The sequence below is a fragment of the Erpetoichthys calabaricus genome, chromosome 1, assembly GCF_900747795.2.
Source record: "Erpetoichthys calabaricus chromosome 1, fErpCal1.3, whole genome shotgun sequence".
NCBI lineage: Eukaryota > Metazoa > Chordata > Cladistia > Polypteriformes > Polypteridae > Erpetoichthys > Erpetoichthys calabaricus.
The window spans coordinates 225,939,244-226,011,332 of NC_041394.2; positions in this window are offsets into that span (position 1 = coordinate 225,939,244).

Genomic DNA, 72,089 nt, shown 5'->3' on the forward strand with positions numbered 1-72,089 from the left:
AAGTGCTGAGATTTAGCAGGATATGCACTACAGAGGAGAACTTCTGGCAGGCTAAAAAAATACTCATTAGAGCACTGAAAGTTAGAGGTTACTCCAGATCTTTCTTGAGAATGGTGTTGAAAAGATTAAACATCGTAGGCTCAAGGGAATAATGTAGGGAATCATGCCAGTAGTCACAACATTTTCATCTTTCAACATGGAGGCAAACAGAATAAAAAAAAAAACTCCAAGACACAGAGATAATATTCTTAAAATACAAACTAATTACAGCCTGTAAAAGAAGTAAGAATTTAAAGGATTACTTGGCTAAAAGTAAAATAAAGCAACAGCAGCATTTCTTTGACAACAGACAGAAAACCGTTCTTGGGCACTGATACAACAGATAAATTGTCAGGAATTAACATATTCCAATTACAAAAGAAGTTAACAAATGCCACTAACGATATTTACAATATTATTCACAGAGAGTTCTATCTCCTTTAGAAACAAGAAGCACAGCAAAAATTAGACTTATACAACACATTTCTAACATTAAACACAACAGGTGTGTCCCTACCGTCCAATCCACGTCATTTCACGGGAAGATGCCGGACCCTGTTCCCACACCCACTGCTGCATTTCTAGGCTCCAAAAGTACACCATCCACCCACTGCTGCCGATCGCTGGCTCCACCCGGGGAAAGGACACTCCAGAGTGTAACGATCACTCCTGCTCCCTGGTTGCTCAACAGGAGTGATCCCCACACCCCCTCCTGAGCACTGGCCACACACTACTTCCTGGGGCACTATTCCTGTCTGCCTGTTTCTCTCTAAGCACCGGCTCACTTACGCTCCTGCCTTTCTCCCCATCCTTTAACTTCTGCTCTCTTTTATTCTTTTTTTCCCATCTATCTCTCTCTTGCGCGAGCTCATTTTTAAGGCTCCGTGCATGCAACATTTCAATCGCACACTGCAGGAAGCCAATGAAGCAATTGAGAAAGCACGCACCTTCACATGCAGTGAATTAGCCCCAATTACTTCATCAACTCCCTGCAACTGTGTGAGTGCGTCCACGGAAAATGAGCTGGCCAGTGGATTATTTTATTAAAAAAGACATTTTTTTTGAGCTACAGACTCACTGTACCACAGCAGGGAACATACCCCATTGATGTCGCATTTTGTTGAGTAAAAAGGGGCATTTTGGAGGTTCAGATAGACTGGAAACATAGAAAAAGGAAAATAAGTGAAAAATATTGGCTTAAAACGGCGGTTCTCAACCTGTGGGATGCGCCCAAAGTAACAAAAAAGGGGGCGCGAAGATGTGAAAAAAAGAAAACAAGAATCGAAAATATGAAAAATACATCTATTGAAACCAAAACAAATTAACTTAAACTACATTCTGATGCTAGAAAAATAAATATAGAGTTAGATAAATTTCAATAAAAGTTAAGTAGGTATAATAAAATGTGCATCTATGATATATCATTAATTAAAAAAGAACAAAATGGTATTAGTGGGCTCCTTGAGCCTGTCTTGCAGAACAAAGCTTTTCATAACACAGTGTTAAATTAGAAATTGAAACTCTGAGTTCTCTTTAATCGCTACTGTAGAAAATCTGGTTTCACACAGATAAGATGTAGGAAACTGTGAAAGTATACGAAAAGCTCTTTCTTTCATTGCTGAAAATTGTTCATCTAGTCCAGCCCAAAATTAAAACAGTGGTTTATTACCAAACTCCCTTTTAATTTCGCCACTTGCTGTGAGGTCTATGAATAGTTCTTGTTCTTCAACTGAGAGAAGCTTCGGGAGTATTTTGAAATGGGTCTCTGACCCACTCGTATGTTTTTATTAACTTTTCGTTGGTTATAAAATACCTTAGTTTTATTTAAAAATATAACTTTGATGCAATCCTCATTGGCAGTATAGTTTTTAACAAATTCGTTCACATTGCTAAACATTTCCAAGTTTTTCTGCTTTACATGTGTGTTCCATAGTTCGAGTTTTCTGCAAAAAGCGTTCACCTTGTCACTCATCTCCAAGATATGTGTATTAGCTCCCTGAAGCTGAACATTTAACAAGTTCAGTTTATCAAATATGTCGATTAAGTAGCTCAGTTTCATCATGAATAAGTGATCGCGAAACATTTCTGCTTCCTCATGCTTGTCCTTTTCCAAGAACATTGCTATTTCATCTCTTAATTCGTAAACACGTTGGAGACATTTGCCACGTGATAACCACCTTCCTTCACAGTAAAAAAGTAAAGCTGTATGTTCTGCACCCATATCTTTGCAAAGAGCAGAAAAAAGTCTTGATTTTAAGGGCCTCATTTTTATATAATTCACGACTGATGTAACTGTGGTCAACACATTGTTCAGACCAGGACTTAGTTCTTTGGCAGCTAGGGCTTCCCTGTGAATCATGCAATGTGCCCAGATACACTATGGTGATTTTTGTCTTACTAATGTTTGTAAACTTTGGAATTTTCCAGACATTGCTTGAGCACCATCTGTACATATTCCAACACAGTGTTCCCATTGTATGTTAGCCTCAGTAATGAAATTATTCAATATATCTAATAAAGCAAGTGCTGTCGTTCTGTCTTGTACTAGTTTACAAAATAAAAGCTCCTCCACTGCTGACAATCCATCGCAAAATCAACATATGCAATTAAATGACAATCCTTGTTGCTATCTGTTGCTTCATCAAGCTGAATTGAAAACAATCTTCCACGCAGTTTTGACAATAGCTGCTCCTGTATATCTTCAGATACAGTATATCACCAATTCGATGGTCATTTGATAAAGGAATGGACTGCAGTTGTTTGGTAAAATTATCTCCAAGCATAATTTCCACAATTTGAATTGCAGCTGGCAGAATGAATTTTTCTCCAATAGTGTGCAGCTTTTTGGATCTAGCTATTTGATACAAAACTTTGTAAGAAGTGTGATGGACGACCGGCTATGGACTCCGGTCGCCACCCCCAGGCCGCTAGGAGGAGCCTTCTGGACAGCATATTCGTGCCCCGAGTTCCAGCAGGGCCTCATGGACTTTGTAGTGTTGTGACACAGCCCTGCTGGATACCTTGGGGGCCGCCAGGAGTCGCTGTAGGGGGGCTAGTGGGATCTTGCGTGCCCTATAACCCGGGAGTGCGTCTCAGTCACGTGACTGGAGGAAGCGACGTGCTCCCGGGATGAAGAAGAGGACTGTTTGCCCTGACCCGGAAGGAAATGGACTTGTGGGTTGTGCTTGGAACCACTTCCGGGTCAGGAGCTATAAAAGGACTAAGGAAAGCCCAGTATACTGAGCTGAGCTGGGAGGAAGGGTGGCAAAGTGTCTGGGAGTGTGGAGGATTATTGTTTATTGATTATTGTTATTATTATTATTGAGTATTGTAGAGAGGAGGGTGCTTTGTGCACTTATTTATATTAATAAATATTATATTTGGACTTTTACCTGGTGTCTGACGTCTAGTCTGAGGGTTCAAGGGGTCACGGAGACCTCAAGCTTTTACAGAAGCTAGTAAAGCTTTTTCATTGACAGAAAAAGCTTTTTTAAAAACAGATTTTTGCTTTTCATGCGATTTTAGTTTAGCAGCAAAAAACTCTCGAGGTTTATTAACATACTCACTATGAATTGTTTCCAAATGGCGCTTAAGCTTATTAGGTTTTATGCTGTCTGTCTCCAAAATTTTTGAACAAATAACACAAAGGGGCCTCTCCTCGCCGGCTACTTCGGTTCTCATGAATCCAAAATTTAAATACTCCAGAATATTTTCTTGATTTAATCTTCTCCGCGCTTGTTGATGCTTCACAATTGTCCGATGCTTGTTTGCACCCAATTAAAAATTTATCCATGGTGGTGAGCTTAAAAATGTTTGGTTTTTGCAACGTATATTCGAGTTGCTATGAACACTATCGAGTACTTAAGTCAAACAACCAGACTGAAATATGGCCTCGGCAAGACGAAGTTCACATTTATACTAGCAGGTGCATTTCTAGTAAATTCGGCAAAGATTGAAGCTTTCCGTGAAAGTGGGAGAAATAAGAAGAGGTGGGCAGTGTTGCCATATGTGGCGTAATTTCGCTATTCGTAGGGAAATTTTAAACTTGTAGCGGTGTATCGGCTAAAAAAAATATAGGAATAAATTTTATTAAGGTTTCAAAAAAACGTTAGGGGGGCACGATTAAAACTGTTATGAAAACTTGGGTCGCAAATACTTAAAGGTTGAGAAACGCTGGCTTTAAAGACTCAATACAACAACACCTTAAAGTTAAAAAGTAATAATATCTAGAAAAAATAACTGGGGTAAACCCTAAGGTTTTTTAAAATTCCTGAAGTTAAAACCCTAAACATAAAATTCATAACGCTAACTCTAAGGTTATTTAAAAAACACTTCTTTTAGTGCCCTTAAATTTAAAAACATTAAGAAGAAAACTTAAAGTTAGAACTAACTTTAATAATATCATTACACCATTCCCAATGATTTTTCCTTAGCTTAAAAATAATTTTGATGGGAATCTTAAACTTCAAATTAAAGACTTGAACCCTGGCCTTAAAAAATAAAGCAGGCACCCTAAACTTCAAATTGTCATTATACCTTGTGCTCATTATTTTTCCTAAAATTCTAAATAATCCTGGGTTTGGAACCCTAAACTTAAAATACTTAAATTACAAAGCCTAATTTTTAAAGAAATTAAAAGGATATCCTAACATTACAGAGTTCTTTCTTAGGAAAAATTTCTTTTCAAAGCAATAAATACAGATTAAAGTATTTCTACTAAATCTGGGAATTAAAATAGACTCTGTAAATAAAACAAAACATTTTAAAAATGAACTTAGGAACTTTAAAAAATATAACATACAAAATCTGCAGAGAATCAAAGCATGATAACATAAAAATATTGTAAGCTGGAGGGCTGATCGCACCCTCAGAGGACACAGATGCCCCTGGGAAAACCCCTGAAACAGCTGACAGTCTACCTTCACATTGTTTCTTACCCTTCTTATTTGCGCCATAACGTGCGATAAAACCTCTCGCGCAGTACCCTGCTTACTTAAAAGCCTTGTACAGCGCCTGTCAGTTTTGGAATTGATTGTTTGCTTCTCTCTCTCTCTCTCTCTCTGACATTCTCTGCTCCTGGCGGAACTGTCATCTCTGACTTGTCATGGAGCACGTTTAAACTTTTGAAAAGAGACAAATGTTTGTTTGCAGTGCTTTGAATAAAGTTCCCGGTTTTTTTTCTACAACCTCCTTTGTCTCTGTGCAAATCTGTGACCCAAGCGTGACAATATAATAGCATTTAACGCCAATCGAGGAAGAAAGTTGGGATTGATTATGGAAGTATTTATTACATTTATTTGTTTGGTCATTTTACTTTATCTTCTTTTAGCTAGCACTGGGATTCCCGGAAGAAAATTTAATGATTAAAAATAAATAACAGACTCTATAATTGGTCCAGTAGCAAGAGATCCAATCCAGGTTTTATAAACTCAATTTTTTTACACCCTCTCAGATGCAAAACTTTGTCAGTGGAGGGAAGAAAAGGAAAGACAAAAAATTGGAAGATACTGAAAAGAAAGATTTAGCAGTGAACGGTTTTCAAAGAAAGGGATTTCAACAAGGGAGAAATTTAAACAGTAAGGGGCAAATTGTAAAACAGGAAAGAGTGCCTATACTTGTGATTTGCAAAGTGGGAACATAGGAGACATGAGATTTAATGCATTCAAAAATTGCAAAAGCCTAAATCAATACATATGCGGTACATATGAATAGGTCCAGTTGGAAGAAAACACAATTGGAATGGCCATAGACCATGGAAAATGATGATTTGTGACTTCGGTGTGAGGTTATCAATATATACATCTCTTTCAAAGCTGTGCCAGAAGTCTTTGCTCTTCTTTCAGGGTATTATCCAAATTTTTGTAGATTGACCTGTTGTCTGATCTGTCAGAAGAAATAATTATTTACTTCAATAAACCATACTTTGCCAATATGGTCTACTTGATCAAGTAAATGCTGTCACAAGCCCTGGTGTCAATATGCAAGTCAGTATTTCAGTATATTCAGCATATTTTGAGCTATACTTCACTTTCCCTTGGAATGCAAAAGCAAATGTAAGACCAAATTGTCTGTGAAAATAACTTGTGCAACAATTGCATGGGAAGCCATAAAGCAACTAGAGTAACACAGTAGCCCAGTACTGACATTAGACATGCTCCAGATCACCAAACGGACTTGGTGTCCACCATCACATACGACTTACTTCTTTGGACAATTACTTTATTCATTTACAGTAATCCCTATTATTCTGGCCACTTTTACAGAGCATGAGTAATTATGGGCATTTACTGTAGACCTAATACTTTTGCTAAATGAGTAACAAGCAGAATGCACTTAACCAAAAATAAACGGTATTCATTAACTTAAAACCGAAGGGCAGTAGTTTGGATTAACTATCTAATAATCAGAAACATAAGAACATTCAGAAGAACGTTGTTTATTAGGATAAAAACCAAAATGTATTTTAAAGGTCAGACAAGAGGCAAAGGAGGCCCTATGTCCTTAAATAAGATGACACATTAGATCACATTTTGATGTTTGTGTCACGGTAAGCAGGCTTTAGCAGAACTTTATCAAAACCTGTGTAACAGGAGGGTAACACCATTAAACTTGTTAGAAAAATATTAACAAATATCAAAATAAAATTGTTTACAAACAAAAACCAGAACAGGGGGGTATTTTCCATACGTCGCTTAAATCATCCGAGATCAGATGCCTGATCTTGGATGAGTTAATGCCGGTGAAACTCATCTGGGATAAGTTGGTTTTTCAAACGCAGCCGTGTAGTAGATTAATCTAGCTGGATCTAATCATCCGAGATGAATGCGCGAGCCCGTGCTGAGTGAAAAGCCCATATATATTGAGACTAGAAAACATGATCAGCAAGTCTTTGATAGGCTGTAACAAAATGACGAAAGAACGGGTGCATTTTTTTTCACACAAGCTGTGTGTGCGTGTGTGGGTGTGGGTGTGGGTGTTAGTTAGTTAGTTAGTTACTCAAAGGATTTCAAGATTTAATATGCACAAGGGGTAACACTGCAAAAGCAGCCCAAACCAGAAAAGACGGCTGGCAAAAAGTGGCAGAAAAATTAAACGCTTGTGCATTGTACTTACTGAAAGCAGCGTTTCATTTCCTATGTGTCAGATTAATTATTATTTAATATGTCATAATTCCAGATCAAACGTGAGCACAAGGAGAACATGGGAATAGGTTAAAGTGAAGTACAAGAATATACTTCAAACTTACATAAAGAATCATATATAATGTAAAGAATATTAATGTTAAAGCTAATAAGAAGGCAGACAAGCAAAAAACAGGTGGAGGTCCACGCGGTCCAGACCTAACCCCTGCAGAAGAGTTGGCTGTCCAGCAAAATGCCCATCGCCCTGTTTCTGAGGGCATTCCAGGGGGAAGCTCCTCCTCAGAACCAGTGGCAGGATGCAGTGGTCACTTCATTTCAGGTAAAGGATGGTCATTGCATATATTTGTCCTCCATGTGTGCCATAGGTATGTTCCATATAGCCCTCTTTTTTTGTTGGGTCAGTTGCAGGGAATGTCATATCCGTAGAACCTCTGTCTGACCAGCGAGATATTGACAAAGGTCAAATATTTGATGAAGACACTGTGTCTGATTATTCATAAGGATGAGAGGTACATTTTTCCAAATCAAACTCCACTCTGATCAGTCCCATGTGCCCCAATCACATTTGGAAATCCTGGGTAATGAGAATGTTAGGCTAATTGTGAGATTCTTTATGGAACTGTGGGTGCTTTTGCCTGTGTTTTACCTACCTGCAATGGCATGAAACGCCTCTTTTATTGTCTGCACACGCAGGTGTCCATGAAACACTATGAAAACCCGAAGGAAATATTTCAGAGCCAAACAGACTTTACAAATTGCCTGGCAAACTGCACTTTTAGATAGATTTTCCGCATCGCCTACAGTATATAAAAAAAGTGCCGCTTGCAAAAAACGTCAAAGCAATGCATACTGTCTGTGTGGTTGTGAGAGCCTGACTTCGCCGAGTTTGACTTCGAATATAAGGTCCTAATAAATCTTTGAGGTACAGTATTCCCCCTCGGCTAAAGCGGTATCTTTCGAAAAGAATTTCCTCCGGGAGCAATAAAGGATCTTGCTGATCACTCAAAACCCTCTCTATATGAAATTCTCTTCTTATAATTTGTGTAGCGATATCAACTGGTTGCTCATTCATGTACAGCGAAGTCATGACTGAATGAATTCCACGCACGGACACTGATTAAGTGTGTGAGCTAATCCTTGTTTACATTGAACAAACCTGCTCCAAGCAGCTTTGAGGATTTGGATGTGCTGCTATGACAACACATCCAGCAAGAGTTTTGAAAAACTGACAGATCTAGAATCAGGCCAAATCGTCAACAATTACATCCGGCTAAACGAGTAATCCACATACGAAAAATACTCCCCAGGACAGAAAAAGCCCCATCAGAATAATCTTACGAACAACAGCAACCTGGCAAGTCATTTTGTGCAGTCTGCAGTAGGTTTATAAAGGCCATTTTTCTCTAGTGCCAAGCAAGTATCCTACTCCTAAAAACCACATGAGTCATAAAAACATGCACCAGAAAAACAAGGTAATAGAAAGGAATTGGTCAGTAATATTACTGTAATCAAAGATGTTGTTAAAAATAAAAGCCTTGATATAGCAAACGCTAGGAAAAGCCTAACCTGCTCCCTTTGTAATAAAGACCATGTAATAGCTGGCCTGCCCTGAAATGTTATTAGAACAGCAATAATTTAAATAATAATCTGCATAGTAATGTATCCTGTACTAGGTGCACTACCCCTCATTTGAACCCACTGCTATGCTCTTACTAAAAGTGTCCTAAGATTTCAAGTCTGAGTACACCTAACCTTATATTTAGTTAATATTTCAATGAAAAAATCCTAAAGTCATTGATGTACAATTTTGAAGAAGAAACCCTCAGTATACTCATTTTCTTTGCATAGTTTTAACAATATTGTGTGCTATTTTGATGACACTGGTACAGAAACCAAAAACAAAAATTAAAGCTGCTTTGAAATCAATACTGAGAAGTTCAGACAGATACTGATGGAATAAATGGCATTTAGTATTCAGACAGCCTAAAGAAACTCTTTAATCTTTAGCAAAGAACAACTTACAGAGAGTGATTCTTCGTGTGCATATTCAAAGACCCCTGGTAAAGTAGATTTAGGGGAATATCGACTGGAAACCAAGAACATTTTGGATGAATCTGACTGAATAGTTTTCTCTTTTTATCTCTTTTTGCATTTTGTAGCTGACTCAAAAAAAAAAAAGTATTTGAGGTCATATTTTAACATATAAAATGTTTATAATATTATCAACTTTCTTAATGTCTCAGATCCATCAAATTAATCTATTATAGAAAGATGGTAAAATATAAATTTGTAAATATTAAATGTCTTAGTTTAATACTTGCAATGCATTAAATGCTTAATTTAAAATTAACCGCATTGAGATAAAATTAGTTATGCTATTTGCATAGTAGATTCTGAGAATTAATCACTATAAGAGATAAACATTTTATTTAGTATCCTTCAGCATTTGATACACTTAAATGTAAATTCTGCCATTTATTAATCATGACAATTATAATTCATCACAGCTGCGAGCAATGAAAAAATAAGTATTTTGAAAATCATTATTAATACCGTGCTTTGGTTCTAGAAATTTCATTTAACACACACACACACTAATGGACACACACATACATACGAAAAAGTTAAAGGTTATTTGCGCAATAAAAAGTAAGCACGGTTAAAGTCACAGTGTTTCAACTGTATAACTCATAATTAGGATCAAGACAACATGATGAAGGACTATGCAATTGAAATGTTGTATTTTTAACATTCCTTACTTTTCACAATGGAAATAACCCATTTTTTTCCATTGAAGATGCATGCAGACACAGCCCTATGCTAACTCCATATATATTCTCTATATTCCTAAACATACAGCATATATAGAGTATTTATAGTGATATAATGATTATACAAAGTATATGAATCAAGTAATTTGAAAACATATCTAATAATACAAATAATTTGGATGTAGAAAAAAATGTAAGGAACCAAATAGTTAAATTGTTGTCAAAAGGTGAGATCAACCAATTGAATTAGATATCTGTTAAATTAAAAGTTAAGGATGTAAAAAAATATTCTTATATAGTATAATACATAAATTGCTTGGTCCATATATGCAATGGTCAGAACTACTGACTTACACCATCAAACACCCCACTACAATTCTGTGAACATCCCATCTTTTCAAACAATAAAGACAGAGTAACAAGAACAGAAGCTACTGACACTTTAAGCAACATTGTAAAATTTGAGATAATCTTTGAAAATACACAAATGTATATGAAAATGAAGACAACTGTAAATGACAGTTGGTGTCACTTCAGAGATCTTCCAAGCTCAAAATAAATTTATTCCAAAAATCTATAAAACAGACTAAAGAATCATCCAAAATGGATAAATAGGAGTATTGCTTAAAAAGTAAAACTGAAAAGATCACTTTGCAAGTAAATATTTAAAAAGTCACATAATTCTGAGGAATACTGGAAACTTCAGCAAGAGATAAAAAAAGCATTCGAAAGAGAAACCAAAATGAAACAGTAAGCAATTTTTTTCAGTACTACTCCAGTAAAAAGATGATAAAAGAGAATTTAAGAAGCCTTAGGGACAGGAATGGAGAAATCATTGAAAATGAGAAGGAAATAGAACTCAATAAATATTTCACCCAAGTATTTATAAAGGAAGAAACAAATGGAATGCCTCATGCAGAAGTAAAAACATACTGAGTTCATAGATTTTAAAGTAGAATAATCAGATGTGCTTCAACCCCTTAATATGTTGAGGATTAATAAAATCCTTGGGACTGATGGCATCTTACAAATTCTGTTGAAAGAAATGAAAGATGTCATTTATAAACAATTATTAGGTATATTTCAGCAGTCACTTCAGAAAGTACCGGAGGACTGTAAGGCTGCAAATGTGACTCCAATCTTTAAGAAGGGAGACAAAATGATCCTAGTAATTACAGACCAATAGGTCTGTCTTCTGTGTTAAGCATAATTATGGACACTATAATAAGGAATAAATTAGAAAATAACAGAAATGAAAATAATATTCTAAATAACAGCTAGCATAGGTTTATGAGAGGAAGGTCCTGCCAAACAAACCAGATTTTAGATTTTTTTGAAGAAGCAACCGGAATAGTTGACAAAATCAAAGCATACAACATAATTTACTTAGGTGTTCAAAAAGCATTTGATACAGTCCCACACCAAAGATTAGTTTTGAAAATAGACGCTGTAGGAAACAGGATCTATAGTTGTTTAACCAGCAGGACACAAAGGATACACATAAGAGGAGAATGCTCCACTTGGAGCAAGGTCATCAGTGGAGTTCCTCAGGGCTCAGTCCTTGAACCATTACTTTTCCTGATTTATATTAATGTGCTTTGCCCCTTTAAGAATGCATAGTGGCATTTCATCAATTACTGGCACACAGCTGTTAATGGACAGGCGCTTTACTGACCGTGCAGATGGTGAACACCACAAAATAACTGTATTAACTGTGGATTAACTCAGATTAATCCTGATCTAATTTTGTGGTTTACTGCACAATGCTTAGACCTCAGGATCAGTCCCTGTTACTAACATACCACATACTCGGGTCTTGGTATGGTGCTTGTACCGTTTTATCTCAGGTACACTGCAACCAACTGCTGTCTAAACCGGAAGCCTTTTGCATGTTTGTTTTCTTCCCAGTACAAGGACGCACACCCCGTTAGCACTAAATTACTGACTTCTACCTTGAACAAACACATTATTCCCTTCATGAAAGAGCTTCTAGACCACAACTAGTATGTCTGTTGTCCAAGAAATTAAATGATAATGCTGTCTGGAAGAGAGACACACAAGAACAGCAAGTGGCCCAACTTACAACTCTGATACTATACAGAATAATATTACTTTGTTTTCTTTCAGTCCTTATCCATAGTAAATGGGGACCCGGTTAGTTCCCCAATTATTCTTCTTGTCCCTTTTTCAGCAATCTCCACAACATACTTTACATGATAAAAAAAATCACTATCTGTGGCTCTGATAAACCACAAGTCATCAATCACCTTAATCAGGATATGACAATTGGGATTAGGAAATAATAAAATGTCATGCTGGTAGCTGGCTAGCTTGGGAGAATGGATACATTACTGCAATATGTAATGAAAACCTCATGCCAATCTTTTGAAACTGCTAACAATGTACTGTTCTGAAAGAAGCTGTTGCTTGCAGAAATAGGAGAAATGGGAAAGATTCCAATGAAAGTAGTTGATCTTAAAGGAAAAGATTTGTTTGCTGTGCAGCTGCAATTATTCTTCTAAGAAATAATATGTCAAAGGTTCAGAACACTTCATTTCAGAAGGCGATAAAAATACACTTATCTTTTGCACCCTTTTGCTTTGATGTTACTAAAAAGACAAAACAGTTTAAGTGTCTTCATTGATTATTCTTTATAAAGATGCAACTTAGGCAATTTAAATTGGACAATAAATACATTTAGGATATTGGGAACACTTCAATAAGTAACCTAATGTAAAGTTCATGATTTTTATTAGCCCTTGTGAATTTCCTCAAATTATATGAGTGTTTAATGTGGAAGGGCATTCTGTGGCACAGTTGTTAAAACTCCTGCCTCACAGGTCTAGGAGACTGAAATCAAAACACTGGTCCAATCTGTGCAATGTCCCATATATGTTGAGTAAGCTAGTTTTAAACCAGCATTTCACAGATGTTCATGTTAGGTCGATTGCCCACTCTGAATTGGCCTGAGGGGTGCCCTGTGATGGACTAGTGACCTGAATTCCAACTTTGCACCTAATGCTGCTGTGATAGGCTCTAAAACCTATGACATTGTGAACTGTATTACAGTAATATGAAAATTGCTGAGTGACTAGTTAATATAATATACTTATCTGCTAAGATATAAATCTCATGTTCTCCATGTGTTTATGTAGTTTCCACTGAGTACTCTGAATATCTTTTCTATGACACAGAAAAAAATTAAATTTGCCTGGTGTTAACCTTATGCTCAATGCTTCCAGTATAAGATCCAATGCCTACTGACCTTTTCTTGAACTAACTTGGTTAAGAACATGGAACGATGGGTTAAAATCACATTGACATTCCAGTTTAGTCTTAGAAAATGACCATCTGTGCAATTTAGTCTGAATCATTAGATCAAGCAATCTAAAAGCATAAACCAGTGTGACTGAGTGGAAATAGAACAAATATGCCAAGAAAATGTTTGGAAACCAACCGGGCAAACCCCTTTTAATTGGAATTGAACAAAACAACACAACAAAATGAAAAGGGGTAGTGCCCTTGGCAGTCATATTATAGCTTGATTTAGCACATGGGCGTGGTACTTCAGCAGGAGCTCTTCCTAAGGTGTTTGAGAAAGTAAATTCATTAATGGGTCTTTTTGTGACTGTTGTGGGGTGTTCTATCCACCTAAGATCATTGATGATGGTAAATCCCAGTAATTTAGAACTATTGACTGTTTTCACATTGTGCCCCCCTTTGTAAATAAGGTTGTGATTTACCTGCTGCTTCCTGAAATCAATGACAATGTCATTAGTCTTGCTAACATTCGGAGAGGGGTTATTCTCCTGGTACCACTCTGACAGAAGCCTAATCTGCTCTTGATAAGCTTTCTTATAATTATCTATGATCAAGCCTATGATGGTAGAATTGTCATCAAACTGTATGATGGTATTGGAGCTTTATCTCGTTATACAGTCACAGGTGAAAAGAGACTACAGCAGGGGACTTCGTACACTAACATGATGGGTGAGAGTGTTCAGAATCAGCATGGAAGAGGTGTGTCTACCAATCCGTACCTGCTGGGGTCTGCCAATTACAAAGTCCAAGATTCAATTGCACAGGGAGGCACTGAGATCCAGGTCAAGGAACTTGGTGATCAGTCTGGGTAGAATTACAGTGAAAAGCTCAATGGGTATTCTGACAGCCCCCATTCTTAGCATTATTAGTAGTGCATTACTAAATGATTCAGTTCCTGATCCATTAAAAATGTCAGATAATTACTTAAAAAACAGAGCTATGCTTACATATGCTTAATAATTATAGAACCATTTCAAATTTACCCCTTCTTTCTAAAATACTAGAAAACGTAGTTCCTGCTGAGCTTCAAACTCACTTTACACATCATAATTTATTTGGAAAATTCCAGTCTGGCTTCTGTATTGGACGCAGTACAGAAATGGCACTATCCTGTGTTGTAAGCGACATTCTAATATCCCCTGATGAAGGAAATGTCCCAGTAATTATGTTATTAGTCTTAAGCACAGCGTTTGACACCATTGACCATTCTAGTGTATTTCATTACACAGGCACTTTGTTTGTCTGGTTTAGTTCAAATTTATCAAGTCGATTTTATTATGTACAGAAGTATGCTGATAGTACTCCATCATTACACTTAGAAGTTAATTGTACTGTCCCACACCGCCTCAGGACCAGGACCTTTAATGTTCTCACTTTATGTGTTTCCGTTGGGAATGATCATTAGAAAACATAACATTAATTTTCACTTATATCCAGATGATATCCAATTATACCTTTCTTTTAGACCAAGTGAAGTTCTCCGATGCTGTCCTTAGATAATTGGGTCCATGAGTTCAAGGATTGGATGGATGAGAACTACATGTCCATGAACACTGAAAAAACAAAAGTGTTATTTTCAGATCATTCAGATCACAGCAATTTACTGTCACTTTTTAATTCAGTTGGAATTACTGTTAGATTTATTGAATCAGTCCACAGAATTCAAAACCAGGACTTAGTTCAGAATAAATCTTACACAAAGAAATTCTGCACATGTAATACAGTCTATATACTATGTGGAACAAATTATTTACTAATGTGGATGTAAATTAGTACATTGTGGACCTTCACAATTTAAATTGACTTATCTTTAGGACACATTAGGGGAAAAGTAATAGATAAGGAATACTAAGCCAAATAATCTGTTGTCAGAATATTTTCTTGGTTTTTAAAGCAGCATCAACCATTATATATCATTTTAGTTTTACTTCCAATATTATGGATTATATCAATAAGACCTGTCTCCTGGCAGCTATAGCCTACAGTATAAAGAGACACAGCCACCTTCGGGATATGTCTCGACTTGACTTCTGTTCACTACAGATAGTACTGGGGAGATTCAGCAGTCAGATTTCAGCTCTTTTGAGAGCCTGTCACTTTCTGTGTCCCACTGGAAACTGCTCGAAGATTTGCTCTCCTTCAATCAGAATCTGTTAATGACACATGTCAGCCACTCTTCATGTTAAAGGTCTTAAGCTTGACACTATAAATGATTTTACTTGTATCAAACATAGAGCAGAAGCAATAAGCAGCAAAGAAATCTGTGGTACGTGCTTTAAGGCACTGCATCATTAGAAGATCCAACTTAATATTGATTCATTACAGGTTTTACTGTTGAAAATTTTGGCATAATTTGAAAATATAAAAAATGTGTTCTACACACACATTTTAAAGGCTCATGAACTCACAGCATGTAAATATTGTCATAAATATATGTATATATATATATATATATATATCTGTATACTTTAATAAACATATTGTATAAAAATCCAAAGATACAAGAGTTATTTTCTTTAAACTGTTCAATGTGAGATTATGCATTGGACTGCATATAACACTTTATACTGATGGTGACTCATAGCTCCAGGTTTCAGATAGTATGGTCTTTGCTCTGCCATGTGTTGCAAATGCATGTGATGGTTTCTTGTATTTCCTGAGTACATTTGAGGTAGTTTAACTAGTTACTCTAAACTGATCTTAGGGAGGATGTGTAGCCGTGCTCATGTTTACACTGCAGACTGAATAAGCAATGAAATATTTTATCACGGCATGCCAATAAGCTGAATCTGATTAATGCCTAACATAAACCTCCTAGTCAGTGGTAAAAGCAATAAATACTGTATTATAAACATGCAATTGTCAAAATAACGTCACTCATTTCAAATCAAATTAAGTATGTTTATTCTTCACAATATATCTATACTAATAAAAGGCAAAGCCCTCACTGACTCACTGACTGACTGACTGACTGACTCATCACTAATTCTCCAACTTCTCGTGTAGGTGGAAGGCTGAAATTTGGCAGGCTCATTCCTTACAGCTTACTTACAAAAGTTAGGCAGGTTTCATTTCGAAATTCAAAGCGTAAAGGTCATAACTGGAACCTCTTTTTTGTCCATATACTGTAATGGACTGCAGCTCGCTGGCCGTGGGAGGCGGAGTTGCGTATCACGTCATCACACCTCCCACGTAATCACGTGAACTGACTGTGAACGCAGTACGTAGAAAACAAGGAAGAGCCCCAAAGAGCGCTGAAGAAAACATTCATTACACAATTGAGAAGGCAGCGAAACAATAAGAAGCGAAGCACGGTGTAAACCGTAAGTTTAAATTAAGTTTATAGAAACGCTCCCGCTGCCATTTGCAATACCATATTCACGAGATACAAGTTTAATGAGAAGACACGAGGTATAAACGAGATTTGGATCACTTTGTAACGGAGTTAAAATTGCTGTAGTGAGAAACTTTGAAGTGCCGAGTCTTAGCTAACATTAAATAAAGCCGTGGACATTGCAACATCACACAAGAGAGCGGCTCACGTGAACTGACTGAACGCAACACGTCGGAAACAAAGCACTGTGTAAACCTAAAGTTTAAATTAACTTCATAGACCTACAAAAGGTTGCCATTGATTTGAGGCAAGATTGCTTTTCTCCTGTACAACTATACGTTGCATTCTCAAGAGTGTGCTTGCACGGCTTGGTCATATTACAACCGGAGTGCTGAACTGACAACGTGGTATACAAACAGAACTATAACAATCGTAATATGTATATATATATATATATATATATATATATATGTACATATGTATATATATGTGTATATATATATATATATATAGATATGTATATATATATAGATATGTATATATATGTGTATATATATGTAGATATGTATATATATGTAGATATGTAAATATATATATGTATATACACTGTATATGTGTCTGTGTTTGTATATATATACAGTAATCCCTCCTCCATCGCGGGGGTTGCGTTCCAGAGCCACCCGCGAAATAAGAAAATCCGCGAAGTAGAAACCATATGTGTATATGGTTATTTTTATATTGTCATGCTAGGGGCACAGATTTGCGCAGAAACACAGGAGGTTGTAGAGAGACAGGAACATTATTCAAACACTGCAAACAAACATTTGTCTCTTTTTCAAAAGTTTAAACTGTGCTCCATGACAAGACAGAGATGACAGTTCTGTCTCACAATTAAAAGAATGCAAACATATCTTCCTCTTCAAAGGAGTCCGCGTCAGGAGCACTGAATGTCAGAAAGTGAGAGAAAACCAAACAAATCAATAGGGCTGTTTGGCTTTTAAGTATGTGAAGCACCGCCGGTACAAAGCTGTTGAAGGCGGCAGCTCACACCCCCTCCGTCAGGAGCAGGGAGAGAGAGACAGTATGCGAAGCACCGTGCAGCATGTCGTTTCAGGAAGCAGCTGCACAAAAGATAGCAACGTGAAGGTAATCTTTCAGCATTTTTAGACGAGCGTCCATATCGTCTAGGGGTGCGAACAGCCCCCCTGCTCACAACCCCCTATGTCAGGATCAGAGAAAGTCAGCGCAAGAGAGAGAGAGAGAGAAACAAAAGTAAGTTGGGTAGCTTCTCAGCCATCTGCCAATAGCGTCCCTTGTATGAAATCAACTGGGCAAACCAACTGAGGAAGCATGTACCAGAAATTAAAAGACCCATTGTCCTCAGAAATCCGCGAACCAGCAAAAAATCCGCGATATATATTTAAATATGCTTACATATAAAATCCGCGATAGAGTGAAGCTGCGAAAGGCGAAGCGCAATATAGCGAGGGATCACTGTATATATATGTGTGTATGTATGTATGTATGTATGTGTGTATATATATATATGTATGTGTATGTATGTATGTGTATATGTATATATGTATATGTGTGTATATGTATGTGTATATATATGTTGATATGTGTATATATATATGTATATATGTGGATGTGTATATGTATATATATATATATATATATATATATATGTATATATGTAGATATGTGTATATGTAGATATGTATATATATGTATATGTATATATATGTTTATGTGTGTCTGTGTGTGTATATATATATATATACTAGCTTCGCAGCGGAGTAGTGTGTTAAAGAGGTTATGAAAAAGTAAAGGAAACATTTTAAAAATAACGTAACATGATTGTCAATGTAATTGTGTTGTCATTGTTATGAGTGTTGCTGTCATATATATATACATATACACATATACACACACATATACACACATATACAGATATATTATATATACATATACACATATATTTTTTATATATAGATTTTATATATATATATATATATATATATATATATATATATATATATATATATATACACACATACATACATACATACATACATATACACACATAGATGCACTTACAATAACATAGAAATCAATATAAACAACATTAACATCATTATCATATGAGAATATGAAGTAATATATAAAAAGCACATTTCATATAAATATAAATTATTAAACAGTAAAATCTTCTATAATTTGCTACCGTGGCTTTTCGTTGGTCTGTCCAGGATTTTAAATCACCTGTAGCTTGCAAACCGTTTCACCTATTGACTTGAAATCTGGTACACATATAATACGTCACGTCTGCTATCCGCTTTATGGGTGATGATTGTATTACTCTTTTTATGTTTATTTTATTTTAGAATCAACTCCTATCTGCGCACACCAGGGCGGCCGTGGCCAGATGCGTATGGTGTATTCACTCCATGTTATCGTGCATTGCGCTGTCACTGGTATTTTGATAAAAGAATTTGAACAATATATAAGAAGCATATAAATTATTAAACAGTAAAACATTAACATTTAAGAAGTAAAGTTACATTGAGTACTACTGCAGTGCCTTCGGGTATACCTCATTTTTTGTTTGCCCATTACATGCTTAAATGTATACATTTTTTGGTGTACCTACCCGAGAACACGCGACATATAACCGAGCGTGGGAGAAGCATGGATTTTAAACACGCGTTGAGTTCATCTGCTGGTCTCCCTCGTGGAATAACTGGTAATGTTTGACTAAAATGTACAGCGAGTAAAACGACATTACCTCCTTTTTTTTTTTTTACGATCTCTGAGATCTTGCTTTTTTCGGTTCAAGGCTTCATAAGCTCTTTTATGTGCCATGGTGTACTTAATAAGTAGTAATTATCCCAAACCATCATCTTTGAATGTTGCAAGACTTTTGCCTTGTATGTAGATCGGGGTAATTACATTCATTGCATTCCTAGTCTGAATCCCAATCTGATTGTATGGGTGGTTACCTGGCACTGTAGGGTTGCCACCCGTCCTTTAAAATACGGAATCGTGCCGCGTTTGAGAATGAAATTGCGCGTCCCGTTTTGAATCAATACTGGACGGGATTTATCCCGTATTTTTTTTATCATTTTTTTTTTAAAGCAGCGTGTCATGCAAATCATCCCACACGCATTTTATGAAGATGCCTCCTTTCCTACGTTTGATTGGGTAATACTTGATGTCATCGTTAGTTTGATTGGTCTTTTTAACTGTCCAGTGAGGAGGGCGTGTCTTTTAAGTAGAGTCTGCAAAGTGTTGGCACTGAGATGTGGCGTCAGCGCCATAGTTGAAGCCCCTAACGTTGCGGTCAGCAAGTCGGCTAACATCCGCCATGTGCCGTCTTTCAGTTGCGAGAAGCAGATCATAGAATGGTTGAAACTGTTGCCCCTAACGTTGCGCTACGGCGTGTGGTTCGTTTATACCTCGTGTCTTCTCATTAAACTTTTATCTCGCGAATATGTTATTGCAATCCGCAGCGGGAGCGTTTCTATAAACTTAATTTAAACTTACGTTTTACACCGTGCTTTGTTTCCCTTATGAACATGCTTGTATGCTTCACTCGCTCCGTTCTCAATTGTTTAATTAATTTTTTGCTCTTCGCTGTTTCCGGCTCTTCCTCCATTTCCCCCTACTTCGTTCTTTTATCTCGCGAATATGTTATTGCAATCCTTAACGGGAGCGTTTCAATAAACTGATTGAAAATAGTTTTGCATTTACCTTTTTAGTAAAAGGCGAGCTTTTAAGCCTGAGAAATCACCCCGTAAATGCACACGTTTAATTGCACATGTGTTAATATGTATGCTTACACAGTATTAAAAGACAGTCAAAAATTAACGTCATTTACCTTCGTTCCCGCGTGTGACTCGTGCTGTAAATCTCTTCCTTGTTTTTAGTTCACGTGATTACGTAGGAGGCGTGATGACGCGATACGTGACTCCGCCTCCTCCATTACAGTATATGGACAAAAAATATGTTCCAGTTATGACCATTACGCTTTGAATTTCGAAATGAAACCTGCCTAACTTTTGTAAGTAAGCTGTAAGGAATGAGCCTGCCAAATTTCAGCCTTCCACCTACACGGGAAGTTGGAGAATTAGTGATGAGTCAGTCAGTCAGTGAGTGAGTCAGTCAGTGAGGGCTTTGCCTTTTATTATTATAGATATATATATGACAGCAAGACTCATAACAATGACAACACAATTACATTGACAATCATGTTACGTTATTTTTAAAATGTTTCCTTTTCTTTTTCATAACCTCTTTAACACACTACTTCTCCGCTGCGAAGCGCGGGTATTTTGCTAGTTGGAAAATAAATGGCTTAGGTGTCCACATTTTAATTCAATCATGTTCTAATGCAGATTAATGCAATTCATTCGTTCAGTGTATTGATTTAACCAGAAGCTATATTAGCAGCACTGGGTCCAAGGCAGGAATCCTGTATCTGAATGGAGCACCATGCTATAACATGACTCACACATGTATATACCAGTTCAGTTTAAAAATGCTGTTTAACCCAACCTGCATGTCTTTGTGGGAGGAAAAAAAGGAATACCTGGAGAAAATGCACAATAATGTGGATAATGTGAAAACACAACACTAGCATCACAGAGCAGAAATGAAATCAAGCCTTTTGGAGCGACAACACAGCAAAAAAATTCACTGTGCCATCAAGCTGGCTATTACAAACTAACCATGTTCAGAAACAAATTATTCTCAGCAAATTCACTGAGGCAGAAAGTTAAATCAATTCAAAATGTAACTTTCAGTATGTGCACTGGTGATATCATATATGTATAAGACTGCATTAATTGTAATAATTGTATTCTCTTCATAATATTATTATATTTTTAAGCCATTTTCCAAAGCAGCATGAAAGAGCACAGAGAACAGAGATGCTTTTAGTCTTCTTTTCCAAAGAGATCCAAAACCTACTCAACTTTGACAGTTCAATTTTAGCATTTTATTCTCGTGCTTGAGATCTGGTATGAATTAACTTTTTGTAACATTCTGGATGAATAAATGATAAATGATAACAATTAATTCAATATTTTTCAAACCACCAAATACTTTATATAGTGCACTCAGCTGCTATAATGTGAACCATTATATAAAAGAATAAAATATCCTTAGCAGAGTATTATTTGATGGATTTTTCTTCGGCTACCCCATTTTCTATCAACATTCTGAAGATGTGCCTGTTATTCTGATTGGCATCTCTAAATTAGCTTGATATGAATGAAGTTGGTTTTTGTGTGTTTACTTGTGCAGGTCTGCCAGTCTGGCGTCAGCTCTCTTTGACTCTTTATTCTGAAAGAAGTTACACTAAATAGATGCTTTTTAGATGCAATTAACCCAGCCACAGGGGATGCACAAAACAGTGTGTTTCTTTGTGTGGGTCCCAAGCCCGGATAAATGGGGAGGGTTACGTCAGGAAGGGCATCCGGTGTAAAATTTTGCCGAATCAATATGCGGACAACGATACAAATTTCCATACCGGATCGGTCGAGCCCTGAGTTAACAACGACCACCACCAGTACTGTTAGCCAACAGGGTGCTGGTGGAAATTGGGCTACTGTTGGCCAAAGAAGAAGAATAAGAAGGAGAAGAAGAGGGGGGAGACTTGTCCGAAGGCATGTTGGTAAAGGGAACAGAGGAGACGAGGAGGTGATGGGTAGGTATGGTGTCAAGGAGAGGAATGAAGAAGTTCAGAGGATAGTGGATTTTGCCAAAAGGATGGTGTCACACACGTGCGAATGGGAGGCAGCTAAAGGGCTTGAGAAAGAGTAATTCCGAATCAGACCGGGATGTGGCAGAGTGCACTGACTCTTTTTCTCCCTTTCCTGCAGACCATTCATGGGAGATTCCACCTGGCCCTCTTGACGTCACTTCTGGGCCTGAGCCTATGGAAGAAGATCTTGCCGGCTCCGGCCCCTGTGATGTTACATCCGGGCTTGAGCCCTATGGTTGAAGACCCTCTTGAGCCTAACCCTTTTGACCTCACTTCCTGTCTTCCCCCTTAAAAGCCTCCACCTTTTCCCTATTCCATCAGTTCTGTTTTAGACTTGGTTTTGTGCATAGCAGTGCTGTCATTTAAACCCCAATTTGCAGCCAGGAAACCAACTATATGGGTGGCTGCCCAAAACCTTGCTATGGCTCTTTGTGGAGTTTGTGACAATGGACATGGCTGTGGTGAATACATATTTTAAGAAGAGGGAGGATGACCTACAAGAGTGGAGGAAGATGCACACAGGTGGATTACATCCTATGCAGAAGAGTCAATCTGAAGGAGATTGAAGACTGCAAAGTAGTGGCAGGGGAAAGTGTAGTTAAGCAGCATAGGATGGTGGTCTGTAGGATGACGTTGGAGATCAAGAAGTGGAAGAGAGTGAGGGCAGAGCCAAGGATCAAATGGTGGACGTTGAAAAAGGAAGACTGCAAGGTTGAGTTTAGGAAGGAGGTAAGACAGGCACTGGGTGGCAGTAAAGAGTTACCAGACAGTTGGGAAACTACAGCAGATGTAGTAAGTGTGACAGGGTGCTTGGTGTGACATCTGGACAGAGGAAGGAGGAAAAGGAAACCTGGTGGTGGAATGGGGTAGTACAGGAGAGTATACAGAGGAAGAAGTGGGATAATCAGAGAGATGCAGAAAGTAAACAAGAGTACAAGGAGATAAGGCACAAGGTGAAGAGAGAGGTGGCGAAGGCTAAAGAAAAGGTGTATGATGAGTTGTATGAGAGGTTGGACACTAAGGAGGGAGAAAAGGACCTGTACCGATTGCCTAGATAGAGGGACCAAGCTGGGAAAGATGTGCAGCATGTTAGGGTAATAAAGGATAAAGATGGAAACGTACTCACAAGCGAGGAGAGTGTGTTGAGCAGATGGAAAGAGTACTTTGAGAGGCTGATGAATGAAGAGAACGAGAGAGAGAAGAGGCTGGATGATGTGGAGATAGTGAATCAGGAAGTGCAACAAATTAGCAAGGAGGAAGTAAGAACAGCTATGAAGAGGATGAAAAATGGAAAAGCCATTGGTCCAGATGACATATCTGTGGAAGCATGGAGGTGTTTAGGAGAGATGGCAGTGGCGTTTTTAACCAGATTGTTTAATGGAATCTTGGAAAGTGAGAGGATGCTTGAGGAGTGGAGAAGGAGTGTACTAGTGCCGATATTTAAGAATAAAGGGGATGTGCAGGACTGTAGTAACTACAGGGGGATAAAATTAATGAGCCACAGCATGAAGTTATGGGAAAGAGTAGTGGAAGCTAGGTTAAGAAGTGAGGTGATGATTAGTGAGCAGCAGTATGATTTCATGCCAAGAAAGAGCACCACAGATGCGATGTTTGCTCTGAGGGTGTTTATGGAGAAGTATAGAGAAGGCCAGAAGGAGTTGCATTGCGTCTTTGTGGACCTGGAGAAAGCATATGACAGGGTGCCTCAAGAGGAGATATGGTATTGTATGAGGAAGTCAGGAGTGGCAGAGAAGTATGTAAGAGTTGTACAGGATATGTACAAAGGAAGTGTGACCATGGTGAAGTCTGCAGTAGGAGTGACGGATGCATTCAAGGTGGAGGTGGGATTACATCAGGGATCAGTTCTGAGTCCTTTCTTATTTGCAGTGGTGATGGACAGGTTGACAGACGAGATTAGACAGGAGTCCCCGAGTACTATGATGTTTGCTGATGACATTGTGATCTGTAGGGATAGTAGGGAGCAGGTTGAGGAGACCCTGGAGAGGTGGAGATATGCTCTAGAGAGGAGAGGAATGAAGGTCAGTAGGAACAATACAGAATACATGTACGTAAATGTTGAGGATGTAAGGAGTAGAGTTGGCGAAGGTGGATGAGTTTAAATACTTGGGATCAACTGTACAGAGTAACGGGGATTGCAGAAGAGAGATGAAAAACAGAGTGCAGGCAGGGTGAAATGAGTGGAGAAGAGTGTCAGGAGTGATTTGTGACAGACGGATATCAGCAAGAGTGAAAGGGAAGGTCTACAGGAAGGTAGTGAGACCAGCTATGTTGTATGGGTTGGAGATGTTGGCACTGTCCAGAAAGCAGGAGACAGAGCTGGAGGTAGCAGAGTTAAATATGCAACGATTTGCATTGAGTATGACAAGGATGGATAGGATTAGAAATGAGTATATTAGAGGGTCTGCTCAAGTTGGATGGTTGGGAAACAGTCAGAGAGGCGTGATTGCGCTGGTTTGGACATGTGCAGAGGAGAGATGCCGAGTATATTGGGAGAAGGATGCTAAGGATAGAGCTGCAAGGCAAGAGAAAAAGAGGGAGGCCTAAGAGAAGGTTTATGGATGTGGTGAGAGAGGACATGCAGGTGATGGGTGTTATAGAACAAGATGCAGAGGACAGAAAGATATGGATGAAGATGATCTGCTGTGGCGACCCCTAACGGGAGCAGCCGAAAGAAGAAGATGCTTTTTAGATGCAATTATTATTACTACTACTAATGATAATAGTTAGAATAATACATTTCATTTATATAGCACCTTTCCCATGCTCAAGGAGCAACAGGTTATATAACATTGGATTCAAATATTTTCTGCATAGAACACTAAACAGATAAATACAGGGTATACTAGGTATTAAATAGAATTATAGATAAAAAATAAACCAAAGTAAAATGCTAAGTTCAATACTAAAAGAAATGTCTTAAACAAATATAACCCATGCACAATTCTCCTGAGCATCTGCATCTGTAAACTGAAAGAAGGGGCAGAATGTTAGGTTAAGTTAAAAGCCTTCCTGAACAGATGAGTTTTAAGTTGTTTTTTAAAAGAATAAGTGGAACCAGCTGATCTAATTAATTTAAGAAGGGCATTCCAAAGTTTGGGCTATGCAGCTGAAGACCCTGTCAACAGTAAAGTGCAGGTTAGTGTGAGGAACAACAAGATTACCAGAATCAGAGGACCTTAGTGGGTAAACGAGTACAGTGATGGACAAGGTCATTGATGTACTCCAGTGCAAGGTCATTTAATGCTTTGCAGGTTATTAATAGAATTTTAAATTCAGTCCTGTAAGACAAAGGAAGCCAGTGAAGTCATTACATGCTCATTTTTGCTGGTTCGTGTAAGGACTCTTGCAGCAGAGTTTTGAACTAGTTGGAGCTGTTGATATAAGAATAGAAGGGGCACCTGCCTGTAGAGAGTTACAATAATCGATGAAGAATGTGATAAAAGCATGGACATGTTTCTCAGTATTAGAAAAGGAGAGAAAAAAGCGAACACAGGATTCGAGTTAATGTGGTTTATGTGGGTTAAATAAAAAAGGGAGCAATCAAAAATGACACCAAGATTCCATGTATTAGAAGGTGTGATGAGATCACCATCAAGAGTGACTGAAAATGTACTTATTTTCTTAAGTTGTTCTTTAGTGCCAATTTGCAGTTCAGTTTTGTTGTAATTTAATTGTAAAGAGTTGTTCCCCACCCAGGTTTTTCATTTCCATTTCATTTACTTATGACTTAAAACATTTAGTTACATTTTTGATGGAGGATCAGAGGAATCATCAGGTAGAGGGGTCCTTTCATCGGATTGGCTGGCCCAGTGCTGACTCAGCTGTGGAATGGCCAATAGGGAGAGGCAGCTTGATTGCTGAGGTCTCCAGAACTCTGAACAAATCTGAATCCTATTATGTGATTTCATCTACTGTTGAATTTTGCTCTGTACTTGTAATATTTCTATTGCACTATTATATTGTATTGAGGATTACTGTTCTGTGTATCGTATTATATTTACCTCCTTTTTTTATACCCACTGCACACCCAACCTATCTGGAAAGGGGTCTCTCTTTAAATTGCCTTTCCCAAGGAAGCTTCCATTTTTTCCCTACAAGTGTTTTTTTTTGGGAGTTGTTCTTTTTTCTTCTTATAAAGTCGAGGCTAAGGGGTTGTCAAAAGGCAGGGCCTGTTAAAACCCATTGCGGCACTCCTTATGTGATTTTGGGTTTTACAAAAATAAATTGTAATTCTTTTGGTTTTCCAGTTGGAGCAAAGGCAGGTCAAATGGCTTGCTCATGGACACACAATGTCAGAGGCAGGATTTGAACCCACAACCTCAGGATCTGAAGTCCAAAGCCTTAACCACTATGTAACTACTATATTCAGTTTTCATCTGTTTTGATGCAATTTAATTAGAAAGACTTCTGCTCCATCCAGGTTTTAATTTCACTGAGGCAATTTGTGAGCTGAGAAAGATCTGATGAAGTTTCACTTTTATCATTGAAATACAGTAGAGTTGAGTAACAAACACTTGCCTGTCAGTTAGATAGCACTTAAACCACTGGAGGGCAGTGCCGGAGATACCCAGAATGTTCTCCATTCTGGACAGAAAAATATCATGTCGGACAGTGTCAAATGCTGAATTTAGGTCTAATAGAAATAATATGCTGGTTTGTCAAAGCATCAGCCGGCTGCTTTCATAGACCATACTTCTGAAATAAACCATGGAGCTGAACTCTTTAAAGAAACCTCCTTGTGTTTTAAAGGAGCTATTTTATCTAGTGCTGAATGAAGGGCTGAGTTATAGTAGCCAATAATACTATCATTGACAGAATAGGGAAAGACAGAAAAAGATCAAAAATGGAACCAGCAAGAATAGAAGGACAGATATTTTAAGGTTTCTGAAAAAAGCATTTGTAGGTATGAGGAGGGAGATGTAATGACGCAGTGAAAAGTACTGCTTTATGGTAATAGAGTCCCAAATCATTGGTATAAGTGTTGCCAACAAATAAGCCAGATCTGCAGTTCAGGTCCAATATATAACCACCAAATCAACATGTTTCACCAAGTCAAAACAGTTCAGTAAGGACAGGAATTCATTCCTCAGTTTACATGTAGGAGTGTCAATATGGATTTTGAAACAGAATGACTCTCTTGGAAAGGAGCTTAAGTGGGTTAAAAGTTCAGTCAGATCAGATAAGAAAGACCTACGTGTGTTTTGGGGGATGACACTGCACAACAAAGTTTTTGCTTCTTGAACACTGCTGGGTGTTTCTTATAGATTTTTGGGTGCTGATCACAAATATCACATCAAAAATTACCCGTTTCAGAGAAATCTTCAGTTTTGTCATGATTTTTTGTAATATTTGTATCCAAACATTTTCACTCCCGTAAGTGACTTATCAACAACGGTTTGTGCAGCCTGGGCATGTCCAGGTATGGAATCAGGCCAGGTTGGAAGCTGTTCGGTGGAAGTTGACATTCTGGGCATGCCTGGGCAGGTCTGAATGAGCTTGACGCTGTCTCAGCATGCTATAAAGGTGGCTTGCATACACCGATCCTGCTCATTTGGTTAATATAGATAATCAGTGTGTATGTATAGTATCAGTAAAGTATAGTATCTGTAGCAATATAACAGTAAGTAAGTTTGATGCTATAGACATTTTGGTGTCAGGCGATAAGTTTTGTCAATGTTGTAACAGCCTCGATACATTCTGCTATATCTGTGGCGAATATACACTTGCGCCTCAGAGACGTTGGATGACTGCTCTTGTGAAGAAAGCTTGTCATCTGTATTTCGGCTGCAAAATTGGTGATCAAGACAAGGAATGGGTGCCTCACATTTGCTGTGCGACATGTGCTGTCAGTCTGAGAGTCTGCATCACAGGCACTCGAAAGACAATTCCATTTGCTGTTCCGATGATATGGCGAGAACAGAAAGACCATGTGACGAACTGTTACTTCTGTTTGACTAATGTATCTGGTTTCTCTGCCAAAAACAAGAAGTCAATTGAATATTCTAATCTGCCTTCAGCAATGAGACCTGTGCCACATGACGACAGTCTTCAAATTCCGAAACCACCAGAGGATTAGACCTTAGACGAACCAGATGAAAAACTGCAATGCAGGGTACTGACAGTGACATTGACCCGGATTTTGATCTGTGCTCATCAGGCGATCCACATCTGATAACACAGTCCGAATTGAACGATTTGGTCAGAGATTTGGGTCTGTCAAAAGCAAAAGCCGAGCTGCTAGGTTCGAGACTGCAGGAATGGTCACCAGGTACGAACATTTCTGTGTTTCGAGGCCGACATCATGATATAACCAAATTTTTTGCACAAGTCGACAGTCTCTGTTTCTGTTGTGACATTGAAGGATTGTTCTCAGCCTTGGGTTGTGATCACAACCCGGAAGAGTGGCGTCTCTTCATTGATTCGTCAATGTTAAGCCTGAAAGATGTTCTGCTACACAATGGCAATGTTTATCCTTCAGTACCTGTTGGCTATGCATGACACATGAAAGAAATGTATGAGAATATGGAACTGCTGCTGAAGCACGTCCAGTATAGCAGGTACAACTGGAATATCTGTGGAGATAAGTCGTTGCTCTGTTACTAGGACTGCAGCTCGGCTATACAAAGTACTGTTGTTTCATCTGTGAATGGGACAGTCGTGTCAAAGAGTCGCACTATTCTTGACAGAACTGGCCACTCCATAAAAAGTTAGTTCCAGGACAGAAAAATGTGGCACATGAATCGCTTGTCAACCCGGCAAAGATATTTTTGCCTCCTCTTCACATAAAAGTGGGATTCATGAAGAATTTCGTGAAAGCACTGAACAAGGAAGGCAAAGTTTTCCGTTATTTAAGACAGATGTTCCCAAGAATAATTGACGCCAAGATCAAAGAGGGCATTTTTGTTGGCCCCCAGATCAGACAAGTTATGAGTGACAAGAGGTTTGAAGATCTGTTTAGTTGGGCCGGAAAAAATTGCCTGGAAATCCTTCAAAGATGATGTTGACAATTTTCTGGGCAATTACAGAGCCACAAACTACATTCAGCTGGTAGGCACACTTCTCAAAGCATACACGACAATGAAGTGAAACATGTGTGGCACGCGGCTGGGGGTGGCACCCAGCCGGGATGCCCAGGAAGACAGGAGGAGGGCTCATGCCTCCTCCAGACCACGAGGGGGCCGACCGCCCTGGTTCTTTTGGGGGCCACGGGTACACAGCTGGGAAGCTCAACCCTGTAGGGGCCCATGGTCACCGCCAGGGGGCGTACCCATGTCTGGAGAACCCTGGACCCCAGTGCTTCCGCCACACTCGGAAGTGCTGAGGGGAAGACAAGTGGGGACACCCGGAGTGTTTCTGGGTACGCAGCTGGCACTTCCACCACACTTGGGCGTGTCGGTGGGAGATTGCCGGAACACACCTGGAGCACATCCGGGTGCTTATAAAAGGGGCCGCCTCCCTTCATAGAGAGGCTGGGGGTCGGGTGGAAGACAGATGAGGTCAGTGAAGAGAGAGAGAGAAGGAGGTGGTCCGAAGAAGAGGCAGTGTGGTTTGGCCTGGACTTTGGGGAAGATTGGGGTTTGTGGTGCACTTAACTTGTAAATATTAGTGTTAATAAACGTGTGGTGGTGACTTTGAACATGTCTGCCTGTCTGTGTCCGGGGCTCTTTCCAAACATGTCACTCAAGATTCATTTCCTCCACTCACACATGGACTTCTTCCCCGCAAATCTCGGTGCTGTCAGTGAGGAACGCGGTGAAAGGTTTCACCAGGACATTACTATGATGGAGAAACGATACCAGGGCAACTGGAATCCGTCAATGCTTGCTGACTACTGTTGGACACTGCAACATGATGCACTAGACATTGAATACAAAAGAAAATCAGGAGCAAAACACTTTTAATTCTGTTGAATTTAATAGCTTATGCGAAATATAAACGTGAGTAAATACATTATTGTCAGCAAACATATAAATGTCTATTTCTCAGAGATACAGTAAAACCAAAACTATATTTGTTCATACCCAGTAGGTGCCTGTCACAATCAGCAAAAACTTTTCAGGAAGCAAGACTTTTTAAAAAAATTGTTGTGCAGTGTGATAGACAACAATAAATAAGACGGGACCAGATTTTGTTATTAGTTTAAGAGCCATATACTTGAAATACAATGGACAGACAATTGGGATTTTGTTGATGTTTAACTTTGATCAAGCAACTACTGCAACCCCTCCACCTTGTCTTAGGATGCACGCCTCTGAAAAGTAAATGTATCCAGGTAGTATCACCTCTGTGAGAAACATAAAGTTGTTCATTTTTGCCAAGTTTCTGTTAAGCATATACATCAAGCTTGGAATCTATAATGAATTACTGTACCCTTAAGAATATTGTTATTGAAAAGGAACTTACATAAAGATCTATCAAGGCTTGATTTAAGGGTTTGAAATGTTCTTAATACTTCCTATTAGTCTTTAAAATTTTAAGTAAAATGGTTTATGTCAACTAAGATTATATTTACTGTATATATGGAGCTTTTTTCAGTTGAATTTGTATTATGCTTTGTTCCTGTAAATGTAACTCAACCAGTGTGTAAGTTTTTTTTTTTTTTATTTTACAAATAAATTACAGCAATTTGTTAAAACATTCTACTTGTTTCCAGGAGAGTAATTTGATTGCTGTACTGTTTTGTTGTTTCTAGTCACAGCTAAATCTCAAATTTTCAATCAAAAAATAAAGTAATGACAAAGTCTAATCCCATAGCTCATCTCAGTGGAATGCATGACATGAAATAATACATTACTTATGGAAATTGGACAAGGATATGAAATGCAGAGATAAGAAAAAAGTACTTTTAAAACAAACATTTAATCTTTAATTTGAATGTGCAGTCTTGTAGTGAGATGATAGATTATGGTCTCTGTGTATGGAAACATTTTCATTAACCCTGTGTCATCTCTTTGTTTTAATGTAGTTGGTAAGGCAAATGAACTATGCACAACAATTTCTACTAATTTAGTTTTGAACAAAGAAGTTAAGTATTTTAGCAGTTTTCATAGTGTTCCTGTTTTATACATTTGATTCATGTATGTTCTCATGCTTTTATGGTATATTTGCATCCCTATAATTTGTCATAAGGACTGACAACACTGTTACAATATTAGTTCATTTATCGTTCTAATTTCCATACTTAAATTTTCTCCATTTTCTGGAGTAAATGACTGTGAGTGCCTCTGTAAATTTTAATTGTCTTTTTCTGTGAAATAATCATTTGTAAAAATAAAACAATTTTAATTTTGTGATCAGTTTTTTACCAGTAGTCAGCAATATAAGTAATAAAGATGAAAGACCACAAATAGGAATGTAAACAGTACAAATGTCACAAAATGACAGTCCAGAAAAAAAAAACAAATATCAAATTAATCATTAACAATTGCAACAACCCCCCATCTCGGCACTCAGCATAACCAACCTCAGCCCAAAGACAGAGAGGTTGTTATAGTTATGAATACCAAATTGGATCAAAAGAGACAGGTCCATCTTCTCTCTCCCAGGAGTCTGTGCCAATGATTAGTATCTGAAGAGTAGCATCACAGATGACACTAAAATTGACAGACACTGATGAGACAGCAAAAAGAATTCAAAATGTCCAGGGACAACATTCAGAATTGGGTGAACACTTGCAGAGTTCTACACATGGGCAAAAGGAACATCAGTTATAAATACAAGATGGGAGACACTATCATACAGGAAGCAACCAGTTCTGGTCACCACTGTAAAAGAAAGATATAGCAGCTCTTAAAGTTGTGCAGAGGAGAACAACCAAGTGCGTTCCAGGATTTAAGGACATATCCAACTCTGACAGACTCAGAGAACTAAATCTGTATGGTCTCAAGCAGGGGAGACTTCATGGAGACCTAATTTAAAATCCTCAAAGGCATTGATAAAGTACATCGAGCAATATTCTTTCAGCTTAAGGCTGAATCACATACTTAAGAACATCAGTGGAAATTAAAGGGAAGAGTATTTAAAACTGAATTCAGGAAGCACTTCTTTATGCAAATAGTTGTGGGACTCTGGAACAAACTACCAAGACATGTAGTTGAAGCTGAAACCTTGACAACCTTTGAGAAGAATCTAGATGAGGTACTGGGACAGCTTAGCTATTAGCTAAACAAACAGGCTTGATGGACCGAATGGTCTCCACTCGTTTGTCAAATTTCTTGTTTTATGCTCTATTAAAGGACAACACATCTGTAGATTTCCACCAAAGGGATAAAGCCAACTATCAGCAACAGTACCTAAAAACAATAACATCTGCTGGAATGCATTAGAGTGAAGGAAAGAAAGGTCAGAAAACAAGAAATATATGAGGTAAAAAATAAATGTTAATAGGTAGTATAGAAGCTAGAAGTTTGGAGCTAGCAGACAAAAAGATAAGTACTGGGTACACTCCCAAAATGTCATAAAAGGTTCCTGGAACTTTCAGTAGGACAAAACTAACAAATGAAGATTGTGGATGTAAACGTAGCATAGCACTTAGGAGGCCAATGCATTGTATGAAAAGTGTAACATTTTAAAATTAATATTGTTGTGGATTAGAAAAACATGTTTTTAAATATAGACTTCCAGGAAATGAGCTCTACAGATATACAGAGCGCATAACAAAGAGAGTAGAAGATGATATAAATGCATAAATCAGACTCAAAATCAAATAACACATGAAGATTCCTTTCTTCCTTGAAAAACTTATTTACTAAACTATCCGTAAACATGGACAAAGAAGACAGTGTATATAATAGCATGTTTTTGACTGCTACAGGACAGCAGCTGAGTCCTTTGAAAAAAACAAAAGCACACAAAATGGCAATGCCGCTAAAAAAAGACAAAATGGTGATGCAAAAATGTAAATAGCAAAATGATAAAAGTTAATCAAGAGGTAAAGTACAGAAGTAAAAAATAAGTGGCATGTACCACAAACTTAAAAATAAGAACTACTTATTGTATGCAGTAGTAATGTGTACAATGAGCTTATAAGCATACAATTTAATTAAGAGCAGCTCTGTTAACAGAACAGCCTAAACTGGGGATGACAGAGTAATTTTAGAATTATCAAGCAGCACAAAAAAGTGACAAAAGTTGTAACTTGTGGGAAGAACTCATGCTGATTTACATGTTTCCTTCACAAAGATTACACTTTTTCCTTGTTTGATTCTGTGTGATTTTAATTGCAAGAATTATTAATTATAAAGAGCTAAAACAGAGTTATCATCATGCAGAGGCAGGCAATTCTAGGTCGCCGTCATCATAAGGGTAACATTAAAGAAAGTTAAGAGTTGTGCGTTCCAGACACTGACTGGAACACCAGTCATTGATGATACTAAGTGGATGTTGTTACCTACTAGGTGCTGTCTGTGAAAGTAACAGTGCTAGCGCTCAGTACATTAAGGGGTGCATGATCCTTAAAGTCCATGGTATATACACAAAGGGGTGGTGTTTGTGCTACTGATGGGGCACATGCTGCAGACACCAGGCTCCCTCCCCAGGTTTTGTAAGGTCTAATATCAACTACCCATTGTCAACAATGAGGGGAGATGTTCGTCACTTCACCTAGGGCTCCAAATTGGCTTCCACTGACATTGTCATCATGAAAACAATATGCAGAACCTACAGCAATTTCACTGAAAACTCTAGCTGTTCTTGGTTGTTGTTTGACCATGTAATATAATTATCAGGTGCCTTAAAATGCTACTAGGTAAATTAAAACATAAGAAAACGTGAAATGCAACAGATCGTATTATTATAGTGGTGTTGGTGATGTTAACAAAACTTAAGCATAGGAAAAAGTGTACTTGAAGTAAAAGTAATAACCCAGGAACAAATTTACATCATCAATAATATTTAATCAACCATTTTATTAATGCACTATACACATTATAGATCTTCACATTCACTTACGTACAAAGATATACACCCATTCCAGGGCTATTTATAGGAACCAGTTAACCTTAAATGGAAACATTATGTAAATAGTTTATTGCTGATTAGTGCCTAATGAATATGACTTTTTTGGCAAGTACACTGGCAATTTAAAATCTGTTTGGCTTGAAGGTATGGCCTCTGATTTGGCCATGAGTGAACTGCAGAATGTTTTGTACATCTCTCGACAGCATAAGCATTAGAGTTCTTAGAGTGTAACATTTTTGATGCATGATCCATGAATTTAAGAAAAAAAAATTTAAAATAAATATACAAAAAAATAATTTAATTGGTTATGCAATATTTTAATAACAGAATAAATATTAACACCAGAATCTCTGAAGCCTACGAAAATATTCCAAAATGCCGGTCCACCTTAAATTCTCTCGCACCTCCTCATCAGCATCTTTGTTTTGCAAATGTGTCAATTAGCATAAGAAGCCTGCTATCCCATCCCCCACGAAGGCAGCAGAATTCAGACGCAAAATTCTCAGAGCTGAAGGCATTTTATCTGGGAGTCAGGTGTCTGGAATTATATAGGGTAAATAACATATCATTATTTGGAATACATACATTTCATGTGTGTTCCGTGTCTGCAACATTCTGTGTAAGTGTAGGATGACAGGAAATGAAAGGCAAAGTCCAAATATCAAATATCAACACTTTCACTAAAGGTATAACAAAAAAAATGTGCTTTTATTCAAGAATATAACCAAAGAAAAATTAATTATTCAGTTTACTTGCTGTCACTGCGTAATAACCAAAGCACAAATATCAATCAACAGAAAGTAGACTTCTTGTCTTTTGGCGGGAGTGGAGGTAAGAACTGCTGTCTCAAAATCAAGAGGTTGCAGGTTTGATCCTGGGTCCTTCCCACATTTACCATTCTGAGTAGTGAGCTGCTATAATCTATATATATTAAATTCTTTTTGCGTTTGAAAAGGAAATTACGTATGACCACGTGATATGGAAATTACGTATGAAACGGAAATTATCGTATGACCACACGATATGGAAATTACCTATGACCACAGAACACATTATAATACAGGAACTAATCACTTCGTTTGTGGACGCCATTTTTATATCATCTTTACGAATTGTTATTATTTGTGTGTGCCCTGCGTTGCCCTTTCCCAGCCCTCCTCTCTGGACTACAGCGCTGAGCCGTCCACCGCCAGGCACATTCTGACAGAGAAGTTTTATTTATTCATCCACGTGACTGTAGCTGAAACTGCCAGATTGTAACTTTTTTTTAGTTGGCAGTACTTGATAGTAGAAGAGATGAGGAAAACAGCTCTGCGTCTTTCTACTTTTTAACTGCGCCGAGCTGTAAACAATGTAAAGATGAGACCGCCTTCAGCTGTGAGGGGTCATGAGAACAAAGTGGACGCTGGGAGGCGCGGAATGTCGGGCTGCTCTGCTGAGTCGAGAGCTTCGCAGTTTCGGGCAGCGTCCTCTCTTCTCGCACTGTTTGTGACACTTCAAGTCCCCCGTCGGGTCCTGGGAGAGTGGAAATCTTTGCAAATGAGTATAATCGGCGCCATCGAAGCAGGACTCTGTTTGTAAATTGCCCTGCACAACTACTTACTGTCCCTTAAGGTAAGTTCGGGTCACTAAAACCCCACAACATTCAAGGTTGCTTTTGTGATTAATTATTTTAACAAGTAAATCACAGGCATGTGGTGCAAGGTTGTCAGGCAAAAATTTGGACGATCACATAGAAAATGTAATTTCAATACCACAGCGGTCGTGTGGCACCTTTCACAACGGATCTACTACTTACCTGTTGTGTTATACCGCCTTTAAAATGTAGTTTACCCGAAACCACTCCAGTAGTGCTCAATATATCTTTACTTCTTAAATGTTAATGTTTTACTGTTTAATAACTTATAGACTACATTTTATTTTTTTTCCCTTGCACTCAGTGAGCGAAGCCACTGGGTAATCCATCCATCCATCCATTTTCCAAACCGCTGAATCCGAACACAGGGTCAGGGGGGTCTGCTGGAGCCAATCCCAGCCAACACAGGGCACAAGGCAGGAACCAATCCCGGGCAGGGTGCCAACCCACCGCAGGACACACACAAACACACCCACACACCAAGCACACACTAGGGACAATGTAGAATCGCCAATCCACCTAACCTGCATGTCTTTGGAATGTGGGAGGAAACCGGAGCGCCCGGAGGAAACCCACGCAAACACGGGGAGAACATGCAAACTCCACGCAGGGAGGACCCGGGAATCGAACCCAGGTCCCCAGATCTCCCAACTGCGAGGCAGCAGCGCTACCCACTGCGCCACCGTGCCGCCCTTCACTGGGTAATCAATTAGTTATATTATAACTATTATACAATAAAAACATACATTTGATTCTTCTGGTTTGTTTCTATTTTTAGTATCTTTTTTAATTTCATAACAACACCTGCTTTGTTCTTTGTTTTTTTTTTTTGTATTGTTTGTAATTTTGTCCTAGTCTGTTTTTCCACTATTGCTTAATTAGAGCATTCAAATGTGACTAAAACAACTTTACCTAAACCTCCTGTTGTTGTTTTCTTGCTATGGTGTTAGCATATTGCTTTTGTGGACTCTCTTTTGTGAGACCTTTTGGTCTTTTGACCATTTTGTTGTGGATCTTTTGGACTTTTTAAAATTTGGTTCTGTTTTTCAGTTTTGAGATTTCACACTACCAAATTAGGAGTTGTCTTTTTGTAGGGTAGCCTTTTTTCCTTTTTGCTCCTTTTTTCTGAATAGTGAGCATGGGTTCAGAAGAGGGAGGTCATGGTTTACCAACATGCTGAAATTCTATGAGGAAGCAACAAAAATGATCAAAGTGGAGCATATGATATTATTTATCTTGACTTTCAGAAAACATTTGATAAGGTGCAACATGAGAGGTTGGTAATCAAACTAAAAGAAGTGGGAGTTTAGGGTAATATGTGTAGATGGGTGCAGATTTGGCTCAGACATGGAAAGCAGAAAGTGATGATGCGAGGAACTTTATCATAATTGTTCCAAGGAACAGCGACTAGGCTCATTCCAGGGTTACAGGGGTTACATGGGATTAATTATGAAGAAAGATTAAAAGAGCTGAGACTTTTCAGTTTAAGCAAAAGAAGACTAAAAAATTATGAAGGGAATTAGTACAGTGGATCGAGGCTGTTATTTTAAAATGAGTTCAACAATAACACAGGGACACAATGGGAAACTTGCTAAGGGTACATTTTGCATAAACATTAGGAAGTTTTTCTTTACACAAAGAACGATAGACACTTGGAATAAGCTACCAAGTAGTGTGGTAGACAGTAGGACTTCAGGGACTTTCAAAACTAGACTTGATGTTTTCTTACAAGAATTAAGTGGATAGGACTGGTGAGCTTTGTTGGGCTGAACATCTTCTTCTTCTTCTTCTTCTTTCGCCTGCTCCCGTTAGGGGTTGCCACAGCGGATCATCTTCTTCCATATCTTTCTGTCCTCTGCGTCTTGTTCTGTTACACCCATTACCTGCATGTCCTCTCTCACCACATCCATAAACCTTTGCTTAGGCCTTCCTCTTTTCCTCTTCTCTGGTAGCTCTATCCTTAGCATCCTTCTCCCAATATACTCAGCATCTCTCCTCTGCACATGTCCAAACCAATGCAATCTCGCCTCTCTGACTTATTCTCCCAACCGTCCAACTTGTGCTGTCCCTCTAATGTACTCATTTCTAATCCTATCCATCCTCGTCACACTCGTCACACACTCATTGGACTGAACATCCGATTGTTCTAATGTATAAAAAATCGTGTTTTAGTTTCCTGTTGAATATTTTTGTATTTAATTTTTATCTCTTTTCGTTGATCCTTTTTTGTATTCTGAAAATATTGAATTTTTATATGTATTGAAGTATTATTTTTTTTCTGATTTTAATACATTAATATTTAAAGTTTTTGTCGGGCAAGGTGTTTTTTAGGGCTGTTTCGGGCAGTTTTGGCCTTTCCTCTTGGAGTATTATGGTATAACAAGAGCTATTGGTCTGACTTAAGTTTATTTATTCTTTAATCTTTTATGTTGTTATTTAAGCTCTTTCTCACTGTTTCTGTTCTTAATTTGAGGCAATGCAGACACCTGCCAGATCTTAACCATTTAAGCTGGCTGTAGATAGGGTGTCCTTCATGATCCTGGGTACCTTGGCAGTACACCTTTTTGTATATAAGGGCTGTAGTGATGGTAATGGGGCGGCACGGTGGCGCAGTGGGTAGCGCTGCTGCCTCGCAGTTGGGAGATCTGGGGACCCGGGTTCACTTCCCGGGTCCTCCCTGCGTGGAGTTTGCATGTTCTCCCCGTGTCTGCGTGGGTTTCCTCCGGGCGCTCCGGTTTCCTCCCACAGTCCAAAGACATGCAGGTCGGGTGGATTGGCGATTCTCAATTGGCCCTAGTGTGTGCTTGGTGTGTGGGTGTGTTTGTGTGTGTCCTGCGGTGGGTTGGCACCCTGCCCGGGATTGGTTCCTGCCTTGTGCCCTGTGTTGGCTGGGATTGGCTCCAGCAGACCCCCGTGACCCTGTGTTCGGATTCAGCGGGTTGGAAAATGGATGGATGGATGGATGATGGTAATGGTATCCCCATAATGCACTCAGCTGAGTGCACAACTCCCTGCAGCAGATAATGGAGCAGGAAGTGTTTTCCAATCTTGACTACTTGTGGTTTGACAAACAAAAGCATCCATGTGCATAGAGGGTATCTGAGACCCAGATTCTGTAGTTTTATTGTGGTGGAGACTATTGTGTCTGAGCAAGGCTGAGCTAAAGTCAATACACATCAACTTCACATAGCCTTTTTAAACAGTGTCCAAGTGGGGAAAAAGTAGAGTGTAATATGGGAAATTGCATCATCTTTGGATCGTTTGCCTGGTATCCATCCATCCATCCATCTATTATCAAACTGAAATAAGTCCATGTCTTTAGGAAGCCAGGAGCAGATGTGGTCCTTAATCTGATATTTGAAGCATTTCATAACTAACAGAATGAGAGCTACAGGCTGGTAGTCATTCATTCTGGATGGGGAGTGTTCATGAGGACAGGGAAAATGGTGGACTTGTTGAAGAAAGTTGGGACTACAGACAGTGTCAGATAAGCTTTAAATATAGTGGTAAACACTGGAGCTAGATGGTTAGCACAGACCTTCAGCTCACAACCTAATATACCACCAGGGCCTCCAGCTTGTGCTTACACCCATCTCAGCTCTCCTTACACTCTGTTTGGACACAGTAAGATGTTGGTTACCTCTAGCTGTGAGAATCACAATAGCTCCATCACCTCTATCAATGTATCTGGCAAACTGCTACATAGCAAACCATTCACAGAATAATTTCATCTCCTCAGCTAGAATGGCATCTGTGTTCGCCAGTTTAAAGGGTCTGCTCTTGTAGCCTGTGATGGTCTTGACACTTTGCCACAGGCATCTGGTGTCATGCTGGTCCACCCATTCCTCCACCCTAACTCTGTATTGTTGTTTCGCCTGCTTTACAGCTTCACCAACTATGTTAGCCTAGTCAACGGATTTATCAATCCACAGTTTCTGATTAGGAAAGCTTCTAACAGTAACTGATGGGACATTATTCCTAACAAACACTGCTGTGAAGCTCATTACCACTTCCAGAAGCTCCCCAGTGTCACTGGAGCTGGATTGGAACATGTTCCAGTCAGTATCACCCAGGGCATCTTGACGCATGTCCTTGTATTCTGGTACCAGGAATATGGCTAAGTTATCAGATTTCCTGAATGGAGGCGTGTAAACCGCTTTTTAGACACTCTAAAATTCCGTGTAGCAATGATTCAAAGTTCTTTCCGCCATGATGAGGTACTTTGCATGTTGGTGAAAGATGAGAAAAACATTTTTAAGGTCCACCATGTTGCAGTTCCCAGCCACAATTAATGCAGTGTCAGGATGTCTGAACTGCTGTTTGCTAAGCACATCATACAATTTAGATAGTGCTGGTTTAGTGTCCACCTGTGGGGGGATGTAAACAGCTATGATAATAACTGTACTGGGGAGGACAGAAGGGATGACATAAAACAGAAAGAAGGTCATCCAATGAGCAGAAATGGGAATCTTAATATTTACTGTATTACACCACCTGTTTTTTGTTAAAAGGCACTCACCACAACCTCTCAATTTCCCAGATTCCTTCTTTCTATATCCTTGACAGACAGAGCATAATCATGACCTGGTCAGGGATCTGTGTTGTGAGCCAAGTCTCGGTCAGACACACTATGTTACAGCCCCGTAGTCTCCGGTGAAACAACACTTTGGCTAGGAGCTTTAGCTGGCAAGTTGACCAGAGACTGTATATTGTTGAGGAAGATGCTTGGTGATGGTGGACATGCAGGCTGATGTTTCAGTCTTTGCTTCACTCCATTTCTTTTTCTGTTTTCTGTGTCACCTTCTGAAGTGGCCATTGTTATCTTTGAGTATCTCCGGTGGCCAATGTGAGCCAGCGGGATATGAGTAAAAAGTGCCTTTTTGATGAAATCCAAAGCTCATTAGTGTGTTGTGGACATGGGTTATCATTTCTGAGGTCAGTGGTAGAAAAAAAAATCTAAAAAATAACTCCATATAATAATAAAAAAAAATCAAGCAAAGTGCAGACGGAGCTCATAAGCAGGCAGGAGTATCTCCGGTGCTATCTTTAAAGGATTTTCAGCAGAACAGAAAGAATCTAAAAGTAATTTTGCATAATATAGTCAAGAAACTACACAAAATATTATATAAAATGGTTTTATCCATTTGGTGTTTATTAATTTTGTTGTGATGTTTTATGTTAACTATACACCTAGTGTGTTTTTTGTCATCTGTCCTGCCTTCTGTCTGTGGAGCCCAAAGAGGAACTTAATTAGGTAGCAGAAATACTTGCCCCAGAAGTATTTACGCCAAAGCAGAAGAGGGATCAGCAGCTTTAGTATTGCACATATTTAGTTTAGATTCCTGGTTTTTGTGATTTATTCTTTTTCATTAGCTTTACTGCCTTTTGAACCCTGGTTCACTTTGAAGGTATTGTTTTCTGTTTTGTGTTCAATGGAATTATTTGCTTAAGGCGTTGCCTTTTCTTCCTGACTTTTGTTATTTCATTTTTTTTTTTACTTCTTTTTGAATTAATATTTAAATAATAAAAAAGGAACCTTGTTTTCATTTGACCGCAGGTATTAATGGATTTTTCCTCTCTCCTCTTGGCATTTGTAGACATTTAGAAAATTTTGAAAATTGAAAAGCCCCATTTTGTGCCTCTGTAAGCCTGCCCTTGAGCTGCCTTTTGGGTTAGGGGCTAGACAGCAGTGATATTTCAATTCTGATATTAATTGTAGTTTCAGCTTTTATTTTATTTTATAAAATTAATTTTTATTTTTATTTCATTCTAGTTTTCAGTGGAGTCAACAATTTTTATTTTTATTTAGTTCTGTGTTTAAAATTTTACTTTTCATTTTATTTAGTTCTGGCTTTTTTACATAATATTAGTACAATTTTAGTTATTCTCTGTTGCAAGACCACAAATGCTGGCCTATACATATTTCAATGCAAGTTATGTTTCAGTTAACAAAATACACTCACAGCTCATAATGCCGTTAAACACAGCTTGACTCTAAATGATCAAACAGATCAAGTGGCTTAATGAGTGTCATCAGCAAGATCAAATGTTTCAACCCAAGAAACCAGTCTGTGTAAGTACGTTGCTGTTAAGCTTTAAACAAGCACGCATTTCAAAAGATTTGTTCATGTTGCAACGATGTCCATTGCACAGATAGCTGCACAGTGAAAATATTCGCTTGATGAGCGCCTGTAATGCCGGTACACAGACGAGGTCCTCGACCACTGGCGCCAGCGGACTGTATGTTGATGATTTCTGCTGCCAGTACTGAAGTCCAGTGACATGCGGTGAGGTTCATGGCTGGTGAGGCACGGACTCCTTCAGAGTCAGATTTACAAGTGTATGACCCCAAAAGGGTAGCTTATTCACTATTCAGCTGGCAGCATGCACATTGACTACTGGTTATGTTTTATATCTCATCAGCATTCTTTACACACAGATAGGTAAGGTACATATTTGGCTAAGAAAGAATGTTACATTTATAGTGGCAAGAGAGAGTGAATTTGCCCTGCACCCTCCATGGGTTCTAAATTTGCCGTTGCAATTTCACAATTCATACTTATTCAATACAAATAAAAATATAGAGAGGTGTACAAAAAAAACGGATTTCAATTTTGACCTTGATTGAAATATTTACCAGTAGTTGTTTTTAAAAGCTTTTAATTCTGATGCTTTAATCAATTTTAATAAAGACTGCTCAACAAAAGGATATTTTATTTAAGGTCAAAATTTAGTTTTTAAATATTGGATTTTTTTTCTTAGTCTGATCCCATTTTTATAAAATTGAAAACCGTTTATGGTCTTACCTTTATTTGTAAATGAAGTCCATACGCCTATCCTTCTCCATGAAAATCTTTGTCACTTTCTTGTAAAAGTCCTCCTGTATTTGAACAGGAAATGCTCAATTTCAGCAATTTTGACTATAAAAATTATGAAAATTATTGGAATCATATAGAAAACAAATTTATAGCACAGACCAGTGGACAAATTTATTTTATGTAATCATTATTTTTTTTTACTTTTCCTGATGACAGGTGAGACTGTATGTCTCTGTATGAAGGGCAGTCATGGTGCCAGAGAAGATGCTGGACTTCCACTAAGCACTGATCTTGCACTGAGCCTCCGAGACTCTTTTCTTCTTCTCGCACGCTACATTTGCTTTTATTATCATCTGCGCTGTAATTAAGGTATTTGCACACATTACTTTTTCACTTTCTACCTGCAAACATCTGTGCAAAACTTGCTATCGTCAACCACAAGCACTTACTACTTCAACCCGATGAGCCAAATGTGCTCAACAAACAAACAACGGTCCTTTATGGAAGTTGAGCCATGTGACTATAGTAAGCCCAAATACAGGATCACCGCAACAAACAACCGCAGCAAACAACCCCTTTGCATGACTGAATACTATTGCTGTTTTTTCGTTTTTTCTCAGTTTTTGTTCTTGTTTTAGTTCATTCACAAATCACTAATTTTTATTTTTATTTAGTTTTAGTTTCTCTGTTTGCCTTCATTTCAGTTCGCGTTCTTGTAAAACGAAAAACAATATTTTTAGTTATAGTTCTCATTTTCATTATGAAAATATCACTGCTAGACAGCCTGGGGTGAAGTCTTTCTAGTAGGCTCAAACCAGATTTAAGGGTAGGTCACAACATAGATAGGGTAATCATAGCACAAATATTGTTCATACATCAAGGAAATTACACAATTGGTTCCATTATATTTAAAAGCATAGAAGAAAAGAATTTCTAAATATATTTAAAATTGTCTAGCACCATATCCAGAGCTGGTTCCTGCCTTGTAAACATTGTAGTAGGCTCCCCCAAATTTACCCTAAATTTTGTTTAGCAATGTGAAGGAGGGACCCACAGGAACAGCAACTACAGCAGAAACTAAATGATGCAGGACATGAGTCAGGCCATAAAATACCCTGATGGGATTATGATGGTTCTATCAGGGCATGCTGTGCTTTAGATTTGGTAGTTGCATGGGAGTTAGTTATTCCTTAGACACAAAACAAATTTGGGGGTAGTGCTAAATAAACTCAGAAAGGAGGAGGAGGCAGAGAAGACTGGTAGTTTATGTATGGTCTCTACCACCTAACATGGGCCATTTAATAATTGGGCCACTTGGAATTTGCCTGGCTCTTTAAGGTGATGTTTTGAGCTAGATTATTAGAGCTACTATGCAGATCCCAGAGGTTTTCTAGAGCACTCCAGAATCCAAAAAAGGGTCCAGTAGCTTTCTCCAGAAGTGTATAGCAGCATTAAGAATTAATAAGTTGATTTAATACCTTATTGTGTACTTAAAACTTTGTTAAAGGTTTGTAAAGGTTTAAAATTATTCTGAAACAACTAGTTAACACAAAATATGCCAAACACAAAGAAGATTAGCATTAGATAACTGTATATTTTTTGCTTTGGTTTTCTTAATGCAGTGTTAAGTGATATGTTATACTCAAGTGTAAGAAGCCGATATAACTTCATCTGTCATCAGTGCAGCACTTACTTCACTAATACTATTAAAAATATTTGAAAAAAGAAATAAAATCAATTAACTTTAGATTCATTCTTATTTAATAAGTTGGATAATGGCAAAATACATTATTATTCTGCATATGGGAAGAATATTACTTCCTTTTAATAATTGCATTGAGAATCAGCTTTGGGATTTCAAAGCAATTATTTTAGGCAGAAAATAATATAGCCAAAAAGGAGTTTCTGGCTTCATAGATGCTAATTGTCCACTGAGGGTTTATGATGAGACACAGAGTGCAGACTAATATATATAAATCATACATATTATTATTTTGTATTTTTCAAACAAACATTTTTCTAACTATTTTTTAAAATCTCAAATTCCCAGGTCTTTCCTTTTAGTTTTGAATGTAATACTAAGTAGAAAATATGCACATAAGCTGGCTACTAAGTTAATCATACAAGGAAATGTAGCAGTCATATAACTGCAGGTCTTACCTGAAGCCTCATTTTGTGTCTGTGATGCTTCAACAAAACAATGTGGATGACAGAAGATTTGTTAGCGCATAATCACAAATGTTATCGGCAAAGAAAATTTACACATACACCATTGAAAATACTCTGACAGCATGCAGCAGGACCTCCAGGCTGTACATAGAGTTGTGAGGTCAGCCGAAGACATCCCTGGGTGTGCATGCTGTAATTTCCAGGACATCTTCTGTATACCAAGCGATGTTGGACCAGGATAAAGAAAATGATAGATTCCAGCCATCTCAACACCAGGTTCTTTTCGGTGCTGCGGTAAGGTAAATGCTACCATTGTTCTGAAAGAATAAGGAAGAGCTTTTTCCCACAGTCCATCCCCATCTTGATTAAGTAAAATGTCTAGAACAACATGATGCCTACTATTAACTCTCTTACTTTTTATTTATTTAAAAGTTAATAACTTACTTAAAAGATAAGTTGTTAAGTTACATGTTTAGTTGTTATTTATTAATTATCGCATATTTATGATTCTACTAATGATTTTTGAATATTTATAAAGTCATATGTTTTTGGTATTGTTCCTTTATATTCTTCTTAAATGCCCAGTCACTGAATTGAGCAGCTATACTTTTCACTGCATATTTTACTGTATTTATAATTTGTATGTGACAAATAGCATTTAATGTAACTTGATTTAACTTGACTATTTTGTTTTATTTAGATTTTAATCACAAGATGTGCATTTGTTCACGTATTCATTTTGCAACTTTGTGTTTTAAAAGCAGAAGTAAAAAGACTTAGTTAGCCTCCTTTCTATTTAGATTGGATATTAGGTTGTTTGTTCACAAGGCATAAATTAGTCTGATAATGTAAGACAGGGTTTTTTATGATCAATGATGTCTATGGATAGATGAAATGTGCTTTAAATGTAAAACGCATTATTAAATCAGTCAATGGACTTGAACTTTAATGAACTTAATGAAACAGAAGCTCTAAAGCTTCTTCTCTGGTTATGCTTTATAAAACTTTAACAGAAAAAAGAGAAATACTTGTGAAGAAAAAAAATGCTTCACTACTAAAACCGGAAACTGCTTTTCAAAAAATTTCAGTAACTCTTTCCCTTCAGTAGTGGAGGCAAAGCTTAAAAGAATGGTAGTTTTCTTAGCCTTTATGTCTTCTTTGATATATTTAGCCAGAGGACAAACTGCCAAAAGGGGAATGTGTAATATTCTGATTAGTAACCCTAAGGTATCTTGAAACATGTTATTAAACTCATACAGTGTACGTGATCAGCTTAGAGTTATCCTCCATATAAGAGAGAGACACATTTGAAATGATGTGTTAAATTATTAAGCCACATAAACTCTTATCTGCTTAGTAAAGGTCTACATTTCTTTTATTATGTTATCAGATCACTGAACATGAAAGGTACTAATTCTTTTATTAATGGGGATAGGAAGATATGTCAAAATAAGCTACATACTTGTTACCTTTAACCACTTGTCTATCTCGCTATCCATATCATACCCTAATGGCAGGCTACCAGTTGTCTCTTATTTCCAAACCTTTACTTCAACACATTTTAACCAATAATGTCCCCTTGAACCCTCAAAGGACAGCAGCAGGACAAGGAATGGACAATCTTGTACTTGGTTGCACTGAATAATAATAATAATCAGACAAAGGCAATGACGTTTAAGCTTTCACTTGTAAATTATATTTGTTGCATTAAAACCAATAACAGAGTATCTAAGGCAATACACAGAATCATACAACTGAGGTGCTTTAAATTTTCATTCAGTACTGGCAGAAGTCCTAAGATGCTGAATGATCATTCCACTCGGCAAGTGTATTCTTTTCATGCAGATTATGTGTTCTCAAACAAGGAAAGGATATAGTAAGAAAGAGAGAGAAATAAATAACTTTTTGACAGTTTTACGACAGCAGCCGAGAAAGGGGGCCAGTATCAGCTCTGCCCTTCTTACACCCATACAAGACAACATTAACATTTGCATTTTCTCACAGCACATGAAAATACTTCTTACACTGGTATCAGAAAGCTCAAGGCCAGTTTTCTAAGGTCCCCAGCTATGTAAGCAAGAAGTCCTGATCAGTGTTCCTACTTCCCAAGCATGCACTACAGTTCTTTCTATTTACAGAACTTCAGACCAAGAAGTTATTGGCCTCTTATCTGAATAGTTTACTCCTTGCACTTTCAATCATTTTTCAATGCTCAATTTAACATGCAAATCCAACTTTATTATGGTACATCAGTTTAGCCTCTTCCTATTATTCAGCATTCTATGTCACGAAAATGAATTTTAAGATATCTCTGTTTTAAAAGATTGGTATCTGAAAATGGATCTATTTCAAGACATCTTAAATACATCTGTTTCAGATATCTTCTGTGTATTTTAAAATATCTAAAAATGGCATCCTGGTTTTTGTCAAAATTTGAACTGTACTTGAACTGTACTGTAAATCTTAAATACATTATGAAAATATTTAAAAATAAGTTCTCATGCCTTTTTCAAATACATTTTGAGATATCTGAAATACAATTTAAGGAATTACAAATTTATTTCTTATAAAATAACCAATATTTTGAATAATACTTAATGTCTCATCAAGATACATAAAATGAATTTGAGATATCCCCCATTGCACAGGAAGCAATTTTTTGATTCCTGGAAATGTATTTTAGATACCTTCACATTGAGTCACTTCTGAGATATTGAAAATACATTTCTGGATATCTCAAATTAGTTTCTTGATGTTATATCCATTCCATTTGATATGTTCTAAAACGTATTTTAAAATATTTAAAATTTGATACCTTTAAAAAGGGCATACAGTAGCTGAATATAATTTACAGAAATCAGGGATAAATTTCAAGATATCTCTAAATAACATCCTGTGCATTTCCCAATAATACAAATGTGTCCCATTGAAAGAAAAGGATAATTATATTTGGTAGTAATTTTGAGATATCTCTGAATGAATTTCAAATATCTTAAAATTCTGTCCAACACGTGAGCATAGGGAATGTTCTGCGAGCTCTGAACAGGTGAGAAAGGGAAAGGTGTGGCATTTTCTTTAACATTTCTTCTCTCCTTACCTCTAGAGTGGAGGAAGACGTCGCTGAAATACTGTGATATCAATTCTGACATTCTCCCCCAAGTCCCATCCTTTCTGGTCAGATTGGTATTTAAGGAAAGCTCATCACTGGAAGTCGGCGTTCATTAATAAACCAGTTATGACAGAAGATGGAACCTCACACAAAGAAGCTTTGCTATTATTCGCAAAATATCCTCATTTAAGTTAACAGATGATGGTCCTCATCTTTATGTTTATTTTCTCAATGCAAAAGAAAATGACCATCTTTGCATTAAATAGGATTACCCCAGAGGCCCCCAACTTGTCACTTGTATTTTGTTTATTTTATTACAATGCATACAAGGTCAGTTTGAGATAGAAAAAAATATTTTTGAGATATCTTGAAATGCATTTCAGGTATCTAAACATGTATTTTTGGAGATATTCAAAAGGTGAACTGTATTCAAAGATATTTGAAATTCACTATGAAATACAGAAATACAATGATCTTACAGCTCCATTTGGGACCAACCATTTGGCTGTATGTCAGATTGGCCATATGTCGGTTTCAAAGTGTACAGGTCATTGCAATTTAAGCTCTTTGTGTCTAGTATTATTCAGGAAGATTGCAGAGGAACTGTTAACCTCTTCAGCTCCACCACTATTTCCCTCACTGCTTCTGTGCATGTGTAGAGTGTTTCATTCTATGGCTGGCAGGACTACTAGAAGTACATGATAAACAAAAATCATATGGCCTTTGCAGCCTATAGCAGCTGGTTTTGGCAAATTCTGGAACATTATTACCCAATGTTTTCCTTTAGCCTTCAGCTATTAGTATAAATGGCTAAATCTGTGCATGATTGTATTCCCAAATATTAATTTAGCTTGCCAATTTATTCTGCCACTCAGTTACTTGCATTGTTGCATTTTTACTTAAAATAAAAAATGTATATAATCTAATATAATCTGATATTTTCTCTGCTGATGGGCTTGTGCCCTCAACCGCTCTTATTCCTGCCTCGGGCCTGATTTCTTCTGCAATAGACTCCTGCTGCCTTATGACCCTGCCCTAAATAAAAAGATTAGGAACACGGATTGATGAATGGATTATCTGATATAGCTATTATTTGTAGTTTTTTTTTATCATCTTACTGCACTGTGCTTTTGCCCATGAAATGTATTGTTGCTACATTTTTGAAAGTTCTGCAATAACTGAACTAGCAACAAATACATTTCCTTGTACTAAAGCCAAGTGTAATGGTAATAGTTTGAATTATCAACATAAGGCTAAGATTTCTGAAACAGAAAGCAATGTCAGGAAAATGAACTCGATGCACCAAATAAAGAGAAGTTCAATATTTATTTATTTAAATCTGAAATAATTGAGGGCAGCATGTGGTGGCATAGTAGTGATCCAGTAACTTGAATCCAATGCCCAGTCATTGTAGTTATGGAATTTGCACATTCTCCTCCATGTCTGTGTGTGGTTTCATCTAGGTACTCCAATTTTTCTCCCACATCCTAAAATATGTGCTATTTAGGTTGACTGACCATTCCAAATTAGCTCTATGTAAGTGATAATGTGAAGGTGGGTTCCATGATGGACTGATATCTTATTCCTACATTGCAGAGAGAAAAGGCTTCAGCCTCCTGTGACTCTGAACTGGATTAATGGAGTTTGAGAATGTTATGCATGTTATGATTGTGTGGATGGTTACCATGGATTGGACTAGTTTCCATTATCGTACAAAAAGAGACAGAGGCAAGAACCTACACAGCAAAATAGGCAATGATGAATTAGTTCTTATAGTGTTAAAGTAACCTTTAAAAGTGTATACACAGGAAGAATGTTTCAATATATACACTTTAAGTGCCAATTTCACCCTTTGTGATTCTGCAGTATACACAGATCAGGAGGCCTATAATCACTCAAATATTTGCTTTTCAATTTTTAAAGAGGAAAGATCCTCCTCCACCTTTTCCTATTTAGTAAGCAGTGGGGTCATAGCCTGTTTATTGTTTGGGGTCTCTGGTTAATGAAGCTACATAAAAAATGATCATCTTATGAAAGTCTGTTTTTACAGTCATAGGTGAACTTTTCAACTTTATGAAGAACCTTTTTGGTTTGTGCAGGGAAAATATTATAGAAACAATACACCAACTCCTAGTGCAGAAAAAAAAGTTATTGGCAAATATTATGTTTTTTGCAGTGTGCTTCCTGCTGTTTAAAATGGATAGGTTCACAGCACAGAGTTTTCAATTCATGTTTTAAAAGTCAAACTAAATCCATATGTCTCTGACTGTGTGATCTAAGTTACATTTCTTGTATGGTAGCTTAATGTAGTATCTATTACTGAAAGAAATTATATACTTTCTAATCAGCAATAATTTACTGCCATTGTTCTATTTTTCAAAAGGAGTAGAAAGAAGGATCGTTAAAAGAGTTATCTCAAGGCAGTATCAATCAGCAGCTATACTGTAAGGTTTTTAATTGAGCTTATAGTGTTAATTGCTTTCATGTAGGGTGTAAGTTGCTGTAAAAAATATAGACTGGTTCATGAATTCATTTACTGACTTTTGCAAGTGAGTGTGCAGATTTTCAAATAACTCTCTAAATTATTTATTTTCCTCATTAGCATTACATGCACTATAGTTTTTTGTAACCCATTAACAATATTTTATTTCTATTTGTAATAAAGGCTTTCAGAATTGTAAATGGTGTCTCTGTACTAGCACATACCAAATGCCATATTTCAAGTAAGTGACCTTGCATCAGTCAGCATTTATTACTGACTCATTCTGCAGATCCTATCAAGCCTTGCATTGTAGTCTTCTATTAGGTTGTACAGCATAACAAAGAACCAAGAATATGTTTTATGGCAAAAGCAAATTTACTCTCATGGTAATTCCAAGTCCTTTCTTTTTTAATATTCCTTGCCCTACAAAATTCCATTTTTCCTTCTCAATTCTGTCACATGTGGGAATTAAACCCAGCTAGACTAAACATATATCTCAAAAGTCATTTTTCAGTGCTGACAACAATGTTCAATTCTCCCTGGCTTCTAGACACTCCTTATTCAATTAACACCTAATTAATGGATTCACTGGTCAGGTTACTTACTTTCAGTAAGCTAATTTTCTTGTCTTATAGCAGATTGAGAAAAAAAGAGATAAAAAAAACTTTCTTCTTTGTGCATTTGCCAGTACCAAGACTTCCTGTGCTCTGAAAATGAACCCTTAATTTTATCACAGCAGGTGCAGAGGAAATAACATTTCTTACTTTCAGAAAAGTCACTAAGACTCATAATGTACCAAATCTCAAATAATGAGTTTTTTTTTCTGGATGAACATTCTAAAGTAAAGGTCACAAAGACACACCCCCAAGCCCATCCTTTATTTCATTCTCCATTAGTACAACAAATGCAGTTAGCAATTATATGCATAGAATATATAATAAGAAACACCATATTCCTTTCAAAAACCTGATTAAAATATAATAGATAGATAGATAGATAGATAGATAGATAGATAGATAGATAGATAGATAGATAGATAGATAGATAGATAGATAGATAGATAGATTTCCCCTTGGGATTAATAAAGTATCTATCTATCTATCTATCTATCTATCTATCTATCTATCTATCTATCTATCTATCTATCTATCTATCTATCTATCTATCTATCTATCTATCTATCTATCTATCTATCTATCGGCATTATGCAATATGTTCACAGTAAGGTATATAGCCTTGCAATATTCATATACAACAGAAGAAAGGAAAACAAAAACCAAATGTTAACATCACTCATCAATGAAAAAGCTTCTACGAGTTCAGAATTTTTATGATACACAGGGTGGCCCATATTTATGTATATGATTGAAAAGGTGTTATTGTCAGGAAACTACCAATGTTATTTTCAAGTAACATAATGGAACATGAACATTAAGAACTAGCAGGGGTTGCCCGGTCCAGCACATCTTTACTCCCATTCTCAGGCTACACAGTGATGCCATTTTCAATACTTTTCACGCAGTAGTTTAAATGTTACAGCCTGTGAAACGTCATATACATAAATATGGGCCACCCTGTAGAGTGCTACCTTTCCGTTGGCCAGATCTTCTGGGAATTCTACAATTTAAATGCCACAGGCTGAGGTTTAAAACAGTATTGCAATTGAATACGATGGTCTGATGTGGAGTCAGTAAACACTGATGCCTAGTCAGTGGTTAGTGATGCCTTCAGATCAAAAACATGTCTTTTTCCCTTTAGTGATTTTTTTAGATCTGAACCATTAGCATTTAATTAAATCTAAAATAAATTCATTTAGATCAAAGATTATTCTATAATAATACTGAAAACATTAAATTTATATTTAAATTGCTGGGTAATATACCTAATGGATATATTCTAATGTATTTATCATTTTTAGCTGTATTTAAAACATGTTAATAAACTAACTGAAATTATAACTGACCTTTTTTTAGCTATTTATTTAAATAATTCACTACAAGCAAAGTAAGCTGGAGCCATAACCCTGAAGCTGCTTAATGTGCAGCAGCCATACCACATGCATCCACCTGAAGCTAAGCGTATTCGGATCGGGCCAATACCTGAATGGGAGACCATCTAGGAAAAGCTTACAGTAGGTTGCTGCTGGATGAGGTGTTGGTGAGACCTTGAAGGGGCACTTACCCTGTGGTCTAAATGTGGATCCCAATACCCCAGTGCAGTGATGGGGACACTGCACTGTAAAAGTGGTGCTGTCCTTTGGATGAGATGTAAAACTGGGATCCTGACTATCTGTGGTCATTAAAGATCCCTGGGCATCCTGCATATAGAGTTTGGTGAGTCCTGATGTCCAGGCTAAACTGCCCATCATGGCCTATGCATGTCTTTGAACTGTGGGAGGATGTCTGAGCACCCAAGGGAAACCCACACAAACATGGGGAGAACATGATGTTCTTTTGAATTGGCTTTGACATTACATTCTAGTTTTCTGTAGTTCCCTCATTACAGCCAGGTAAAGCCCAAACAACATTTCAAGCACATCTCCCAAATTTATGAAGTGTTATTTCTACCACTCTGAATTGAATAGAATCAGACTAAAACATCCCCACTCACCACTTCTCTACTTCCAGCATATGCAACATACTTAACAACACAGACAGATGCATGCATTCACAGTTGAACAATCTTTATCCATTTAAGAATCTGAGGGGCCCAAACTTATATCAGCTTACAAGGGTTTGATAGAAAACAGTAGTTTGACAATTTCAGAAAGTCAAGCAGGAGTTTCATTCACTTATGTTAATGTCTATCTGTAAGGCTCTCCTGGAAAAATGTGCTCTTGAGGAAGTAAACCACATAGAAGATGAGCTGTATTGGCATGCAGCTGTTATAGAATACAACCGGCAAGTCTCCAGGTTGTTTGTTTTTTATGTTTTTTTTTTTTGTATTTTATATTTCAATAACATCAAATCAATGTCTTTTTTTGTAATACATACATTTTATTTACAAAGCACAAGATACAAAACAACACGTCACCTTTGTCACCGATTCTGTTCATAACTTTTATGGACAGAATTTCTAGGCGCAGCCAGGGTGTTGAGGGGGTCCGGTTTGGTGGACTCAGGATTGGGTCACTGCCTTTTGCAGATGATGTTGTCCTGTTTGCTTCATCAGGCCGTGATCTTCAGCTCTCTCTGGATCGGTTCGCAGCTGAGTGTGAAGCGGCTGGGATGGGAATCAGCACCTCCAAATCCGAGACCATGGTCCTCAGCCGGAGAAGGGTGGAGTGCCCTCTCAGGGTTGGGAGCGAGATCCTGCCTCAAGTGGAGGAGTTCAAGTATCTCGGGGTCTTGTTCACGAGTGAGGGAAGAATGGAGCGTGAGATCGACAGGCAGATCGGTGCGGCGTCCGCAGTGATGCGGGCTCTGCATTGGTCTGTCGTGGTGAAAAAGGAGCTGAGCCATAAGGCAAAGCTCTCAATTTACCAGTCGATCTATGTTCCTACCCTCACCTATGGTCATGAGCTATGGGTAGTGACCGAAAGAACGAGATCGCGAATACAAGCGGCTGAAATGAGTTTCCTCCGCAGGGTGTCTGGGCTCTCCCTTAAAGATAGGGTGAGAAGCTCAGTCATCCGGGAGGGGCTCAGAGTAGAGCCGCTGCTCCTCCGCATCGAGAGGAGTCAGATGAGGTGGCTCGGGCATCTGATCAGGATGCCTCCTGGACGCCTCCCTGGGGAGGTGTTCCGGGCACGTCCAACCGGGAGGAGGCCCCGGGGAAGACCCAGGACACGCTGGAGGGACTATGTCTCCCGGCTGGCCTGGGAACGCCTCGGGATTCTCCCGGAAGAGCTAGAAGAAGTGGCTGGGGAGAGGGAAGTCTGGGCATCTCTGCTCAAGCTGCTGCCCCCGCGACCCGACCTCGGATAAGTGGAAGAGAATGGATGGATGGATGGATGGAAGATACAAAACACACAAACATTTCCCTTAAAAATCACCCCATCACTCCCATCATCACTGTGTTACATGAATGAAAGAAAACAATCAAGCATTCTGTGCAAACTAGGTTTTAACTGGGTTGCACTCTGTTTAGACCACCAGGCTAAGAAGAGGGTTATGGTGCTGGTGACAATACAATTAGAATTGTAACAAGACTGCCCTCTAAACATTAACATATTAGCTTAATGTAGGTTGCTAAAATAAAACTAATGGCCTAAAATATTAGAAAAATTCAATGAAACTGAAGTATAAAAATTATCTTTAAACATTTAATCATGATTTCTATTTACTGTGTAATCTGCAATTATAACAAAAAAGGCAATGTCACCATTAAATTAAAGTCTGTCGATGGAGATACTCAAAGTGAGCCACAATCGAATGGGAAGATGGTCATTAATCAAGTCAGAGATGGTGGGGGGTGATATGTTCCAAATTTTTCTGCAAGCTTTAAGCTGCAAGCAAATATGAGAACTGAATTAAATCTAGCACATCATCTAAATCCTAAAATTGCATACTTAATGACATGTTGATCATATATGGATTATTAGTGTTGTTGTTGAGTTATTGTTTAAACTGTAGCCTATATAGATTATTATTTTCGTTTTTGGGTTATTTTTTTAAGTGTAGCTAATCATTTTGAAAACACTGACAAATTACTAGCACAAAACAAAATACCATCAGTTTTAAATACTGTAATTAGTTATTAATAATCACATTCTGCTAACATAGTGCTCATATTTTTCACAGTTTTATTCTTTAAAATGCTTATCTGTTTACTATTTTGAATTGTGTTGGAATATTTTTGTGTTAAAATAAATACTGTCACCTCATGCTGGAATCAAACCCTGATTTCTATAAAACTAACCAACCAACTAAGCCCCTATACTATTCAGCTGTTTCATGATATGTCTCTCACTCATCAATACACTTTAAATGTTTGTAAATTACTTCAGCATTAATGAGAAAATCTATAAATGTATTAAACAATTCTTTTCCACACACTAACATTACTCAGTCATCCCTTTTGCAAAAAAAGTTAAATCCATGAATATCTGACAGCCCCATTATCACCAGCATACAAAATTGCTCTGTAAAATCACAACAGCATATCATCCTAAGTGTTCTAACACTTCAAAAATGTTTCCACAATAGCAAGAAACCTGCAGTAAAAATTGTAAAATCTCCTAATAAATATATTTAAATGTATACAGAGTGAGAAAAAATTAAGCAATTAATCATAATCAAGTGATGCATCACAAGCACCACCTTTGGTCATTTTTGCTAGCCAAGCTTGTAATGTGGTAGTTCAGACATAAAATATGCGATCTAATACCATATAGCTCTTTTTTTGGCTGGGACTGTATATCAAAAAGAATAGCCAAATAAATGTTAGGTATCAAAATGAGACAGAACTGAATATACCTATGCCATAAAACTACAACCAGGGTACATACTGACAGTAATCCTGAACTTGAACTAACAGAAACTGAAGAAGTGTGGGAATCTTTGGTACCATACAGCAAAAGCTAGGGTTAAGAATCAATCAGTTTATTTCAGTTGATAAATTATATTGCATTTTAGTCATCAGTATGCTAAACATACTGAAAATGCAGTTGCTAATGATTTTTCTACCAGCTTATACAGCACAGTAGACAAAACATTTTATTCACGCAGTCACCCATTACCTCAATAGAGAGTTTTAAATAGAAACCTGTCTTAATGTTCCATTTTCAATGCTACTAGACCAAAGAGACTTTGTTACAGACATCTCCTAAGAGAATAAAAATATAAAAATCTTTTGTAGCTGATTATCTTCAAAAAAACTTTTGTTTTAAGTTTTAATTCTGAGGATACATTTATTATTTTTCATTATGCTTGACACACTACAGCTTATTTCATACAAAGTGACAATAATTAAATTAAATAGACTTTCACATTTAAGGCTGCCATGTCTCACAAATGGATTACTTCATTAACAACCTAACAGAGAAAGGAATGATAATTCAATTAGAGAAGGAAAGAAAAAGAAAATGTCAATGCTAATCGAGATTTTGCTGGTCTGTATATTTAACGAAGAAAATCCAAATGATAAATATTTAAATAAGTTGCTCTGAAAGAGAAATGTAATTTTAGAAATAAAATTACAGTAAATATATCTAAAACCCTTTAACATCAAATATATCCAACATTTATTCCCTTCAAATTAGACTGTAGACAGCGGTAATGCAGCATGCACAGTAGACATAATTTTTGATACATAAAATGGGAGATCTTTAATAATTCGTCTCCTCACAAACTGTAAATAGTATGTTGAAGTCATTCATCAGCACTGTATTGATCTTTAACAACAAACAAACCCTTTGCAAATCAACTGTTTTTTTTTAAATAATGTTTCATTCACCTGTGGGAATATCCCTTCTTTTAATAGACAACTCTTAGACAACCACTGATTCAATTTGGCAGAATATACATTTTGTTTAATGATATAATTCTGCTAAATCTAACTAGAATCCTCTATATACCATTGGATATGAGACCTTTATCATGGAACTGTTCTGGGGGCCACTTGCACCTAGAGGTGCAGCTAACTAAGAAAGTGGCAGCAATACAGACTTGCCTTGTTATATTGCCCATCTGTCCCTGTGCAGAATGACTCTATAACCATTATAGGTCATCTTTTTATAGAATCTTTCTAACATCTGTTATAGACCAACCTATGAGATGTTCATCTAAGACTAATTCCCCATCTGGGGCCTCATGTATAACGCCGTGCACAGAACTCACACTATAACATGGCGTAAGCACAAAAGCGGGAATGTGCGTACGCACAGAAAAATCCAGATACAGGAATCTGTGCGCACGCAAACTTTCACGTTCTTCCACTACATAAATCCTGATCGGCGTGAAAAGTAACGCACGTGCACGCGCCTTCTGTCCCGCCCCAACTCCTCCCAGAATTATGCCTCTTTGAATATGCAAATCTATATAAATAGCCTTCTGTGAAAAGACAATGGGAAAAGCACGGGGGAAAATATAAGAATTTCAGCGAATACCAAGTGGAGGCAAAGGAAAAACATACTATTTGTTGGTTTAAACAGTGGTATAATCAACAAAAGAAAGTTGATCGAGTGACATAGTGTCGGAGAAACTCGAAAGCTCAAGTTCACAAAGTCGCACAGTGCCCGAAATAAAAAAGAAGTTGTCACATATCAAAGTCGGCATGAAAAGGCAACTCGTAGCGAACCGTCTGAGTGTCATATGAAAGCTTATTAGGGTACAGAGAAAAAAAATAGGCACAGAGTGGGAAAAAAGCACGAAATGTCAACTTTAATCTCGAAAATTCCACTTTAATCACGTAGTTTATTTTGTCATTAAAGTAGAACATCATAAACTTCATCTTAAAATCGTTTATTTTACTAGTTTCTCAAGTAGCACGTTAAATGCTTTGTTCTGTATTTGATCTTCTGTGCTCTATGTGTGTGAATCACTACGTGCTTTCTCTTTCTCCAATAGGACACAGAATCCATTGCATTTGTGATATTACAGCTCTCTGAATAATTAAAATACTGAGATGTATATGTGATATCTTTTTCATGATGATAGGAATGAAAGCATGTTATTAAACATGGGAACACGGTGGCGCAGTGATTGTTCATATCTCACGCAAGAGGCTTGCTGCACCATGTGCGACCTTCGATGAAATAATTTATTACAGAAGTACTGTCTCTTTCAAACATACTAACCTTCAATTCCTGTCCTTACTTTTCTTTCTCCAAATACCCAATCACCACACAATCAGCTCTGTAATAGACGTTAAGCCATCTGTAAGCTTAGAACGCCGATTCTTCAAAACTTTTAAGGAACATTGAAATATCTTCGTAGTACTTGTTTAATTATTCTATGCGTCTATCCTTCCAGTGTCGCATCAGCACCAGCAATAATACAGCTCAAGGCAGGAGCTATCCGTGAACTAGCTAGCGCTGCGGCACCGTGTCCTCACATGTTTAATTATTAACAATACAGGTTATTTAAATAAAGTTAAAGTTTTATCTGTATACTATAAGCAACATATTTTGCTGCATTTCCTCTTAAAAATGATATCGTCATCATACGTGCTTTATAAAGTGGCGCAGGTTGTGCAATATTATAACTGTAGTACAGTGGAGTACCGGTAATTCTACTTATAAGTACAAACAGTTCTACAAGGAGCACTTGATGGACTGATTGAGTGCGTTTATAGTTCTTGGGATGAAACTGTTTCTGAAACGTGAGGTCCGTACAGGAAAGGCTTTGACGCGTTTTGCCGTGGTTGAGGTAGTGTGTGCTTGAAACTGTATACCGATAATTCTCTTTCCGATCAGCTGCTGCTGTGATTCCCCACTCAGATACAGTGATATAAATACTCCAAGTGGTGCAGTGAGAGTAATATGGAAAAAGATGATCCGCTGTGGCAACCCTTAACGGGAGCAGCTGAAAGAAGAAGATGCAGTGAGCGTAACAACACTAAAGCAGTTATGGTATTTGGAATACTATGGCTATTCCCTGGACCATTATATTGCTACAGGTTAATTACAATCAGATGCATTACACTAATAAACAATATGCAGTTAATTTCAGTGTATTTATAAAGCCGCGTCAGAAATGTGGGTCTAAGAAAGAAAGGGTGACCACACAGGAACAGTAGCACTGCTTTGACGCTGGGTGCCGCCAGTCTGCAAAACCAAGCGGAGAAATTGCGTATGCCAGGGTATGAGGTACCGTGGAAATGTGCGTGGCTTTACGCCAAGTTTAGGTTTTATACATTGCGATTTGAGCGTGGAAACGTTCGTATGCAACATCTCTGTGTGTACACACCGTTTATACATGTGGTCCAACGTGTAAGTAAGCCAGATGCTTTGTGACTGCAGTTGTACCGTACAGGTCTTATAAAGAAAGCCTCAGACTGCAATGCAGTTCATGAACCATCAAGTTCATAATGGCAAACTCGATTGAACATAATAACATAAGAAATTTGACAAACGAGAGGAGACCATTCACTTCATTAAGCCCATTTGTTTAGATAATAGTTAATATGTCCCAATATCTCATCTAGATTCTCCCTTAAAGGTTGTTAAGGTTTCTGCTTCAACTACATGTCTCCCATCTTGTATTTATAATTGATGTTCCTTTTGCCCACTTTGCACTTTTCTAAATTTAATTGCATTTTCCAGGGTTTCGCCTAGTTCTGAGGGTTTTTGAATTCCTTTTCCTGCCTCCCCAGTTTTTGTCATCACTTCACTTTTAATGTCATCTGAAAATTTTACAAGTGTACTAAATATACCAGAATGAATATTATTAATATACTGTAAGTAAGAAAAAGTAACAGAACAAGGACAGATCCCTGAGTGACTCCATTAATGACATTGTCCATGTGGAGAATTCCCCTCTTCTTTGTACTCTTTGTTTCCTGCTGGTTAACCAATTAGAGATCCAGTTTTGTAGGATACCTCTGATAACTACAGCTTCTAGTTTCAGAATTAATCTTTGATGTTGGACCATATAAGTCTTTTTGAAAGTCTAGATAAATTTTGTCGTATGCTTTGTTTTTGTCAACTACAGTGGAACCTCGGTTCACAAACGTCTCGGTACACGTACAAATTGGTTTACGACCACAAAGTTTGCCAAACTTTTGCCTCGTTTCACGACCACACACTTGGCATACGAACAAGCCAGTTTCCCTTTCGGTTTGTACATGTTCAGTCTCTCCCTGTGCATTTCCTGTGCAGCGAGCAAGAGAGAGAGAGCGCAACACACACACACACACAGACAGTGTGAGAGAAAGACAGACGCACACACACAGGCAGCGCAAGAGAGAGACGCGCACACACACAGGCAGTGCTAGAGAGAGACGGGCACACACACAGGCAGCGCGAGAGAGAGACAGACGCACACACACAGGCAGCTCGTGAGAGAGACAGACGCACACACACAGGCAGCGCGAGAGAGAGACAGACGCACACACACAAGCAGCACGAGAGAGAGACAGACGCACACACATAGGCAGCACGAGAGAGAGACAGCTGGACGCATAAGGTAGGAAGGCAGTTAAAGAATGCACTGGGCTTGATTTTGTTTTCACTTCTGTTTACAGCGATTGGTTCGTAGCGTGCATTGCTGCAATGTTACTTTTCTTGGTGGTTTATTAAATTATGGATTTTTTCAAATGTTCATTTTTTTCCCTGTGCTTAAAACTCATTAAAAAAAAGTGTTTTTAGCCAGGTAGTTGGTAACTATTGCAGTGTTAGTTTTCTCTGTTGTTCAAGGTTTTCTCAGTGTTATTCAATGTTTTTACATTTAGTTTACTATTACGCTGTGCATTCTATGGTTTAATTAACTATATTTGTGCTTAAAAACTTATATAAAATATATATTTACATACAGTTCGTATGGTCTGGAACGGATTAACCGTATTTACATACAATCCTATGGGGGAAATTGCTTCGGTTCACGACCAAATCAGTTTACGACCAGAGTTTTTGGAACGAATTATGGTCATGAAACGAGGTTCCACTGTATTCTAGTTGCTTCTTCAAAAAAATCTAAAGATTTGGTCTGGCATGACCTTCCTCCTATAAACCCATGCTGGCTGTTATTTAGTATATTATTTTCATGTAGGTGCCTTTCTAATTTATTTCTTAATATAGTTTCTATAATTTTGCATAGCACAGAAGTAAGACATATTTGTCTGTAACTATCAGGATCCTTTTTGTCTCCCTTCTTGAAAATTGGAGTCACATTTGCAAATTTCCAGTCCTTTTTGAAATTCAACTACTGTGGCATTTCAAACCTACTGATGAATATTCTCAATAGAACATTGCAAATCATCTTTTTGGCTTCAGCCCCCATACTAAAATCAAACAGGTCAATATCAATATAATGGTACAGTGCCTATAAAAAGTATTCACCCTTTTGGAGGTTTTCAGATTTTATTGTTCTACAACAGTGAATCACTGTCTTCCTTGATACTGACCAACAGAAAAATTGTCTTTAATGTCACAAATGTAATGAAAACAGATCTCTGCAAAGTGGACTACATTCATTACAAATATAAAACACGAAATAATTGATCCCATAATTACGTTGACCTCTTTCAAGTCATTATTTAGTTGACACACCTTTGATAACTATTGTTAAGCTGAGCTTAAACATTGTTATTTAAAAAAAAAGACAATCGATTTATGTGTATGTTTGTGTATGTTTGTTTAAATAAAGATTGAGTGTGAGGAGGGCTAGAGACTGTTTCCAGAAGTCAGGGTCAGCTGCACGGGAGAGACGCTCAGGTGTTAAAAAAGGCCACGGAGAAGGCAATTATAAACGATAAAGAAAAAAGCGTCAAGGAGGAATTAGAAAGTTTAATGTGTTAGTTGATTTTGGAGACGTCACTGGTATGTTAAATAAAATCCCTTTTTAAATGTTATTGTTTCTGAATAGTGACGGTTTTTATTTATGTAAAAGAATAAGTAAGTTCAGTTAATGCACGATATCGCGCAAGCGTGTTTATTATAAGTAACTGCCACATATTTGAAATAATGGAGTGTATGTATATACAAAATTGTTATAGCATGAATGAAAATATGAGTTTTCTTGTATTTTCTTTGTTTATTTAAGGTTATCAACCTACTCCTAATTCAGTCCTGTCCCTGTTGTTACTTGCTCTTGCAACCTGTTTCTTATTAAATAACATCAAATAACGAAAAGGAAGAGTTGTTCCATGCATCTTTTTTCAAGTTTGGGCAGACATTAATGCAGTAAACCTAAATAACTTGACAGTTGATACCACAAATGCAACAGTTGGGATAGAAGATTAAAGGCTTTAAAAGGTCCAAAGAAAAGTCAAGATGTTATAGCTGCACAAGTAGCATGACACACGCACAAAAAAGAGGAATAATAATAAGGAAAAAATAATAGAAATAAAGAAGAAAGAGAAAATACATTTGCAAACATTTTTGAAAGCAAGATGGCTCTTGATGCTGTAGGAAAGACAGTGGACCATCTTAAGAGAGAAAGGAGCACAATGAAAAGTAGCTTCACAAAGCAGGCCAATTATCTGAGCCAATGGGCAAGCAGCATGACTGAAGCAGAGCTAAGAGAGGAGTTCAAAAAACTTTCTACTGATGTGAGGAGAGTCTTGGAAGCAAATGATGACTACAATGCTGGGCTATTGGCTGAGGCTGAAGTGATGAAAGATTCTGATGATTCTGTGCTGACTGAAAAATACCAAGAAGCTGAGAAAGTAATCAGGGACTGTGAGTCACGATTCGATGAAGTAAAGAACATCATTAAAGACTACTTATGGACCAGATATGGAAAAGACAGACTATTAATTGCTGTAAAAGAAGCTGAGAAAGCAGAAGAGGCAAAAGCAATACCTGTACGTAGTGTTAATTGTGAGAGCTATGAAGTGCAACTGATTTTTTTGGAAAAGCTTATTAAAGAAGCAGCTGGAGCTTTATAAGACTGGGAGCAATGGATTCCAACGGGAGAGAAAGATGACCTTAAGGCTGAAGTGAGAAACCTGAAAGCAGCAACAAACTTGAGTCATGAAAAGCACAGTTTGTCAGAGCAAGGAGTATTACCGAGGAAGAACAGGCTGCAGCTACAAGTATAGGTCCAGGACCAGCTCAACTACCATCTCAGCCACGCCAGTTCTGAGACTGAAACCAACCAGCTAGCCAAAGTTCAGTGGATGCAAAAGAGAGTTCCATTGCTGGAAAAAAGATTGGGAAAATCTGCAGAAACAAGGAAAGCCAACTGGGTCAGCTGAAGTTAAAAAGGCAATCGATCTAGACAGTATATTTGATGATATCGTCAGGGACCTCAGGCTATCAGGTTATAACACAACTTAGGACATTTTTAGAGTGCTAGAGAACCGTTATGGCAATAAGACTATGATTGCCATAGAAATTGTTAAAGAACTAGAGAAGATTCCTGGTTTAAGAGGAAATCAGGCAAGAAAAGTAATTGATCTAATCCAAGCTGTGGAGAAGGCCCTAGCAGATCTCACAGAACTTGGAAATGTTGGTGCAATCAAGAACCCTGAATTTGTGAAGAAAGACTGGCTCATGTTTATGATTGACCCTGTAAATGGTGTCACCCCAGAGAACCACATTGACACTCTGCTTAAGTTCCTGAAAAAGCAGGAAGACATATTTGAGAAACTTGAGCAGCTTAAAGTAGCAGATAAATTTGAGAAACCAGATAAAGCAGGAAAGAAAGTATGCTACAACTAGAACAGCAAGGAAAGATCATTCTCAAGATGGGTGTATTGTATGTGGAAATGAGAAACACAAAGATAAACTGTAAGAAGTTTAAAGGATTCAATCTGACTGAGAAAAAAGCAGCTGTAAAGAAGCTGAGAGCATGCACAAAGTGTTTGGGATCTCACGAGGAGGATGGCAACTGCAGAGACTCTTACCTATGCAGAAATAAAGACTGCAAAAAAGAAGGATCCTCAGATCATTACTTCTTTCTTTGCCCAAGAAAAGACATTAAAAAAGGAAATGAAATGACTGGGGCAGATAAAACAAAAATAAGCTAACATTGGAGCAAGAGGAGTTTTTAGCTATATTCTCACCGGAAATGGCAGAAAGATGCAAAAAGTCTTTCACTAATGAGACTGCAGTGACCAGAGGTACTAAATGAGTCTCTTTCAGAAGAATGAACTTCCTGTTCTCATGATGTTAATGGATGTCACTGCCAATGCAGATGAAAAAATTGTAACTTTGATGGATCTTGCATCAGACACCAACTACATCACTCATGAAGAGTAAGAGTAATTGGAGATCTAATCCTATGGGAGAGTCCATTGGGGAAAACTGTGGGCGGAGCTCACCCAGACTTGTTTGAACACATCGATATTGCTACACACGAGTCAAAGACACATTTTGTTCGCTCAATGAGAACAGCTGTGGTCAAATATGAAGAGGTAATTCAAACCCGTGAGATCCGGATACAGGCTGAAAAGTTAAAGTTGATCCAGTTACACCACAAAGGCACATTTAAAGTTAAGTACACAGATACTGGTAATCGTGGAATGGAATGGTGGAAGTGGGACAGTATTGGAGCAGCATATGAGCCCAAATGTGGAGGGTGTCATTATGGAAATTTCCAACCAGGAGGAAAGGAGATGACTTTGACAGAGGAAAGGGAACTTGAAGTCATAAAAGAAGGTCTCCGCTACAAAGATGAGGATGCCCATAGTGCATCTCCACACTGGGATGCAAAGTATCCATGGATTGAGGACCCAATCTCCTTACCAAATAATAGAAGTGGAGTAGAGGCTACATTTCTGAGGACAGAAAAGCAGCTTGAGAAAGAACCAATCTGGAAAATTGCCTATACAGCTCAGATACATGAGATGGTGGAGCGGCAAACAACCAAAGAACTCACTAAGAAGATAATCAATGACTGGAAAGGGCCTGTGTGGTATGTAAGCCACCTGGTAGCACCAAATCCCCACTCAGTAATGACTCCAGTGCGCCTTGTATGGGACAGTAGTCAAATATTTGGTTCTTAACCCTATTAGGGCTGTTCTGCTTAGATTTAGGAGGGGAGTGTATGCTGCTCTAGGAGACATCAAAAAAATGTACAACTTGGTGTGGCTAGAGGAACGTGAAGTTCACCTCCACAGATTTCTCTGGAGAGATACTCCGCAAGATGAAATAAGTGAATTTGCCATCACCAGAGTCAACATTGGAGATAGACCTGCAGGATGCATTGCACAGCTGGCTATGCGAGAAACAGCAAGACTGATGAAGTTTGTTCAACTACAAGAGGAGCGCAGAGTCCTTGAAGAGGACAGTTATGTGGATGATATTTTTACTTCCCACTGTGACAAACAGAGGCTGGATGAAATCACTGAGAAGGTTGAAAAAATTTTGAGGGCTGGAGGATTTTACCACAAACCATGGATTCGGTCAGGTCAAAGTGGGAGGCAGGGAAATGAAACTGCAATTTGTGGAAAGGATTCAGGTGATAAAAGCAAAGTACTGGTACTTCCAAAACAAATGAAAGAAGAAAATAATAAAGCTCTAGGTGTTGGGTACTTGTGGAGAGTGATCAGTTATATGTAATGACTTCAATCAATTTTTCTAAAAAGGAAAAAGAAAATGAGGATAGGAAAAAATCTCTCTGAAGAGGAGGTAAAAGATAAAAACTCCAAACCCTCTGACAAGAAGGGAATTACTAAGCCAAGTTGCTGGGCTTTATGATCCTATTGGCTTAGTCACACCTACTAAGCAAAAGGGAGCCTTTCAAGAAACAGGAAGATTAATCCAGGAGACATGGGACACACCACTTTCTAATGGCCTCAGAGAAGAAGCCATCAAGCTATTTGAAGAGTATGTGAAACTAGCCAAGGTGAAGTTTCACAGGAGCCTGACACCAGTTGACTGGAGAGGAAAGCCATGGGGAATCACATTCTCAGATGGAAGTGACATGGCCTATGGAGCTGTTATGTACCTTAGATGGAATACAGATCATGGAGCTGTGGTGAGGTTGGTTGAATCCAAAGCCAAGTTAACACCATTGAACCAGAAGGGTGACACAGTCAAGGCTGAGATCTGTGGTGCTGTGTGTGCAGCGCGGCTGAGAAATTATGTAGAAAAGCATTGTCCAATGGATATTGAACGTTGGTTCCACTTAGTGAATAGTCAGACAGTTCTTGGAGCTAGTCAACTTGAGAGTTATGGCTACCAGACTTTCTTTGCCAACAGAGTTGGAGAAATACAGAGAACTGGATCAACTGATGATTGATGGTGGATTCCAGGAGATTGCCACATTGCTGACATCATCACAAGAGGAGCCAGCCCTGAACATCTTAATGAAGGTTCTACATGGCAGGAGGGGGCAGAGTTTCTTAGATGGCCTGTTGAGAATTGGCCAAAGAAATCTGCTGCAGAGGTTGCTACTGATGCCAGAGAGACTATCAATAAATTTCAGAGAAATGCATTTTCAGCAATCCTAACAAGAGCTCAAGCCAAATGAAGTATGGAGACTCTCACAGGAAACCCCTAAAGTGAAAGGAAATGATGAAAAATTCACAAGTGAGCAAACTCATTCCACTCTTGATTCAGAAAAGGTAGAAGATGAGGAAACAGCAATGATCAAAGAGTATAAGGGAAGGAAGCCTGCAGGCTCAACAATTACAAACCCTGTGGATGTAACAAGGTTAATCCAAAGTGAGCAGGGTTATTGCATGGATGTGGAGAGCTGCTGGTTAGCAATGAAAGGCCAGACCACAAGAAAGTCAAAGTGGGAGGCAACACAATTAGTGAAGAGTATCAAAAACGCTGTGTTGACAGCTAGAGAACAGGAAGAAGCTCTCAAAGAGAATGTTAACTTTCCTGTTACAACTCTTAAGAGGTTGGTAGTATATAGAGACAAGATCTCTGGACTTTTAGTTTGTGGTGGCAGAATTCAAACCTTTAATAAACACAAAACTACAGTGCCAGTCCTACTATATGAAGCTTGGATATCAACGTCACTAGCATGAGAAGCTCATGGAGTTAATCATGAGGATATTGCTGGAGCACTTTTAAGAATGAGGAAAAAAGCTTGGGTTATAAAAGGCAGAAGGCTAGCGAAAAAAATAGTAGACAGCTGTGTGATCTGTAGGAAAATGAAGGCAAAACAATGCCAGCAGATCATGAGTAACCTTCCACCTGAACGCACAGATCCAGCTGCACCGTTTGAGTTCACAACCAAAGACCTGTTTGGACCTTATGAGGTAAGAGATGAGGCAAAGAAGAGGGTAAAACTTAAAATCTGGGGGATCATCTTCTGCTGCATGGCTTCGAGAGCTATACATGCAGATGTTGTCAGTGACTAGTCAGCTGAAGGATTCCTATTGGCATACAGCGATTCACAGCACTGAGAGGACACCCAAGAAAACTTTGGTCAGATCCTGGGTCAAACTTTGTAGGAGCCAAGCCAGCTCTTAAAGAACTCTATACCTTTCTGAATCACCTAGAAAAATTGGATCTAATTGAGGCAGCTGCCAAGCATGGAACGGAGTGGTCCTGGAAGATCCATCCAGCAGATTCTCCTCACAGGAATGGAGCAGCATAAGCAGCTGTTTGTATTATGAAGAGGGCTCTGCATATTCTGGGGAGTGATGGTGTTTTCTCATGGGGCGAATTCCAAACTTTTTTCTATATGGCTGCTAACTTAGCTAATGAGAGACCCATAGATGCTAGAATGCAGAGTAGAGAGGACTGCATTGAGTATATCACTCCTAATTCTCTTTTATTAGGTTGAACTGGGAAAAGGGGGATCCAGGAAATTTTGAGTTTGAGGGCTAGCCCTATAAAAGATTGAGATTTATCCAAGGGGAAGTGAATAGGTTCTGGGAGAAATGGAGTCAGTTGGCAGACTCAAATCTCTTTGTAAGAAACAAGTGGCATACAAGAGAGAGAAATGTTGCTTTGGGGGATGTCGTCTGGTTGGCTAATCAGAATGCCTTGAGAGGTCAGTACAAATTAGCCAGAGTGACTAAAGTAAATGCTGATGAGAAAGGCATTGTGAGAGATGTCAGTGTCAAAGTATTCCCAAGTTATTCAGTTGCAATTACAAAACCTACTGTAAACAGTATTACTAACATTAGCGAAACTAAAAAGAAAGCAGTGAACAAGATCCCTCCTGCCATTTGCATAGGGATGTTAGATGTCTAGTTGTTTTGGTCCCTATAGAACAGTGGTTCTCAATCTGTGGGTCGCGACCCCTTTGGGGGTCGAATGACCCTGTCACAGGGGTCGCCTAAGACCATCAGAAAACACATATTTTCGATAGTCTTAGGAACCGAGACACCGCTCCTCTATCCGTCTCTCTCTGTGTGTCTCTCTCTAGCACGCTCCTGTGTGTGTGCCTCTCTCTAGCGTGCGCCTGTGTGTGTGTGCCTCTCTCTAGCACACGCCTGTGTGTGTGTATGCCTCTCTCTTGCATGCCTGTGTGTGCGTATGCACCTGTCTCTCGTGACAATGGATTGTGTAGAGAAGAATGTTAAGAAAAGAAAATATAGTGAGGATTTTTTACAGTATGGTTTTACCTCAATAATTACAGCAGTAATTGAGAAACCACAATGTGTTATTTGTTGTGAAGTTCTATCAGCCAAATCTATGAAGCCGAACAAACTAAAACGCCATTTTGATAGCAAGCATCTGAGCTTTGCTGGCAAGGATACCAACTATTTTAGAAGCAAAGCTGATGGACTCAAAAAAGCCAGACTTGACACTGGTGGCAAGTACCACAAACAAAACGTAGCAGCCGTTGAAGCTTCATATTTGGTGGCACTCAGAATCGCCAGAGCTATGAAACCTCACACCATTGCTGAGGATTTACTGTTGCCAGCGGCCAAAGACATTGTTCGAGTTATGATCAGAGACAAATTTGTTACCAAATTGAGTTCAATTTCCTTATCTAACGACACTGTCCGCAGAAGAATAGATGACATATCTGCTGATATTCTTGATCAGGTAATCCAGAAAATTAAATCTGCTCCACTTCCAATATTTATCATCCAGCTTGATGAATCTACAGACGTTGCAAACTGTTCACAGTTACTGGTTTACGTGAGGTATATTAAAGATAAGTTTCTTTTCTGCAAACCTCTTGAAACGACAACTACTGCACGTGATGTATTTGACACAGTTGGTTCATTTCTGAAAGAGCATAAGATCTCTTGGGAAAAGGTTTGTGGTGTTTGCACAGATGGTGATCCAGCTATGCTAGGATGTCGATCTGGATTTCAACGTTTGGTATTGAATGAGTCACCAAAAGTCATCGGAACTCACTGTATGATTCATCGGCAAATATTAGCAACGAAGACGCTGCCACAAGACTTACAACAAGTAATGAAAAACGTCATAAGTTCTGTCAATTTTGTAAAGTCAAGCACTTTAACACTAGAATTACCAGAGCCTACGAAAAAACTCGTATATCCGGCCCACCTTAAATCGCTTCTTAAATCCGTTCACACCTCTCCGCCAGCATCCTTTGTCCTCTAAATGTGCTGATAAAAGACAAGCTGCCAGCAGCCGGCTATTCCATCCCCCCACCGACTTAGAACGTGAGCGAAGTTTTCCCAGCTCACGCCTTGATTGATTATGTGGGAGTGAAGTGGAGTTTTACAGTGTAAATAAGACATCATTATTCTAAAGTAATCTATGTAAACACATTGTTAAAACGGAAACTTTTTCATATTTTAGTAATAAATGTTACAAAATGTAGTAGGCAAAATTTCATTTATTTGTAATTAGAAATAAATATTTCACAATATATAATTACATATTGTTTTTGTGATTAATCACTATGCTTTAATTATGTTCAATTTGTAACAATGAAAATACATCCTGCATATCAGATATTTACATTATGATTCATAACAGTAGCAAAATTAAAGTTATGAAGTAGCAACAAGAATAATTTTATGGTTGGGGGTCACCACAACATGAGGAAGTGTATTAAAGGGTCGCGGCATTAGGAAGGTTGAGAACCACTGCTATAGAAGAACAGAAATGTAATGAGTGAGCAGTGTGACCTCCTTGGGTTTACAACCAGGAGCTCAAGTGGGAGGTGTTAAGCTGAGCTTAAACATTGTTATTTAATACGTTTGGAAAAAAAAAAAGGCAATCGATCTTGTGTATGTTTGTTTAAATAAAGATTGAGTGTGAGGAGGGATAGAGACTGTTTCCGGAAGTCAGGGTCAGCGTACTGCTGCATGGAAGAGACGCTCAGGTGTTAAAAGAGGGCGCGGAGAAGGCAATTGTAAACGAAAAAGAAAAAAGCATCACGGAGGAATTAGAAAGCTTAATGTGTTAGCTGATTTTGGAGACATCACTGGCATGTTAAAAAAATTCCCTTTTTTAATGTGATCATTTCTGACTAGTTAATGCGTGATATCTCGCAAGCGTGTTTATTTTTAGTAACTAGCGCATATTTGAAATAATGAAGGAGTGTATGTATATACAAAATTGTTATAGTATGAATGAAAATATGAGTTTTCTTGTATTATCTTTGTTTATTTAAGGTTACCAGCCTACTCCTAATTCAATCCTGTTCCTTTTGTTACTATTGCTCTTGCAACCTGTTTATTATTAAACAACATCAAATAACGAAAAGGAAGAGTTGTTCCACGTGTCCTCTTTAATCAGCTAAAGGCCTTTTTCAAGTCTGGGCAGACATTAATGCAGTAAACCTAAATAACTTGACACCCATGGCACCCTTGAATCTGTCCTCACAGTTCTTCCACTATCAGCTTTGTACTTCTAGACACTGACATTTTCCCCATTCTTGTATGCAAAATTGCTCAAGTTCTGTAAGGCTGTCTGTGTATCATAGCCTCTCAGCCTTTTTCAAGTCAAATCTGCAAATTCTCAATTTAACTGAAATCTGATCAATCAAAATGGTCCTGACTGGCTCAAAAATCTTGGAGTGATGCAAATTTGGTCAATAATCAATTTTCCCAACTTAGGAAACTATGCCTAACTTCACTAGGATTTAGGAGAGCTCTCATTTGGTGTGTGTCTCTTGGTCCGTGTTACATTATTATTTTTGATGTTATTGCAAAGTGGCAACAATTACATGTAGCTCAGTATATTATCCTACTTTATTATGTTTACCTTCTCCTTCCACTACTTTAAATAGTATTATTATTATTATCATCATCATCTTAGGTGTGAAGCCTTAGCATTAGTATCTGAAACTAAAAGTCACCATGATTTCTAAAATAACTACAAAACTAGCCGACGTCCGCCATAGCATACGGCAGTGTAAGAATAGGAACGGAAAACGGTGAGAAAGGAATTCAGAAATCAAGAAGAAATAAATACTTCTTGAAAGATGCAGTGTGCATGTAGAATTTCCAGCCAAGCAGGATTACATGTGAATGTGATAAATAAATCGGGCTTTCTGAATTTACGTACTATGGCCATGGCATCCTGATAGTTTTGTTGCATGTATCTTGGACTTCCTGGAAATGTGGACGGTAATATGATCATTTTGCCTACACGTACGCTGTTATTTTCAGCATTTGCTTGCAGTGCGTCTAATAGTTCTACGCGCAGATCTTGTTGATGTAATCTGAGATAGTTGAGACGCGCGCCCTCTGTTTTAACATACGCATCTACCACGTACTGTTGGAATAGTTTGCCGCTGGAGTGCAAAATACTAAATGTATTCCTCATTGCTAATCTGTATGCGTAAAATTGGCATTGAGTAAGCCTTATTCGCTTGGTGGTTCTTTTATCGGGAACATGTTGTAAATCTTTGTGCCAGCCAATGTCTCCGTAAGGGAATAAAAGTGGGTAAACCATAGGATCGCAATTCATATTGAGTGTGGAAATCTGTTTACAGGAGTTGCCTATGGGATAGATGCAAATATCCCTTTCAGCAGGCGTTTCGCCATCTTCTCCGGCGAAAATCGCTGCAACATCGGTTTGACATGTCAGGGCATTGTATTGTTGTAAATCCTGCCTAGGGTTTTCCTTGAAAA